The sequence below is a fragment of the Sander lucioperca genome, chromosome 3 (assembly GCF_008315115.2).
Source record: "Sander lucioperca isolate FBNREF2018 chromosome 3, SLUC_FBN_1.2, whole genome shotgun sequence".
NCBI lineage: Eukaryota > Metazoa > Chordata > Actinopteri > Perciformes > Percidae > Sander > Sander lucioperca.
In genome coordinates this window covers 9,161,282-9,233,370 of record NC_050175.1, presented here as the reverse complement: position 1 = coordinate 9,233,370, position 72,089 = coordinate 9,161,282, and the positions used below count along the sequence as shown (strand labels likewise).

At 41.0% G+C, this 72,089-nt stretch overlaps 2 protein-coding genes and 2 long non-coding RNA genes across 6 annotated transcripts; 3 read left to right on the top strand and 1 right to left on the bottom strand.

Moving 5' to 3' along the window:
- The first annotated feature begins 4,897 nt into the window (after positions 1-4,897).
- LOC116037639 lies at positions 4,898-5,753 on the top strand. Its single transcript, XR_004101907.2, has 3 exons — positions 4,898-5,146; positions 5,206-5,208; positions 5,305-5,753. It is a non-coding gene; the product is annotated as an uncharacterized LOC116037639 (long non-coding RNA).
- A 10,399-nt stretch (positions 5,754-16,152) lies between these two features.
- LOC116037637 (synaptotagmin-5) lies at positions 16,153-27,227 on the bottom strand. 2 transcript variants are annotated; one of them, XM_031281602.2, is made up of 6 exons: positions 27,106-27,227; positions 23,886-24,889; positions 20,161-20,332; positions 18,206-18,372; positions 17,846-18,043; positions 16,153-17,681 (listed from the first exon to the last, which is right to left on the bottom strand). In XM_031281602.2, the coding sequence occupies exons 1-5, from the start codon at positions 27,125-27,127 to the stop codon at positions 17,894-17,896; spliced, it is 1,515 nt and encodes a 504-aa protein (XP_031137462.1). In that variant the 5' UTR covers positions 27,128-27,227; the 3' UTR covers positions 16,153-17,681; positions 17,846-17,893. The 2 variants fall into 2 exon arrangements, with proteins under 2 accessions (XP_031137462.1, XP_031137461.1); XM_031281601.2 differs by having other exon boundaries at positions 16,153-18,043.
- A 14,035-nt stretch (positions 27,228-41,262) lies between these two features.
- On the top strand, positions 41,263-69,567 carry LOC116037584 (semaphorin-7A-like). 2 transcript variants are annotated; one of them, XM_035999255.1, is made up of 15 exons: positions 41,263-41,410; positions 42,789-42,916; positions 44,342-44,351; positions 45,742-45,800; positions 45,897-45,995; positions 46,303-46,411; positions 46,860-46,964; positions 47,100-47,242; positions 49,636-49,814; positions 51,137-51,239; positions 51,969-52,155; positions 55,166-55,281; positions 64,421-64,560; positions 66,188-66,264; positions 68,999-69,567. In XM_035999255.1, exons 1-15 carry the CDS (start codon positions 41,305-41,307, stop codon positions 69,352-69,354), a joined length of 1,917 nt encoding a protein of 638 aa, XP_035855148.1. In that variant the 5' UTR covers positions 41,263-41,304; the 3' UTR covers positions 69,355-69,567. The 2 variants fall into 2 exon arrangements, with proteins under 2 accessions (XP_035855148.1, XP_035855149.1); XM_035999256.1 differs by lacking the exon at positions 44,342-44,351 and having other exon boundaries at positions 45,735-45,800.
- On the top strand, positions 57,836-60,323 carry LOC116037585. The gene is made up of 4 exons (XR_004896828.1): positions 57,836-57,898; positions 58,336-58,480; positions 59,032-60,212; positions 60,263-60,323. It is a non-coding gene; the product is annotated as an uncharacterized LOC116037585 (long non-coding RNA).
- Positions 69,568-72,089: the final 2,522 nt, after the last annotated feature.

Here is a 72,089-nt window from a genome sequence, read left to right as displayed (position 1 = left end):
CTGTTAGACAACAGCTTGGCTCATACTCCAGTGATTAAAGTAGATAATACAGAAAATGTGTACCAATGAATTATTCTCAGACCAACTGATCAATTCTTTGTTCAATGTTGCCTTAGGTCTTTTCTTTTCTTTCACAGTTTCTTTCTAACAGAACGCACTTATTACTCTATGCCAGAAATGCCAGGATCTGATGCTCCCTGGAGATTTTATATTTAATAATTGCTGGAAAACATGTTTTTAGAGTACAATTTTGATCCTATGGGAAGGAACATTATTGTATTTAGTATAAAGGATAAATAAGTAAGGTATTTAGTAACTTCAATTTTCACTGTCCTCCACATAATGAACTGCTATCTCAATAAGTGTGAGCTTTTAACACCGAAGGCCACCAGTTTGCATTCCTGACACTCGACAGCTGTAATAATATGAACGGATAAAGTGAGTAAAGTACATGTATTCATCTTCAGGTCCCATTTTGTAAAAGGTAAGATTTGAACGTCTTTTCCTCTTATGAAGCAGGTCTAGGTGCTTCAAAATGCTCACAGAAAAATGCACAGCCAGAAACTGTGCCTTTAAATGAGACGCCAGGACTTTCATACAGTTGTGATGTCACAACTATACTTAATACATGTGTAAAAAGTGCCAGTACAGTGCCTTTATAGTCATTCCCTGACTGCAATGATGGTGCAGAGAATCCGAGATGCAGAAGACCTGGACACGCCGACCAATGAGAGCGTTTCAGACAGAGGGTGAATGCAGGTATATTCAGATAGATAGTATGAGAAAAATATTTTTTTGAACATTAAAGCATGTAAACATGTGCTAGTAGAAACCCAAAATAAAAGTATGAACCTAAAAATGAGAATGACATGGGACTTTTACTCAAATACTGCCATGGTACCTTAGAGCAAGGCATTTAACCCCAATTTGCGTGTTTTGAAATTGTATTTGTGTAGTGTTGAAGTCCATACGTACATAAAAATAATACCACAATGCCACAATGTTCCATTAAAAGGTCCGCCTTCACATTTTCTTACTTGCCAAACTACCAGTTGTGAAAAGTTAAGAAATAATTTGAAAGGCTGTGCAGTTATGGTGCTTTGTACTCGACACATGCATGTGTCGAATGAGAAAACAGAGTGTGTGTTCCACATCTAAGAAAAATCATGGCTCTATAATGTTCAAATAATAATTCTAATCTGGATTGAATGTAGTCACAGCATCTAGAAAATAGGGCTCCAGCCCATGAAATGTGGTCCTTGAATGGTCTGAAATTCTCCGGGGTTAAAACACCACTAATAGCACCCTCAGACCCATCATAAGTTCAAACATGTGTTTCGTGCAGAAGGGCCTGTCAGCAAACACAACAATGGAGATAGTTTGAATAGAAACGAGTCTCATGTGTTTTTGCTTAACGTTGCCTGGCCCATTGTTTACACAGAGACGAGAGAGGCACACTGAGTCCAGCTGCTCTGGGATATTTGGCCTCACAATCTTCAACACATCTTCACTATAGCTCCCACTAACCCTCGTCTGCAGCTGCAGTCTTGCACCATGCTGTCCCACTGAATGCACAGCAGGGACAGTTTGTTGTGGTGGAGATATGTGTATGAGTATACAGTGTGTAACAATTGTTGCATTTAAAGCCCATTCTGACTCTTTGGTTTCTTTCATCAGCTTCAGCCTGAAGGTAACATTGTTGACATATAGTGGCAGGTGAATTAAAATAACCCCATCTTTTAGACTCACGTGCAGCTTTATAAACTGAATCAATGCTTTTCATTGAGGAATGTAAAATCAAGTGATACAAGTGGTGAGGATGCAACTGAGAAGAAACTCATTAAGGGACTGTAAAAAAAATATTGGGAGGGTCAGAAAAGGGGGAGGTTTATATATATATTTTTTCATTTTCAGGAGAGCAGGGTAGGGTCTTTTGACTTTACTCATTTATATTTATATTTTATTTTTAAACATATCAGGCTACAACATACAGTAATCTGATGCCATATTCAAGTTTAAGTAAAGTGACATTGCTCACCGCTGCACCTTTTGGTTCATTTAAAAAGTAGAGTACAATTTTATGTTTGCCATAACTTTGGCAATTGTTAATTCCACACAATTTGGTGGCTAAGGTTTAATTGAAAGTTTAAATTGTTATTCAATTTGCATCAATTCAATACTGTCATATTATTTTGAGATGCAAGTGTGGTATCAAGGGGAGGGTCACAAGAAAATATTAAATTCATTAGGGAGAGTTTTGCTTCTTCTTTTTTTAAGTAAAAGTTTCAGCCCCCTCACCCCAACAATCATTTTTATACAGTCCTTAATGTCTTTATGAATGGTGATTGGACCTTTAAAAACATGTGTAAAAGAGTTATGTTTACATGTTTTCTCCTTGCCTGTCTCTCACTTACACACTCTCAGGCACCAGGACGGCGTTCTTGTCTTCTTCGATCCAGCAGCCATTTGATCCGGTGCCGATAGACTGGAGACCTCTGACCGTGCTGTGATTTCAGGGCCTAGACTGGAGCAACCTGAGCCGGAGGGGTTAAAGTTCTGAGCTGGTGCGTAAGGGGCGTGAAAGCTGGTCAAATCGTGACGGAGTGTTCATTAATCATGGTCACAGAAGGCTCTAATAAAGGGAAAGAGACAGATTTGATCTCAGATATGGTTCTCTGATCCTCCACCAGGTCTGTAGTGGGCTCCAGATGTGAGGGCCGACAGTTGGAACACACACAAACACATACACACTGGTCCATGCACACGCATTGTCTCGCACGTAACATCCTCATGCATTCACGTACACACACACAAACGCACACACACACACACACACACACACACACACACACACACACACACACACACACACACACACACACACACACACACACACACACACACACACACACACACACACACACACACACATTTTCCTTTCAAAGAGCAGAGATGCAGGGTGTGTTTGTTTTGACATAATGTAGCTCAAATGTGGCATTATTTTATTACTGAGGTGGAGACAGTAGCTTTCACCTGGAAACGTAGACGACAGCCAGGCCTTTGATGCTATTTGCTTTACTGCCATCTAGGGTGTGTCTGTGTGTGTGTGTGTGTGTGTGTGTGTGTGTGTGTGTGTGTGTGTGTGTGTGTGTGTGTGTGTGTGTGTGTGTGTGTGTGTGTGTGTGTTCTTGTAAAACTATATTCGTGGGGTCCAAAAACCGGGAATACAGTATACTTGTGGGGTCCGGACAGCTTCGTCAAAATGCTGGATCCCACAACTTTAAAGGGCTGTTTGAGGGTTAAGACTTGGTTTTAGGATTAGGGATAGAATTAGGTTATGGTTAGGGTGAGGGTAAGGGTTAAGGTTAGGCATTTAGTTGTGATGGTTAAGGTTAGGGTAAGTGGCTAGGGAATGCATTATGTCAATGACGGGTCCCCACAAAGATAGTGCCACGCACTCTGTGTGTGTGTGTGTGTGTGTGTGTGTGTGTGTGTGTGTGTGTGTGTGTGTGTGTGTGTGTGTGTGAGTGTGTGCTTGCATGCGTGTGCGTGCTTGACTTGTGCTGATATGACCTTAAAGCATCTCAACAACAATAGTACATACACCCAGGCATTCAACACATGCAGGTACAGTCAGACACACACACACACACACACACACACACACACACACACACACACACACACACAGCTGCCTGTTTCTCATATGATGTGCTAAACTCTCAAAAACAGCCCTTTATGTGATGTTTCTGTAATTAACCTAACATATCAGTCCTTTTTGTTGTTTAGTTTACTTCAGCGATTGTTTTAGCCAGCAGCTGTTTTTCCTCAGAGATCCACACGAGGGCAACGTTCAAGCAGTTTTACTTGGAATCATGGTCCACGTTTCATAGTTCACACATTCTGGCCAGGAAATCATTTGATCAAGACATATAAAGCACTTAAATTACTGTAAACATGAAAATGTAAGTTTTGTTCATTATTATATGTTATTTTCTTTTTAAATATTGCTCTAAAATCGAATATCCACTTGCTCTTATAAAATTTTAATATTTAACAGTAAAAACATGTTTTCATGATGCATAGCCTTACTCAGTTGCTGTATATCAACCTCATTAGTGTATAAGCAAATAAAATAAAGCAATTTAAGAATGTGATTTATGTGTACTGTAAGTCACTGACTAAATGCATAGACTTATTGCCTAAATACAGCACAACATTGGTCATTAGGAATGCAGTAAAACATACATAAGTATGAGCACAATTTGTTTATAAATCTGAAGCTGAGATGTCTGATATACAAGTCTATACACTGATGTGATTGTTTTGGATGAAGTTTTAGAGAACAATAGGGGAAAATTCTCTTGTCTTTTATTCATCTAGTTATTCTGTCTGGGATTGTGCAGTGCAGCGTTCTTCTAACTGGGGGTTACAGTGCATTAACCATTTACGTACACAGTTAAGTAACAGACTAATCAAGGATGACGGCAGAGGTTTCTTTTTTTTTTTTAGATTATTTTTTGGGGCTTTTTCCCTTTACATAGAGACAGTGGATAGACATGAAAGGGGGAGAGAGATGGGGGATGACATGCAGTAAAGGGCAGCAGGTCGGACCCGAACCCGCGCTGCTGCAGGACTCAGCCAACATAGGGGAAAAGCTCCCACTGGGTGAGCTAGAAGCCGGTTTCTGACAGCCTGTGCACTCCGAAGGTACAGTACTCCACTGCTGTTGATCTGGGTGCTGAGTGGAAGCAGAGCATAGTCAATACATGTGGCCAAGATAGGGTAAGACAGTCAGGTGAATTAGCCAACTATTATACAAATAGTTTTTGTACAAATACAAATATATTCACAACTGCATTTTATTTATATATCTGTTTTGAGCTCATACATGATACTGCATAGGCAAGGCAAATTTATTTATAGAGCACTTTCTCATACACAGAGGTCATTGAAAGTGCTTTACAGGCAGAAACAACAACAACAAATATACAATTGAGATACATGAGAAGACAAACATATTATAAAGGCATAACATAGTTTAAAAACAAATAATAAAGTAATTAAAATGCCATCAAGCGAGACCAATTGAAAGCTCTGGAGAAGAGAACAGTCTTTAACTTAGATTTAAAAATGGTTACAGTTGGTGCATGCCTTAGATCCAGTGGAAGCTGATTCCAGCAGTGGGCAACATAATGGCTGAAGGCCGTTTCACCACTCCTGGAAAGAACTCTGGGCACCACCAACTGACCAGTACCTGCTGATCTGAGAGACCTACCAGGCTCGTAGTCAATAAACATGTAGGCAATATATTTAGGGCCTAGACCATTGAAAGACTTGAAGGCAATAAGTAAGGCCTTGAAATCGATTCTGAATTTAACCGGAAGCCAGTGCAGGGATTTGAGAATTGGGGTAATTTGCTCTCTCCTCTTGGTGTTTGTGAGTATTCTTGCAGCAGCATTTTGGATGAGTTGCAGCTGTTTTATGGTCTTATTAGGAGCATTAATAAGAAGTGCATTGCAGTAGTCTACCCTACAAGTAATAAAAGTGTGAATGATCTTTTCTAAATCATGTTTGGATACAAAGTTTCTGATTCTCGCCATGTTTTTGAGATGCCAGAAAGATAACTTAGTTACCGCTTTAATGTGATGACCAAAATGTAGGTCTTCATCAATTATTACACCAAGATTCTTGACTTTGGTACTCGTTTTTAGTCCTCTAGAGTCAAGGTAAGTACTAAGTGCCAGTCTTCCTTTTTTGTTGAATAACAGAATTATTTCAGTCTTATATTCATTTAGTTGGAGGAAATTTTGTTGCATCCACTGTTTTATTTTCTCCAAGCAAAGACATAGAAAGTCTATAGGAGCATAGTCATTTGATGAGAGTGCAAGATAAATCTGGGTGTCGTCCGCATAGCTATGATAAGAGATCTTATGATGTTGCAGATTATGACAAAGAGGAAGCATATACAGATTGAATAGAAGGGGCCCAAGGATAGATCCTTGTGGAACTCCATATGTCATGGTCGTTCTCTCAGATTCGAGATTGCCCATCCTTACTACATATCCCCTGCCATCTAAGTATGACCTAAAACACCTGAGGACAGTTCCTGAGAGCCCAACCCAGTTTTCTAATCTATCCAGAAGGATTGTGTGATGGACAGTGTCAAAAGCTGCAGTTTAAAATCTTTATTAAAATCATAGTCATACACCTAATTTACTCCCACTTATCTTTAGGCCTCTTTGATTATGATATGTACCTTTGAGTTCTTGCTAAGTTGAATTTCAAAATGCCAAGTTGTCCCTATTACTTTGTTTCCATAGTTATAAATTGTCATCTTTTCTGGTAAGGCAGTGTGTGGGAAGTAGTTTTGACTTTTTTCTGTGTTCTGAAAGAAAAGTATTTTTTTTTTGTAACTTTTTTTCATTGCTGCACTGGAAAACAGTTGCTTTGAGCTGAGCATGTACAGTAGGTGGCACGCCTCAGCATCCAATTTAGCATAGTGGGCGACATGTTCCCTGTACTCCAAAACAGAAAGGCCCTGCTGTCTCCTCAGATGAAAGCAGGTGCAGAGTGACAGGCAGTAAATGTCAGACCGTGGGTCTAGTGAAGGCAACCTGAGCAGCACAAGACTAAAACAGTGAGTCACGGATGTGTCCTGCTGTGCAGTGTGGAGGATGTCAGAACTCCGTAAGGCTGGAGATCATTAGCTCCTAAATCATTAGCCAGATTTAATGTTTAGCAATGATAGTTTCTATGCTAATCTAAGTTCTCCATTTTATAAACCACCAACTGATTTTTCCCCCAAACAAACCATCTGCGATGCCTGCACCCTCACATACTGTACATGGATAAAACTTTGTCAGTATGATCGATGCACTGAGGAATTATTACTGACTTCTACCCAGATAGGTGCACAGACAGGCAGAGAAGCTGGCATGTGTGGATCAATAATGCCAAAACACAGTCAACAGTCCGACCAACAGAGGGATGTTCAGGGACTGTGTTCAAATCTGTTAATTAGGATAAAAGCCCTTGAGATGTACCATCTCGTTTTTGGAGGGGGTGTCTGTCTACAAAACAAAAGACAGACCACATACATTAAATTGATCAAAATATTACAACCACTAGGTGGCCGAAAAGGCCAATAACATAAACAGTAGAGTGAGTGGATCACCAAATACAATATAAATATTAAGTTTTGCGCATTGGGTAGCTCACCTGGTAGAGCGCACGCCCATATACAGTGGCTTATTCCTCGACTCAGCGGCTGTGGGTTCGGTTCCGACCTGCGGCCCTTTGCAGCATGTCATTGCCCCTCTCTCTCCCCTTCCATGTCTAAGCTGTCCTGTCAAAAATAAAGGCCTAAAATGCCACAAAAAATCTTTAAATAAACATACCAAGTTGAAATGGATCTAAAATCAACAGGTAATTTATTCCAATAAGCTGGTGCTTTAAACGTTAAAGATCTGACTGCTGCTTACTGGACTGGACAGAGTTAGCTTTCGTTTAATTCTATAAATAGTCTTTATGTGGGAGAGAACATAGTGTCCAGTCCACTTAGTGTCAAGGTAGTTATATTTTACGTGCTTGTTGTCTGAGAGGAGAGACTATGAAACACTGTTTTGGTTCACAGTGTAGCATTATGCAGCATCTGTTTCCTCTGTTACAAGTTCAGTATTGTTACACAAAGTATAATATTTGATACCCCAATTTAAAGGGAGGATTCTTACTCCTTTAATGTGCAAAAATGGAAATACACGTACAATTACACATGCAGTGCAGTGCAGTTTTTTTTTAGTTTTTTTTTTATAAGGTCTCCCTCTTCTTCTTGTCATGATGTCATCATGGCAGCCCATGCTTCTTTTTGTTCTGTGTGTTTTTGTTTGTTTCCCTCATGTTCCTCCCTCCTGTGCCGATGACTGTGAGCTGTGGGCGCGGCTTAGCTGGCAGGTGGCACCAGGTGAAGCTCATTCCCTAATCACCCTCCTGCAGTATTTAAGGCTGGCTCTGTGATCCACTTGTTGCTAGATTGTACAGTCTACCAGTGTGGTGTAGTTGCACTCCTGGTGCCCTGTGTTGTCTGTTTACCTGGTGTTTTAGCTTGTGTAGCTAAAATATTTTCTGTGTTTATCTCTTGTTGCAGCCTGCCTTGCTTGCTTGCTTGTGCCTGCCTGCCTGCCTGCTTGCTCATCCCACCTGCTCCTCTCTCTCTCTGTAAGGATTGGATTCAAACTCAATTGTTTGTTGTACTCTGGAGGAGGCCTTACCACATGGTCAACGCCACCACTTAACTGGGCACGCTCTGGAGAGCGCACTGCACCCACCACCATCACCACTGGATTCCCTCGACACAACCCTCCTTTTTGCCACCAGCACAATTATTGTATATATTTCACTCATTAAAACACTTAATCTTAATTATTGTGTTTTCGTCTGCTTTTGGGTTCCACCTCCTGTGCCATTCTGTAACACTTCTTCTCATATTCTCGTCTCTCTCACTCCCAAACTATTCTGTGTTGCAGCATCTGATCCAGGGAATCCCAAAGCTGCTTCGATGCAACAGTGGCAGAGTTACTGCCGGCCCACATAGAGAGATGATAACACTGCGGATAGATCAAGAAAAATTCTCATTTACTTAGCCTTCCCCAGCACGGGGGGTGGGGGCAGATCAGAGGAATGAAGAAAGAGAGGCATGTCTGTATCAAATGCTTTGCAGCCTCATGCCAGGAACGTTTTTCCATAGCCTTTACACTAAACAGGATGTGCAGTATGTTGTGCTTTCATGTTTAAAGGGTTTATCTCCAAGCACCACAGAAGCATCTTGGGAAAATATTTTCTCAAATTCACTTTCATTAAGTCATAAAACCCTATATCGGTATTGGGAAATAATGGTTATAGCTTGATTTTATTTTACTGCCTGCATTATTACAGTACATTTATACTTTAGGTGTCCACATTTGGGTACAAAGAAAAATGCCTGATACATTCTTGTATTGTGCAAACTTACAAATAAATACATTAAATAAACCAACAATCAAATTAAACTATTTTTAACTTTGCTCTGAACCTTCTAGAGTAACCTAAAACATATCTGGATAGAAAAAGTTCAAATGACAGAGTGAGGAAGGGAGCCATGAATGGGAAGCATGACTTGATATCCATCCATCTTCGTCCATCCATCTTCGTCCGCTTATCCGGTAACGGGTCGCGGGGGTAGCAGCTCCAGCAGGGGACCCCAAACTTCCCTTTCCCGAGCCACATTAACCAACTCCGACTGGGGGATCCCGAGGCGTTCCCAGGCCAGGTTGGAGATATAATCCCTCCACCTAGTCCTGGGTCTTCCCCGAGGCCTCCTCCCAGCTGGACGTGCCTGGAACACCTCCCTAGGGAGGCGCCCAGGGGGCATCCTTACCAGATGCCCGAACCACCTCAACTGGCTCCTTTCGACGCGAAGGAGCAGCGGCTCTACTCCGAGCTCCTCACGGATGACTGAGCTTCTCACCCTATCTCTAAGGGAGACGCCAGCCACCCTCCTGAGGAAACCCATTTCGGCCGCTTGTACCCTGGATCTCGTTCTTTCGGTCATGACCCAGCTTTCATGACCATAGGTGAGGGTAGGAACGAAAACTGACCGGTAGATCGAGAGCTTTGCCTTCTGGCTCAGCTCTCTTTTCGTCACAACGGTGCGATAAATTGAATGTAATACCGCACCCGCTGCGCCGATTCTCCGACCAATCTCCTGCTCCATTGTCCCCTCACTCGCAAACAAGACCCCAAGGTACTTGAACTCCTTCACTTGGGGTAAGGACTCATTCCCTACCTGGAGAAAGCACTCCATCGGTTTCCTGCTGAGAACCATGGCCTCCGATTTAGAGGTGCTGATCCTCATCCCAGCCGCTTCACACTCGGCTGCGAACCGATCCAGTGAGTGCTGAAGGTCACAGGCCGATGATGCCATCAGGACCACATCATCCGCAAAAAGCAGCGATGAGATCCCCAGCTCACCGAACTGCAACCCCTCTCCACCCCGACTACGCCTTGATATCCTGTCCATAAATACTACAAACAGGATTGGTGACAAAGCGCAGCCCTGGCGGAGGCCAACCCTCACCTGAAACGAGTCCGACTTACTGCCGAGAACCCGGACACAGCTCTCGCTTTGGTCGTACAGAGATTGGATGGCCCTGAGAAGGGACCCCCTCACCCCATACTCCCGCAGCACCTCCCACAGTATCTCCCGGGGGACCCGGTCATACGCCTTCTCCAGATCCACAAAACACATGTAGACCGGTTGGGCATACTCCCAGGCTCCCTCCAGGATCCTTGCAAGAGTAAAGACCTGGTCCGTTGTTCCACGACCAGGACGGAATCCGCATTGTTCCTCTTCAACCTGAGGTTCGACTATCGACCGAACCCTCCTTTCCAGCACCTTGGAGTAGACTTTACCGGGGAGGCTGAGAAGTGTAATACCCCTGTAATTGGCACACACCCTCTGGTCCCCCTTTTTGAAAAGGGGAACCACCACCCCGGTCTGCCACTCCTTAGGCACCGTCCCCGACTTCCACGCAATGTTGAAGAGGCGTGTCAACCAAGACAACCCCTCCACACCCAGAGCTTTAAGCATTTCTGGACGGATCTCATCAATCCCTGGGGCTTTGCCACTGTGGAGTTGTTTAACTACCTCAGCAACTTCCACCAGGGAAATTGACGACAATCCCCCATCATCCTCCAGCTCTGCCTCTACCATAGAGGGCGTATTAGTCGGATTTAGGAGTTCCTCAAAGTGCTCCTTCCACCGCCCTATTACCTCCTCAGTTGAGGTCAACAGCGTTCCATCCTTACTGTACACAGCTTGGATGTTTCCCCGCTTCCCCCTCCTGAGGTGGCGAACGGTTTTCCAGAAGCACCTTGGTGCCGACCGAAAGTCCTTCTCCATGTCTTCTCCGAACTTCTCCCACACCCGCTGCTTTGCCTCTTTCACGGCAGAGGCTGCAGCCCTTCGGGCCCTTCGGTACCTTGCAACTGCCTCCGGAGTCCCCTGGGATAACATATCCCAGAAAGACTCCTTCTTCAGTCGGACGGCTTCCCTGACCACCGGTGTCCACCACGGTGTTCGTGGGTTGCCGCCCCTTGAGGCACCTAAGACCCTAAGACCACAGCTCCCCGCCGCAGCTTCAGCAATGGAAACTTTGAACATTGTCCACTCGGGTTCAATGCCCCCAGCCTCCACAGGGATGCACGAAAAGCTCCGCCGGAGGTGTGAGTTGAAAGTCTGTCGGACAGGGGCCTCCTCCAGACGTTCCCAGTTCACCCGCACTACCCGTTTGGGTTTACCAGGTCTGTCCAGAGTCTTCCCCCACCCTCTGACCCAACTCACCACCAGATGGTGATCAGTTGACAGCTCTGCCCCTCTCTTCACCCGTGTGTCCAAAACATACGGCCTCAGATCAGATGAAACGATTATAAAATCGATCATTGACCTTTGGCCTAGGGTGCTTTGGTACCAAGTACACTTATGAGCATCCCTATGTTCGAACATGGTGTTCGTTATAGACAATCCATGACTAGCACAGAAGTCCAACAACAAACAACCACTCTGGTTTAGATCAGGGAGGCCGTTCCTCCCAATCACGCCTCTCCATGTGTCTCCATCATTGCCCACGTGCGCGTTGAAGTCCCCCAGCAGAACTATGGAGTCCCCCACTGGAGCCCCATGCAGGACTCCATTCAAGGTCTCCAAGAAGGCCGAATACTCCGAGCTCTTGTTTGGTGCATACGCACAAACAATAGTCAGAGTTTTCCCCCCCCACAACCCGCAGGCGTAGGGAGGCGACCCTCTCGTCCACCGGGGTAAACTCCAACGTAGCGGCGCTCAGCCGGGGGCTTGTGAGTATCCCCACACCCGCCCGGCGCCTCACACCCTGGGCAACTCCGGAGAAGAAAAGAGTCCAACCCCTATCCAGGAGTATGGTTCCAGAACCGAGACTGTGCGTAGAGGTAAGCCCCACCAGATCCAACTGGTAGCGCTCCACCTCCCGCACAAGTTCCGGTTCCTTCCCCCACAGAGAGGTGACGTTCCACGTCCCCAGAGCCAGCGTCTGCTGCCCGGGTCTGGTCCGTCGAGGCCCCTGACCTTCACTGCCACCCATGTGGCAGCGCACCCGACCCCAGCGGTTCCTCCCACAGGTGGTGGGCCCATGGGTTGGAGAGAGAGGTGCCACGTAGCTTTTTCGGGCTGTGCCCGACCGGGCTCCGTGGCAAACCCGGCCACCAGGCGCTCGCTGACGGGCCCTCCATCTGGGCCTGGCTCCAGACGGGGGCCCCGGGCTTCCTCCGGGCAGGGTCACATCATCTCTACCTCGTTTTTTCATAGGGTTTTTGAACCATTCTTTGTCTGGCCCCTCACCTGAGACCACTTTGCCTTGGGAGACCCTACCAGGAGCACAAAGCTCCAGGCAACACAGCCCTCAGGTTCATAGGGACACACAAACCTCTCCACCACGATAAGGTGATGGTTCCCGGAGAAGTCATGACTTGATATGATGAGTGTAATTAAGTGAGAGAATGTGTTTTCCATCCAAATGGGCTCATGATATATAAATTTGCACATTTTACAAATTGCCATGGTTTTCCGACTCATAACGACCTGAGCCGTGGCTTTTTGTGTGGGTGTGTGTGTGTGTGTGTGTGTGTGTGGTAGTAGTCACATTTGTTTGGTGGTCCGATGTGACATAACATCACCCTAGGAGTTAAATGACATCACACTTGGATTGCACATCCTATGGGTATTTATAGCTATCTCAGAATCAGAATCAGAATCAGAAAGGGCTTTATTGCCAAGTACGTTGCACATACGAGGAATTTGTCATGGTGTTGTTGGAGCATGTCACACATACAAATATAAGAAGGATAAAAAGAATATAAACAATATAAGTATAAACATATACACACAGTATGTATTAATAACGATAAAATAAAATTAAATAAATAGTAAAATAAGTTAAACAGTAGTAAAAAGGAACGCTACAGCAGAGTAGGTACAGAGTAGGTACAGAGTAGGTACAGTAGGTACAGAGTATTTACAGTGGGGTGTGGAGAGAGTCAGGGTGGATTCCGGGCCTTGTTAATAAGGCTAGTGGCGGAGGGGAAAAAACTGTTTATGTGACGTGAGGTTTTGGTCCTGATGGACCTCAGCCTCCTGCCAGAGGGGAGTGGCTCAAAGAGCTTGTGTCCGGGGTGGGAGGGGTCAGCCACAATCTTTCCAGCACGCTTCAGAGTCCTGGTGGCGTATAGGTCCTGGAGCGGCGGCAGATTGCAGCCAATCACCTTCTCAGCTGACCGAATGACACGCTGCAGCCTGCTCTTGTCCTTGGCAGTGGCAGCAGCGTACCAGATGGTGATGGAGGATGTGAGGATGGACTCAATGATGGCTGTGTAGAAGTGCACCATCATTGTCTTTGGCAGGTTGAATTTCTTCAGCTGCCGCAGGAAGTACATCCTCTGTTGTGCTTTCTTCTATTCTTTTTCTTTCTATCTGAGGGATGTCACAGACTGAACAGGAAACTTAACTTAACTTAAATATTTAATCATGAAGCATACAGTTGCCACAACATCTCTGCCAGGACCAGATGATTTGAAGGCAAGCAGAGTGAAAAATCCACCTGTGAGTGAGATAGACACCTTTATCAAGTGGTGTGACACCAACCATCTTCTTATGTCACAAAAACACACAAGATGGTCCTTGACCCAAGGCAAGTAATTGACCATGAGCCAGTTGTCATCAAAAATCAGAAAATCATCCAGATAACGTCTTACAAATACTTAGGTGTCCATATAGACCATCTTCTCTGCTGGAAAACACACATTGACCACCTGTGCAATAGACTGCAGCAGAGATTATACTTTTTAAGGCGACTGAGACTGTATGGAGTAAGCAGCCAGATCGTGCTCATGTACTACCGGGCGATTCTGGAGAGCATTATCAGATATGAAATCACAGCATGGTTTGCAACTTAACAGTGCAGCTAAAAAGCAGGCTGGTCAGCACACACAAGACAGCTATGAGGATAATTCAACCAGAAGAGACTTTGTTGTAGATATGCAAAATGTATTTGTACGTATGCAAAATATGAAATGTACAGAGTCTTTGGAGATTAGACTCCATCGTTATGAAATATTTTTAAAGGGGTAGAAAGCCAAAAGATATCCCCCCGATGAAGTCTAGACACTTGTGGTGGTGTGAGGGAGCCCGAAGACCGGACCGAGGAGCCGACGGGAGTGGTCTGCCGGAGGAGGACCCAGGGAGCCATGTGTGATGAAGACTGGAGGTGGAAAGGGAGGAGGAGGGTTGTGCTCTCTGCCTGAAATGACAACTGAGCAGTAGAGAGAAGACAGGTTTAAAACAGGGATGTCATGCTGTGATTGGCTCGTGAAATTCATGGCCGCTTCTTTTCAATTCAAGTGAACGCCTCTAACAGCTGTTCAGTTTTAGAAGAAAGAGAAAAGTGATGAATTAAGAAGACATTCCTGAAGGAAGTTACGCTGTGCTTCATTAGGGAGGAAACAGTACAAGCCCATGCAGAGCCTGTACAAGCAAGCAGTCAGAAAACAAGCCGAAAGAATCACTGCAGACTCTCTACACCCTCTCTTTCCTGAATACAAACTTCTGCCATCAGGGAGAAGATTCCGTGTGCCGAGATGTAAAACAAAAGTTATTGTTTATTCCAACTTCCGTCAAGCTGAACTCCAATAGTAAATCTTAGCCCAGCAGAGCAGGGGTGCAATAAATACACCAGCACTTTTTGCACTTAGCACTTTAATTATTAGTGTTAATTCTTAGGATGTTGTGTTGTCTGTGCTGTCATGTGTGTCCTTCTTTTGTGTAAGATGCTTTGCTGATCTCATTTTTATGTTGATTTTATTTTATTGTATTTTATTTTATGTTGATTTTAGAATGTTTTTTTCTGTTACATGTTTATGTTGTGAAGCAACAGATTGTAGCACTATGTCCAAGACAAATTTCCCCTCGGGGACAATAAAGTGTATTCTATTCTATTCTATTCTATTCTATTCACCCTACCATCCTTCAAACAGGCCCTCAAAACTCACCTTTTCGAACTTGCTTTTTCCTGTTAACAGACATTTCCAGTTTTTCCCTCCTTTTCATTGCCCACCTCTTTTGCTTGCCTCTGCTTGTCCATGTACCTATGTGTTTTCTTTTCTTTTGTCTGTTATGTAACCTTGTCTATGTACCTTGTCTGTTTGTTGTATCTATGTAACAAAACAAAACAAAACAAACTGTAAAGCGTCTAGTCTAGAAAAGCACTATAAAAAATAAATGTATTATTATTATTATTATTATTTTGCCTGGAAACGCTTCCAACACGCTTGCTATTTCTAGCATGCACACGTTTTCGCGCCTGAGACGTGCGGGTCACGCAGGCAGTGTGCAAGCTCTAACCTGTTAACATGGGAGCCGAAATAAAAACGGACACGCCACACAGCTGACACACTCATGCCACGCAGGTAGTGTGCAAGAGCCCTTATGCAACTAATTACATGTACCATACACCACAGGCTGCTGCTATCCACTTACAGTAATTTAATCTAATCATACAACTAAAAAAAGATGGAAAATAGAGGAAATAGGCTAGTTGGCAATATGACATGATTAATATAATAAGTTTGAAGCTCATGCTTCAAGTTGTTTTTTTTTTGGTAAAAAGGATTCAGGGAACCGTTTGCCGATAGAATTCTCTCCTGTATCATTTCCCTGGCTGTGGTTGTGCATAAACTTCAAATGCAGCGGCCAATAGCCATGTGCGTTCACAAGAGTGGCAGCCAACCTCTCCCTCCTTGCAGCTGCCGCTAGCGCCTGCCTCTGCGACATAACTAAAATCAATGTAGACAGATTTTCATTCCAGCAAAGTATGAAAATCACAATGCAGTGGATTTTTAATGTTGCTTTAGATACTTGTTTCCTCTTTATTTTGTTTCACAGTTATGTGAATGTGATGTGGTGTCTGTCAGCAGGATGAAAACTCTCATAACATATACATAACATATATATATATATAAACATATATGTAATCATCGTTTGTGTCTTTTTCAAAGAAATAAATACTCAAAAACTCAATAAAATCCACATCCTTGGCAAAATTCCTTTTATATAATAACAATTTATTCTAATTTCTTTTAAACTGTTCCCTTTTAAAAGCAAAGACATTCATATACAGTTGAGATAGTACGTGTCACCACCAGGCATCAACATGGTCAATATATTACTAATACAAACACAATTCCTTCCTAGAAACCAAAAAACGTTGCATATTAATATTAAAAACACATTACATTTTCTGTCATTATTATATATGTGACGGGTACTGAATATTAAGAGTTGTTTTTTTCAAACCCCTTCAGTTTGTTAGAGTAGCTGTCGCGTTTTTCAATTACTGAAATGAGTAAGTGAAGTGTTGTAAAGAAATGTTTCTGTAGTCTGTGGCATTTAAACTCTTATTGTTTTTAATGTTGATAAATAAGAGGCTAGACAAATGTCAGTTTAACCCTAGAATTAAAGTTTAATTAATGTGTCTTGTGGCTATAAAGAGGAAGAAAAATACTATTCCTGTCCCACAGAGTAATATCTTAATTATTTTATTAAAAAATGCATCTATATGTGATGAATTTGGCATTAACTGACTGAATGAAAGATGATTTCATTCATTGTTGGTTTTTGACTGCCTTATATTGACTCTGCAAGTCTGTCTAAAATAGACCACATCTATTTCTATTTTACAGTGTTCCATTGACTGCAGAGAAAAGGCAGTGCATGCTAAAGTCATCATGCGATCAATGCTATTCTTCATTGAGGCTTCTCTTGGATTGAGACAGAGCTGCAGATTGTGTTAAATAATAAAATCCAATAGCAAGGGAGCCTAAGTGTATGAGAAGTACATGACAGTCAATAATGGTTTTTGGTAATGCTGCTGCTTGGTCACAATCGTTTGGCTAAAGACCTTATGTTGCACAGCAACATAGCAGACACAATGTAAAGTGGCTCTTCACTCTTGTATTTATCTGTTTTGCATTTTTGTTGAATAAAGTTGTAATTAGTATAGAAATCTTTAAGCCATGTAAGTATACAGTAAATTCAGAACTGGGCTGTGGCATCTGTGAACCAACATGTTTATTGTAGTGTCCAGTGGATGAAAAGAGAACAAAACTTACAAATCCTTCTGGGAACTGATCAAAGGAAAAAAATAATTTAGCAGGCATGCCACACAAAGTGAAGCCACTGTAATGGCCTCGTACATATTCGTAAGGAGAGGTGTTTACAGTACTGTACGTGGACAAATTATGGTACAGTAATACACTACAGCAAACCACGAGTGGCAACATATACTGTATACTCCGTAACTTTCAACACAACATTTGTAGCCTCTGGGCACAATACAAACAGTACCACAACATCAGCACAAGTTGCATACAACCCAAATGACACAGTTAAACAGACTACAGTTTTAAGAAGTCACAGTGGAAATAATCACAAAGGCAATGCTGGGATGCAGAATACTATTGATATGGTGAAAGCTGCCGCACATCCCTGCTCCATACAGTGATCAGTACTTCTATCTCTAAAGTTTTGCAGATATTCATGGACCATGGACGTTTGTCTCTCCCTAAAACAGCATGCCCAGTTATTTCATTCATGAACATTATCTGTTGCTAATGATAAATGACATGGAAGTCTAAAATCAAAAATAAAACGACTAAAAAGAAATACTTTGAAGCATGTGCACCCTAATCGCATGTTATTCCCACTCCACCTCTGCGTTTCACTCACTGGGCAGCGGATGGACAGCAGCGCAGTCCCACAGTCTGTCAATCAGTCCTACAGCACATCTGATTGGATGATGTGCCAGCGAGCTGTCTCTATTTGCCCCCGACTGCACATCTCCTTCCAGTGTCCCTGTCCCGCCTCCGTGGCATCGCTGCCAATCAACACGCGGCCCAGAATACTGCTCTTGGTGTACAGACGGCCCTGTAGATACATAGACATAACTGAATTAACAACTATGAAGATATTCAGTTACTAATACCTCAGCATATTAACATAAAACTGCATGTCACTGTTTAACATGTAATGTAGGCTATACAGTATCAGGGATCAGGTATCTTTGCCAACGAATGTAGAACTACTTACCTGCATGACGATAAACTCAAGGACCAATGGTAGCTGAGTGATGTCACCAGAGGGCAGGTCAAACAGGAATGGAGCGTTCCAGACGGGGTTTGCACCGCTGGCCCCTTTGGTCTCCTTGGTACCAATTACTTTCCCATCCTGACGCAGGTTGATGACAACATAGTGGTCTATGGAGAAAAAAATTACACCGCAGTCATGATTTTGTTTTATTTAGTTCAGACTTGTTTTTATTTATTTATGTCAATGTCAATACAATATTTGGATGAAATTGTTCCTTCCTACAAAGGTAAACAAATACAAAAGGAGCCGCAAAATCATTGGTTCAAAATCTTCAAATTTTGTGGTTGTTGTTGGTGTTAGCGAATGAATGTACACGTCACTGCAGTCTTGTGTGTTGTTTTATCTCCACATGGAACAGTCTACGCATCTACATCCTCATAACCCTCTCTGAACCCTTCTCCACTCTATGCATCATCACTTGCAAAACATGATTTCCCTTGTAAATCTATTTTAACATGCTAATTAGATTCACTAAAATGAAAAAGCAAAGCGTCACTGTCAGACACGAATCATGCATCTGCAAACAGTACAGTATTTACATATTTCAGAAACAATTTGATTCAGAAACTCACAAAGAACAAATTACTGACCACGTAGCCTCGAACCGTCACTTTAAGTGTGGGGAAACCAAAACATTAAAGTTGTTTTCCTCTTACAGAACGGCCTGGTTCCTCCTCTCCTAACCAGCATCCTCAAAGCAGAGCTTTAAATCAGATGCAGTGAGATATGATACGCACAAGAAGGGAAATGACACCGGGCTGATCAGTTCCTAATCTAATTATACTACAAGCCAATCAAGGATCCGGTCTGTCTGACTGTGGCTGAGGCAATAGAGGAGAATACAGACAGAGGCTTATGAGGCAGTTTACATGTCGACTAGTGTGTGCTCATGTGTGTTGCAGCTCACAGTGTCAGTGGGTTGAGGGTTTAAAGCTGTTTGCAAATGTCTGAAATATCAACTGAGAAAAGGTTAAAATACATTTAAAGTCTTAGAATTGGAAGTCTTTTCAGATAAAATACTGAGAGTCCGTTCTTAAAGTGCCAATACCCAGTATGTTTTTGTTGACAATGGTTCACATGACTACTTGTATGTGAGAATTGTTGCTCATAGTGAGGATCCCACAGATAATAACCGCTTGACTCAGTTCCACTCAGCTTTACAGTGGTTTAACATCTTTCGGCTCTTTGTTTTGCTTTCTCACCCTGCAGCGCTACTGTTTTGATTCACTCTCTCAGCTCTCATCAACCACCTTTCCAGCAGCGGCAGGCAGCTGTTTTCAATAAAATAACTTACTCACTCTTACAAATAGAAGGATAAAGAATTCAAATCACTACATGTATTACAGTTTTACCCAACATCTGCAACTGAGTGAACTGATCCCAAACCAGTTGTTATTGTGTCTTTAGGATTCTACTTATGAAGTAATTTGTCCAAATGCTTAAAGTGTTCATATTATGCTCATTTCAGATTCATAATTGTATTTTGAGGTTGTACCAGAATAGGTTTATGTGGTTTAATTTTCAAAAAACACCATATATTTGTTGTACTGCACATTGCTGCAGCTCCTCTTTTCACCCTGTGTGTTGAGCTCTCTGTTTTAGCTACAGAGTGAGACATCTCACTTCTATCCCATCTTTGTTGTGAGGTGCACATGCGCAGTAGCTAGGTAAGGATCACATCAGCTAGCTGTTTGTTTCTACAACTTCAACTTCTACAAGGCAAATACAAGCAAATACAAAAGTAGCGTGACATTGCTATCTTTCCCTAACCTACCTTAAGTAGTTGCAGTTGCCATCAATTTACCAGACCTTAACCACAGATGTGGCACACGCAGTTAAGTGCAACAGATCAGAAAACACATATATGAATGATATGAATTAATTTCGGTTATTACCTGGCGCTCCTGGGATCCGTGTGAGCTTTGCCAGGTTCTCAGCCTTTCGGACCAACACCTTGATGCGTTGGGCCAGCGCCTGGTACTGCAGCAGGATGAACAGCTGGCCCAAAGCCCGCGGCATACACACCGAGCTCTTCCTGTGACCAAATGTTTCCTGAGAACTCACACTCTGAGGGTGGAAGGAGAGATACATAAAAATGTGAGAGATTTAGCAAGAGGGGGGAAATGTCTTCTTTCACTAAGCAGATGTTTCCTTCATCCAGGCTGGGAATGAAATGAAACAAAAGCAAGGACAGAAACCAAGAGAATGGAGCAGATTCAAGCTGTAAAGCATTTAAAACTCATGCTCGTGAATATGTTTCTAGTTCTGTCAGTAAATGAGTCGACCGAGGCATTGAAACTTTCAGAATCAAGGTTTCAGTGCCCCTTCATAGGGATTTGCAGTGAATCACTGCCTACCAAAGTAAAGGAGCAGGTAAGGAGTTTCAATTTGTATTATGTGTTTCTTCATCAGAAGGATATATCCAAAATATAATCAGTGTTATTCATGAGGTATCTTGGATTTGACCTGCCTGAGGAGCTCAGCAAGGCTAAATCTGTATCACATTTCCAATCACTTAATGGTAATCTGTAATATTGTTTATATATAGCTGTCAGGGTTAGCATTGTGTTGCGAAATTGACCACCCTTTCTTAAATAATACAGACATGCATGCACATGATGGTAATTTCCATCTGATTTCATGTCAGAACTCATTAGCTTGCATTGTTTGGGGCGCGATGAGTCACCGTCTGAGTGTTTGCCCGCCAGCAACTTTCTGAGGCCGGGCAGCAGAGTGTGAAGGCGATTTCATTTCAACAAGTGAGTTTTGGTTCACTGCCTCTGTCTGTAACTATACAGTCGCACTTCACCTCAGAGCCCGTCACCCACACTTACACTGCCTTTAAAAAGGAGAGACGTTATTCTGCAAAACACACATTACCAAGCAAACCTTAAAGCTATAGCAACATTTGTTTTTTCAGTGAAGTAAAATGTTTCAACCTTTCATCAAACTGTCCAGCTAATGCTGGTCACTTCAAAGGCAGCTTCCTAATGGTAAAACCTTTCAACATTAGTTTTGGTCTTGTTTTGGGCGAAGGTGCACTCCCAGCTTGCTAGCCTTCAGTCCTGAGGAAGCTATCCCTTCACATACTGTATACCAGAGTTGGGACACAGCAATGGAGGTATTACAACTCAGGATGATTATATTTGACTCCAAGTATTTTAGTGTTTATACGTCACACCTTCTTATTAACTATCAACAAAAACAAGACACAAAAAAATAGTAAATCATGAATCACAACTCCAACACTGTCCTTCATTGAGCAGTAAAAACTGTGTTGCACCCCTGACCTGTGTCTCTTTCCTATTTTTCCTATGAAAACTCTAACTGCAGAGATTAAGTAATTCACCTTAAGGCTGGTTCTGAAAACCTGGCTTTACAACCACATTGTCCTCATCTTCAAAATGTGTCATTATCTTAAAAAAAAAAAAAAAAAAAAAACAATTCCCACATAAATTGCACTCATATTAAAAAATATCATGAGGAACATTCTTAGCCTCCGCCAAAAAAATGACACAAATGCAGGAATGATTGTCTAGTTTCATATGATATCAATATATTTATATTCTGTCTAGCTTTAAAACAGAGCCCTCTATAGCCTCTGAAAGACAGTAAGGTCGGCTTAAAAGATTTAGGGCTTTTGAGAAAATATTCAGGACTGGAGCCCCAGAAGCCACCCCTCTGTTCAGCCCCTGCAAGGGCAACTGCTTTCAGCCCACATGCTGAAATGAGCCAATTTGGCGTTAAAGCCCAGCTCGAAATTGTGTGGAGCCAAAGTAAATGAGTGGACCAAGATAAAAGGTGAACATCTAGCAGAGAAAAGAGACCCAGAACATTATTTCAATTATAGCTCAGTGACCAAAAAAAGAACACGCAAACATTTGGCAGGTAGAATCTGCTGGGATCCCCATGATGCTCTGTTCTTAAAGCTCAAAGCAGCAACACATCATATTTGTACAAAATATGGTCATAATATGTTACTTTATATCTTGATCATAATTCTCAGTTCTGTCATCGGTTTATGCATTCGTAATGTTATTCTTATTTATGACTGACAATAAAACGCTGAGGTTAGTGAGCATTTGCCGAGAATGATGTAATAATGATTAAAAATAAAAAGCCTGCATGCTCAGAAAGCTAAGAACACTACAGTACATGTGGATCATCCTGACAACCAATAGCAGCCCTGCCGTAACCAAGCTCATTTTGTGCTAAAATGCACAGTCCTTAAATTGCTGCTGCGTCATGCCCCCTATTCCCATTAAATGTCAAAACAGATGATTAATCATCAATACTCAGACCTGGTCCCATTACATTGATTACAACACCTGGTGTTGTACTATAAATCCAGGAAGTGCCTACATTAAAAGATGGAGACCCTACTGCACAGCCTCCGTACACGCCCAACTCTTTAAAGAGTTATCCAGCAGCCATCTGCTCCACATCCACACCGGTACACACACCCGGCAGCGGCTGAATGTAGGGGAGGATGAACTATACATGGACATGAAAGGAGGCACAGAGGTAAGCCCACCTGACTCTGATCTTCACATGATGGAGAAATTATGGAGAAATTATACTGATATCCCTGCCAAGCACAAAGCAAGTCACTTTGGCAAAAATCAGAGTGACTGGTTGAGTAATGTCCACTGAAACAACAGGACACCCCTCCCTAGAGCCAGCTATTAATGCCCTGTGGCAGTTTCAAGAGAGCCGCAGAGGGCACGGTGTGGGCGCCCTGCCAATTTGCTACACTCTGCTTGTTTGCTCTGCAGTCTCTAACAACAATGTCACCATGACTAACAACAGTGGAAAATGGCTAATGGGAGAGCTGATTAGACGCTACATTCCTTCATGGATAAAACATGATATGTGCTATGTATAGGCCTGCCTTTCCCTCTGTTTAATCAACTGAAAATGCAGACTTTGTTAAAAAGATTTTTGAAAGAAATGATGTTGTACATAGACTAAAAAGGAGTTACAAGCCCTACTAACAAGCCACAGATGTACACACATGCACAAACGCAGATACACACAAACTTTAAGATTGCGACACAGTCGCCTCAAAAACTCAAAGACCTGACCCAGATTTTGGTACCTGTGTACAAAGCCAGGCTAGCAGTTTCCTCCTGTTTCCAGTCTTTGTGCTAAGCTAAGCTAAGCTAAGTTAACTAGCTGCTGGCTGTAGCTTCATATTACAGATGTGAGAGTGGTGTTGATCTTTACATTTAACTCTCTATATTAAGGTGATTAAGTGTATTTCCCAAAATGTTGAACTATTCCTTTAAAGAGTGTTGCATTCTGACCAGGAGACAGCTGGCTCTTGAGTTTTTCCCTGAGTTAGCCAGCTCTTTGTGTTCTTTGTGTGCACTGCAGTTCTGAAGAGACAACTTGTATTTATTCAATTAGGTGTTTCAAAGTTGTTGTGAATTTTGGTGCCGATAAGGCAACAACTGCTCAGGCTTATAAATTAAATTGTAAGCAGCGCATCAATAAATGCTAATCTTCACGTTTAGTAGACTCTGCAGACTCTTTTACTTGGTGCTTAGGGCCTGTTTGTGCTCAGGTACAGTTGCTGATGCATAAATCAAATGAATGAAATGATGCAATCACCATATACCTTTTTCAGCTTGCTTTTAGTTGGGCTGAGCTGCCTGGTGTAGGTGGTGGTCGTGTCTGGCTCCCAATCCATCTGCTCACAGGGCAGCTCCACCACCCCCAGCGCAGCCTCTCTTAAGCCTGAGAAGTCCCTGCTGTAGACAGCAAGTCTCAAGGTGCAGGTGCGCAGCTCTTCCACAGAGCCCACCTGCAGCACAAAGGTCTGGCTGTTGAGATCTGGGCTGAGGCTGCGGCGTCGAGAGGCCATCTGCTGAGGGGAAGGGCAGAGGGGAGGAAGGCTGGCCCGGACAAACACCCCGGTGCGCTTTCGACTGGCCCCCGAGAGCCCCAGGATGTTGACCATCAGGGTGCCACAGGCACAGGAGAAGAGCAAGGAGAAGTGCAGGAGAGGAGCTGATTTGGAGGAAATGGAGAGAGAGTTAGAGCCATACTGTGACAGGCAGGGCTCCCCCTGCTGGGTGGGAGCTCTGGCAGCACCTGCAGTCAGTCGACTGCTCTCGCTGTAAAGAAAACTTTCGCCGCTCACGGTGCTGCGGCGACCCATTGCCCGGCGGGACTTGGACACCAGGCTCAGCTTGGCAAGGGAGGGCAGAGAGGCTCTGCCGTGACGTAGTGGTTTATTGGGTGAGCAGGGCACAGCCGGGGTGCTGAGGCGCCGCATTGGAAAAGAAGATCCAGGAGATTGCACCAGCTCAGCTGATCTGGTAGGGCTGTGGTCAAAGGGCAAAGCAGTGTGGTCATCCTCAGAGGGAGAAAAGCTGCTTTTAGATGAAGGGAATTCCAACACGTCCCCATCCAGCTGCTCGTACTGCTGCTTGACAGGCTGTGTACACGGGGACGGCGTCAATGTCACAGTCACCCTCTCAGCAGAATGAGGAGACAAGAAAACTGCCTCCTTGTCCTCCGATGAACCACTCTTCCTCCTGCGACAGCAAAGGATGCAACCGAGAACCAGACAGTAGCAGAACACAGCCAGACCCACAGCCAGCAGGATCTGCAGGTGAACTAGACAGACAGAAAACAAAGCGGTCACAGTTTAATATTGCGTCAGTGGGATTAATGAAGTGATGACGTGGATCTGTGAGTGATCAGGAAAAAGAAAGCAACTGGGAGAAACAAAACAGGCAAAGAGATATATAGACAAGAGTTGAAGACAAAATTGTAACAAACTAACATTTGAGTGACCTGTCAGTCAAGAAGAAAATGAAAGAGACTTTTAATGAAGCCAAATTCATTATGAAAGATCTTAGGATATTTGACTCTTAGAGTAACATTATCTTGTTGTGTCTGCACTCTGCGTCCTTGATGATTCTAAAAAGGAAATGTCTCAGGGTTATAATCATAATTGTAGAAATGGTATTGTCACATTTGCTGCTTTGATCCAAAGCAGGAGCAGTGCACATGCAATGCGTTGATGTTAGTTACCCTTGTAATCAAATTGTGTGTGTGTGTGTGTGTGTGTGTGTGTGTGTGTGTGTGTGTGTGTGTGTGTGTGTGTGGGTGTGTGTATTCAGCATTATAATTTTTACCAGTTAAACCATAACGTTGTCAGTATTCCCAGACAAAAAAAATCCATTACAAGTTGTTTAAAACATTTTCCCACACATTATTACTCTACATATTTATTCTGTATACGTGTGTTCTAGCAGCACTACTATTCAAGTCACAGATTACATTATTGCTGCACCATTACATAAAATAATGTAATGTATAATGTATTTCCCTGAACTTAATATTAGCATATGTAATTAATACATTTAAAAAAAAACATGAATTCTTGAATATCATTTCAAAATAAAGTTCTATTGGTTTGAACACACTCTATATAAAATCATGACGGAGCTGCGCAAGTTACTGAGATTGAAGCCTTTAAAGATGAGCCCTGATGTCTATTTAACGACAGATAATGAGGGTGTATTGGATGACTCATGCAGCATCCCACACACTGGTGGACAGTGGTGAAAACACGGCTGGAAAGCTATGAGCTTCAGCCAGTGACCATCGCAAGGTAGACAACCACTGACAATGAAAAGCTGGGGGCTTTTGTTAATATAGAAGACCATATACTTATATAAAATTCCTAAATTATTAGGGAGGAATATGATTGTTTCCCCCTCATGAATCAGCCTAAAATATAGGATGTATTGAGTTTAGGTGCCCAACATCTTTGATAGGAACAGATTTGTTTAATCAGGAGCTAAACATTGAAAAAAAAACATCAATCCCCTCTGATTATCTGAGGGGCGTGTCCCAATAAGTGAGATATTTATCAGAGACTTTAAGCACACTGCATGAGTTGTAGACTTATAAAGATGTGATCACTATCAAAGCAAGGGAGTGCTACCTGTCAGTGCAGATTCATTTCAGCCCAGTCAAAGAGCCTGTGCAGGAGCAGGCAGCTCCTCGGACAGCCTCCATTAACAGATGAAAAGTACAGAAGGGCTGGACGCAGCAGTGATGTTCTATTATTTGCCTTTACCCACTCATTCATTATATCCACATTAGTAATGATTATGTATCTAATATCTCATTGTGTAAATATTTTGTGAAAGCACCAAGAGTAAACATTACAATATCGCCGCAATATCGATATCGATGTATTTGGTCAACACAATTGTGATATTTATTTTTCTCCATATTGCCCAGCTCTAACTCAGACCGGCCAGCCAGTAGACATGATTACAGACCAAATGAGGTAATGGTCAAACCTGACGTGCTCCAATTCAGCATGTGTCTGTGTTTTGCTTCTGTGATGTCCTGGTAGACTTCACTCAATCATGCATGTACTGTAGTAATAACAACATGCACTTACAGTACTTTACATTGGCAGAATGTGTTTGAAGCTTATTCTGATCTGGGTTAGAATAATCTATTTTATTTGTCTACAAGCTCTTGGTCCTTTTTCATACAAACTTATCTAAAACAAACAACAGAGGCACCTCTCCACACGTCATGCCTCAGTGTGAGTGCATTAAAAAAAAGCCTCCTCCCCTTAACTTCAGCTCTTTTTTTTTTTTAAAGTTTGAGGTCAGTTTAACGGGACAAATTGGCAGCATAAGGTTTTTTTAATGAAAGATGTGCTACGTCCTGATATTTTCATTTTCCTCTCAGATAAAAAAGATATAGGCTACAAGGAAGCTGCAAATTAAAACAAAACCAAGATCAAAGACCAAAACAAAAGCAGTGCAAGTTAAAAAGAAGAAGACTTAAGGTTTTCTTACCTCCCAGAGTGTACTGCGACATGTTCCCATACAGTTTGACGTGTATGTTGAGTCAGCGTGTGAGCGCTAGTGCGCAGGGACCTGAAGCCTTCCAGCCTATGGCTTCGCCGGGTGACTGAGCTTTTATTTCAATCGCACTGATTGTGCGTTGGAGGCAGAAAGGGTCCACTGCCTTCATCAAAACAGTCCAGCCTACCAGCGCTGCCGTCATTTTATTACACTCATTAGACCTTTAGGTCTTATGCTTTATGTCTTTTAGAGGACAAATTATAGAAATCACAAAACAGAATGACCAAACAAATATAGGCTACGTCACAAAAACGCATATCAGTACAAAATTCAATATTTTTCATGGGGCACATCATCCGAGCAGCCAATGACATAGGAAATATATTATATGTCATTGCAATCTACCTCCAATATAATTTCTATTGAAACGTGCATGACAGATTTCATGACATATGAAAATATGATGATATCAGGGTATTGTCTAAAACAAGAAAGACTCTTTTTAAAAAAAGTAGGTTTCAGCTCCCCTCCCCACACCAATAATTTCTGTACAGTCAAAGTTTTTGATGATTCATTTTCTGTTGACTGTTGGAGTAAAAAAAAAAAGTCTTTCTTGTTTTAGACAAGACCCTGATCTCTCAACTCAACCACGATTTCAAGCTTAAAGGGTAACTACCATTTTTTTTCAACCTGGACCCCAGGAACGTCGTTAGGCCTATTTTAGGGGGGCTGAAGCTACCCCAAAATGTTCCTAAGCCCCTCCAAATAACAATAAGAAAAATAATAATTTGATTTTTTTTTTTTTTTTTTTTTTTTTTTTTTTACAGTGCACTCTGTATCACTCACTACGTGGAATCAATCTTCCTTCAACATTCATCTGTTGGTGTCGTCGTGCACTGCAGTCTTATTTTTATTTCACGAACTGTCAACTGGTGGAAATGGCGAAAATGTGTTTTAGAGAGAGGCTTACAGCGGCCGCTTCCACAGTAACGGTATGTGGACGAGCGAGGTAGAGAGTTACTGAAGAGAGAGAGCGCCAGGCAGCATTAAAACAAAGCAGGAAATCAGAGAAATAAAATGTTGTTTCGCCGATTTATGACCTCAAATGCAACTGTAGCAAGTATCTCACTATCATTAACGTTATCCAAATTCATAATTAGAAACAACAAATACTATATCCAGCTACAAAAAAGCCGGAAAGTCGAAAGTTAGACAGAAGTACAAAGAGTCAATGGCTATGAAGATGATACATCGTCTTGTCTCTTCTCATTGGTTTAAACTGGCAGCTTTCAGAATGCTGCAGACCGCTGTGTTGCAAGTAGCTGCAGGATTTATCTTGTCTCGTCGCAAATCTTTGGTCTGGACTTGCTACCGCACACACAGTGAGTGATACAGAGTGAAATTGTAAGTTGTTGTTAATGACTTTTACTTGCTTCGCTTCAGCTACATTTACTTGAGGTAATGATAAAGGAATATTTTAGTTGGCTATAGAAAACAATAGTCTAGCTAGTGTAAACGAGTGAAATACAAGAAATAGCTCGCCTAGCTCTCTATTCTTTACCATTAATATAGCCTGCTATCTCTATAGTATTAAAACAATATTAGTCCCTAAATATCATAGTGTCACTGTTAATGCTATTGTACCAGTATATCCTTCAATTCATTGAACAAATGGATACTGGAAGATATTTTAGGAGAGAGAGAGAGAGAGAGAGAGAGAGAGAGAGAGGCACCAAGGCATAGCCTAAACTAAATTATTTCATGATATTTATTATATATGCTTGATTCTGACCAACTTAACTTTCTGCATTTCTTTGCTGTAATAAATTAAACAAGTATGTAGATGTTGCCTAAATGTAGACTAGGCTATATATGAGCATACATAGATACATACATAAGTACATACATACATACTAGAACTTTGATTCATCTGGCCATCAGGTTATTAAATTCAGACATACTTTAAATCCTTGTCAATCACATTGCAACGAGCTAGTTCAGCGTATCATGCCTGGCTGGAGTAGTGTGTTTTTCTTTAGGAGTGGGAAGGGCAGACAGCATGTTGCCTGTTTCGTCATTATGGCTGCCTTGTTGAGTGCAGCGGCACTGAGAACATTATATTTCACATAATTTAAGCTCTTTTTTAAAAAATGAAATAGGATTTGTCCAACGAATCGTTCGGTTTGTAATGCGCACCTAACCGAAAGCCTCGTACCGAACGGTTCAATACGAATACGTATATCGTTACACACCTAGTAATTAAATAGTCTCATTTTGACCTGCAACTTATCTAATAGAGAGAGGAATTAGGTATGGTATTACTTTACCACACATTTACACGGGCAGATAGATAGCGGTTAAGTCTTAGCTTAAAGAAGAACTCAGCAGGAGCACAGTCTGGCCTAAGTAAATCCCTCCCCCCCATGCAGCTTTGATGTATCTAAAAGCTAACTTTAGAGTTTGTAAGTAAGATTTTGCAAGGGAAAGTTTTGCATAGCCTCGGGGCTAAGCCCCCCCTGTCTTTCAATCCTAGTGACGTCCCTGCTGGACCCTATGTTTTTGTATGTGACTAATAGGAACAACAATCTTAGTCATTGTCAATTTGGTCCACTAAAAGTGCTTTATTTTGCCACTGAAAGGCTTAGATTATTATTCTAAGTGTCTGACAACATTATGTAAAGGATCCCTACAGAGACAGGCCTTTTTAAAACCTATTTAAGACCTTCTATTTAAGCAGAAACAGCTCTGAGGTTGCTAGCGCTAAAGCCACCAGACTCTTCAAAATACTTTGGCGTGTATAGAGCCAACATATTTTAAGCTGAAGCATGTGTGCTCTTTAAAGTCCATACATTTAGCTCTATGGCCTGCGGACAGCATCACATGAGAAATTTTATACACTGGACCCTAACTTCCACTTCGAAATCTCTCCTTCATATAGATAATTACATTCTCCTGTAGTTTGACCCTAAAAAGCAACCAAAATACAGTGTAGAGGAACCAAAAACTGTATGACCACTAGAAGGCAGAATCATTTAAACTTTATTTGTATAGTACCTTTCCTACAGTACAGGTTAGTGCTATTGTTACGGATGACTGGCATGCTGAAAATAAGGAAACAGTAAAACAATTTCAGACAAATACAAGAAAGATAAGATACAAGAAATACAAAAGATGAATATGTAATAATAAAGTCAATAAAACAGATGTCAAAAAAATAGAATAAAAACTAGATCAAATATATAAAAGACAATGGCAAATAACATATAACAGGGAATAGAACATTTTGAAACATGACCACAATAACTGTAAAAAATGCCAATAACATAAATGATTAAATAAAATAAAAAAATACCATAAAACATTTTAATCGAAAGCCATGCTAAAGAGATGGGTTTTGAGTTTAGGTTTAAATTTAGCAACACTCTTAGCTACTCTAAAATCCTCAGGCAGATTGTTACAGTGTCTCTGAGAAGTTTTTGTCCTGCACTTTGGAACAACTCAAACACTTGTAGGGCTGCAACTAACAATGACTTTTATTAACGAGTAATCTGTTGATTATTTTCTCCTATATGAAATGTCAGAAAATGGTGAAAAAGGTCAATCAGTGTTTTCCAGAGCCCGAGATGACGTCCTCAATTGTCGTGTTTTGGCAACATTTCAAACACATTCAGTTCAAACTAGAAAATATTCACATTTAAGAAGCTGCAATCAGAGAATGTTACTCTTTTTTATAAAAGAAAATGACTCAAATCGATTATCAAAATAGTTGGCGATTAATCTAATAGTTGACAACTAATTAATTAATCGATTAAAGCCTCTGAACACCCACACATGTGATTTAGCTGATGCCATACAACTGATTAGACTGTGCTCAGGTTGAAAGTGGGCTGGAGCTTGGATGGGAATTTATTAGATCAGTGGTTCCCAACCTTTTTTCCTTGGCGCCCCCCCTACTTATGTCTAAGAAAAGCTGAGCCCTCCCTCCGAAACTGAAGTTGAGGTAAATCTCGAGATAGAGCCTTACTTTCTTTTTTGATACAGAGGAGTTATCAGCACTTTTACATTTCTCTGCCATGTTTCATTCATAAAGTAGTGATGCCATGGCGGGATGATAGCAGCTAACAGCTGACCTGATGACAGCAAGGGTCCCAGGTTAAGAGGTCCCGGAGGTTTGGCCTAAGTAGCCTGCCTACAATTTTAAGCGAGAACAAAAATACATAGCTTTTATACAGACTTTTGTATACATTATATATTCTAGTGTATTATCATAATTTGTTTTTCTTTTACCTCAACCTCAAACCAGATAAAGACTTGCGCACCCCCTGAGATCTTTGCCGCCCCCCTGGGGGGTCCCCGGACCCCAGGTTGGGAACCACTGTATTAGATCACAAATATTTTCTACCAACAAGAATAATAAAAGCAAAAAAGCTAACAGGAGACTCAGGAAAATGTCAATCAATCAGTCTATGGTTACACTTCATAACCCTTATATTGCCTCCTTGAGTCCTCCACTTACCTCCCTTCCTCGCGTCTTAGTCCCTCCCACCGAGGAAGCACGGGAGAGGCAAATGTGTTTTAGAGGGATGAGATGTCCTTTCCTCTGAAGCGTCACATGAATTCGTCAACTGTTTGGGCGGAGTTAGCAACTCCTTCAGCTGCACGGCTTCAGGGAAGGCTGCTCTCATGTATCCTCGCCTATAGCTCCTTGCTTACACATAACAACAACTTCCGGTTCAGCCGAGGACCGAGGAGCTATCAAATGCAGCCTAGACACACAGGGACTTTCATCCTTACAGCCCATAACACTAGAGGAACTGAGGCACTGTCCTGGTTCATAGAAGCATGTCAGACAAAGGCTGGTACAAGACCATGAACTGTTCAACCGACTCCAAAACACACTGGATGGTGACTGTTAGAAAGCCCACATTGTTAATGTATTGTTAAATTGTTTATTGAGCTAAGTTCCATTCAGTAATAGCCAGTTCTCTGTAAGTTTCTATATGTCCCACGCTCTTGAACGTACTATAGCCATTCCGATGCTATTGAATGCACCACACGTGTGGAAAACGCCGTGCTGTTATGCTAGTTCTCCGGTGGATATATTGTAATCTTCTTTGCCTTTTCACCTTCACCTCCCTGGTTTATTGCTGTGTGTAAATGACAAGGTGAGATTAACGACACTATACTGTCTGACTGGATGCTGACATTGTGTACTGTTTAGATTTGCATAAGTTAATGCTATCTCTGTTGTTGTTGTTAGCATTGTTAAAGCTAATAAGCTAAGTTACCCTGTCTGTATACATCGTGTGAGGTGATTTGTGTACGTTATACGATTCCTGTGATATACTTGAGTACCGAATACAGTCCTTTGCTACCTTAGTTACCTTATTATGTTTGTGTATATGTGTTTATGTATGGTGTTTGCTGTACTGATTGTTACTCTGTATTATTACAGACCACAGCCAAATAAATCAACCAAAACAGGACATCTGTATCCGTGTTCTTTAGCGGGAACACCAACCCCACACCTTGCCGCTCTAAACCAGTTAAATTCCTGGAGACAACCCAAGCTCTCTCTATTTTAGTGACTGAACTTCTACCGCGTCATGCTGGTTTACAGTGAACACAGTGAATGAGAGAAAACATCATTTGCAGGACAGGTTTCCTTAAAGTGCTCATATTTTGCTTTTTGGCTTTTTCCCTTCCCTTTATTGTGTTGTATATCTTTTTGTGCACGTCATAGGTTTACAAAGTGAAAAAGCCCAAAGTCCACCCCAAAAGGACTTACCATCTCCAACAGAAAACACTGTTCACAAACTGCTCCAAACTGCTCTATTGTAGTCCAGCCTTTACTTCCGTGACGAACGTGGTCACTTTGTAACACACGTTATAATGCTCGCCTAGCTGCTAGCATGGCACGCCCTCATAATCTGCAACTGATTAGCTAGCAGTGCTTACCTAGGTACGGCACATGTGCGACTCCCAACAAAGATGGAACAGAAGTGCAATGCCGCACTCGGTAGCTAAAACTGACACGGTGAAAAGAGGAGCTGCAGCAATGTGCAGTACAACAAAAATATGGTGTTTTTTTGAAAATTAAACCATGTAAACCTATTCTGGTACAACCTCTAAATACAATTATGAACCTGAAAATGAGCATAATATGAGCACTTTAAGTATTGTTGTTGCATCCACACCCAACTAGGTTTCAGTGAGAAATAGACATATTTCACGATCAATAATAAGGTCATTGATACAGAAAGATTTGTTTGATGATGATCGTACATTAAAGATAGCAATATTCAAGTTTAAGTTGGCATATAGACTGTCTTCTGTATTGCTCTCCGTACTTATATAAGATCATACACAACAGCACCACTTGGCCTAGATTTCAGTGAGGATAGGCAGGCGTATGGCCTATAAGTCCTAGAAGGTGAACGTAAAAACAAACCTTAAAGCCTGATGCATTTGTGACACTTTTTTTTAACTGTTAAGAAGAATATTACAGTTTTATTTTTTCTTCGCAAGTATGTTTTAGGCTTGTATGTGTCAGACTGGCACTACTCTGAGCTTTAGGGCAGCCACACTGTTCAGATTTGCAGGTTTGTTGAAGTGTTCACTTGAGACTTTCTGGAAAGTCAAGACATCGTCAAGGTGACCCACTCAAAGTTTATTATATCTTTATATTGGAATACCTGTAAGTTGTTATGTCCAAATGAAGCTTTGTGAAGCATTTTCTTTTTTTCCATTTTCATATATCTTGTTTTTGTTTCCTGGCACGCATCTCTGCTCTCATCAACTTTGTTTCCACTACTGGCAAGCAGCTGTTTTCAGTTTAAAAAAAGAAGATCACATAAACCCACTTTACACTACCTGTAAAACACCAAACAGCAGTTAGCCACTTGCTGGTGAATAGGGCTGGGTATTGTTCAAAACTTTTCAATAACAATACCAATACCACGGCTTTCATACCTGTTCCTTAACGATACTTTTTTCGATAACAATTTTATCAAAACAAAAAGGAATTACAACATTACACATTACGGCACAAATCTTTTTATTTATTTTTCAGCTCCTACTATGTGAGGCCCGTCTGTGCGTAACGTAGAGCTTTTCCTGCGTGTCTCTACAACGTGTAACGTTAAACAGCAAATCACAGACATTACTAGATCTTGGTAGAAGCATGCTGCATGTTTATTGGCTCACTGACGCTGATGAGATTTACTCTTTAGGTATTGAAATTGGATATTGAATGTCAAGGCATTTTTCGATAATTCTGAGGCAATTCGGTTGGTGCCTAAAAAGTATTGAATTTGGTACCCAGCCCTACTGGGGAACATAGTGGAGACTTTAGCAGTCAAATAGCCAGCTATTTTTCTCAGGAGTTGGGGGAGATTACATTACATTACATTACATGTCATTTAGCTGACGCTTTTATCCAAAGCGACTTACAATTGCTATATATGTCAGAGGTCACACTCCTCTGGAGCAACTAGGGGTTAAGTGTCTTGCTCAGGGACACATTGGTTGATGTATCGCAGTGGGATTCGAACCCGGGTCTGCCACACCAAAGGCATGTGTCTGACAAGTCTCTTTCTCTCCTGATTCTTCTATTGGTAAGTAAGTAAGCAAGTAAGTAAGTAAACTTTATTTATATAGCACCTATCACAGACAGAGTCACAAAGTGCTTTACATGCAGCAAGTTTAACAATTTACAATCATACAAACATAAAAACAATGATAGTTCAGTCAAGTGAAAGCTTGTCTGTATAGGAGTGTCTTCAGCTGTTTTATTGGGGGTTAGTCCTCCTGCAGGGCCAGCAGTGCCATCATGCAGCATTACGCACGGGGGGGTCACCGCAGAATTTATATGTTTACAACATATTGTGATTGTTAACACCTTGCCGAAAGAGAAAGTCTAATAGGCAAACACACTTGTCTTCATGCAGGTTTTGTCACGAACAGTATTAAAGTTCGGTCTGATAACGAGGACATTAAGTGTAACGATTGTGCTAGGGGTTAACGGCTGTATTTCCTGACTTTGACATTTGATGATATATGCACAGTATTAAAGACATATTTAGTTATTTACACTGTGTTCTGCAGTTATCTAATGCTAGGGTATTTGATGCTATCCTGTATTCCATACAATCGGGCCATCTCCTCCTCCTGCGCTCCGTAGCGGACAATGTGACGGTGAGACAGCGCTGATTAAATATTAAGAACAAATTTTTATTTAAGATTTGAGTTGGATTTTACAAGACGTTTATGGAACAAGTATCACTCAGTACAAGCACAAATAACACTGCTGGATTTGATCTTCAAACATGGATGATATGGAGTGAAAAAATGTGCGTGAGGCATCAAAAATATTGAAAATATTACGAGTACTAGTTATTCCCACATTTACTTTCTGCAGTCTGACTTCAGTTCACCACCTCACCATCCGCGTCGCCAATTCTCATTGTCTCCAAAATGTGCGTATGCATGGGTCAGAGTTTGCATGGAGGACCGCACATTCTCCCGTCAAGTTTGTTTTTTATAAATCACAACCTTTGCGTGGGAAGTGGCGTACGCACATTTTCAGCCCCGTTTGTGCGTACGCCACATTTATAAATGAGACCCCTGGGCTTTAAATTCACTTTAAATTCACATAACTTTGGCAGGTAACGTTGTAAAGTTACTAGCCAATGTGGCTGGTGATGAATGAAGCGCATAACACTGCGTCTGTTTGATTTGTCAGGCTGCAGAAATGTTGCGACAAATCAGTGTTGCCAGATTGGTCTGTTTTTTCCGACAAGAAATTTGGGCGGTTTCGTGTGTGTTTGGCTTTGAAACATAATCTTCATCTGGCAACACTGCTTGTAGTAATACGCCTACATTTCCCATGAACACTATGTCGTGACGTGTTGTACAACCGTTGGCTACGTGGCTAGCGTGGATGGTATTGATTACGAGCTACGCTGAAACGCAGAATACGAACGGAACAGTGCGAAACATACCAGAGGAGCTGAAATTTAAGTACAGTTAGTTAGGGAATCAAAAAACAACATGTGGCTAGTGGAAAATGTGATTGACTGGTAACTTTAAAAATCTACTAGCCATGATGGCTGGTGATCAAAATAGTTCATTTAAAGCTGTGACAGTGACTATTGGACTTACATTCATCAGGTGACTCAAAATGAATGATAATGTTGCTCTGCGTCTGCCAGAGGCAACTGTTGGCTAACATGTTCGCCATGTCATTGGTGTCTTTTTAACTTGTTACGCTGACCTCAAGTGCAGTCAGTTAATGCAGCTTTAAATAACAACATCGATTTTTGTTCAAAAGGAGTGACTCAGTCACCCAACTAAACACCCTGTCACACTCTTTCACCTTCAACAGAGAAAAATACAGTATTCCCCCTGATCCTGGAGATATATGACATGCCTGACAAGCCATGGGCTTTATTATATTAATATATAAATATGGCTGCCCTCAGGCCGAAGGGGCTCTTAGCAGAAGCCTCATGTCGCTGAAGATTAAAACATTATAACACCCCAGGGTCCCTTTTTTTTTTGCTTTTGTGTGGGTGGTCAAATATCCTCTCATGTGAATAAAAATAAATGAGCTACCATTTAACCCGAATTAGCATTATCTGTCAGTGTGTTAATTAAACAGCAAACTGTTTAATATATATTTTATATTAGGATTCTCGCGGAAGTTTACACTATAGACTTCTCTTTGAAATTACAGATACAGTCATAGGCGTAATTTACAGGGGGGGTGGGGGGGTTACAACCCCCGCAATAATCGAAACTGGCCAGTGCAACAAAAAAACCTATTATAATTTCCTTTACATAAATAAATTCATTTGCACCATAACTTGATGCAGAAAAGGCACAAATTGTTGCAGAAAAACTCCCCAGAATGCAGGAAATGAAGTGTTTGATATGCTCAAAATTTCAATTTTGTCCTTGGATACAGTACAGTCACTTTTGCAGTCGTCACATTAAAAACATTTCATCTGTCAGAATATCTATAATATCGACATACTAACATGCTACAACATGTGGGTTATGTGAACGTGTAGACATGATGACAAGATGACAGTATCAGTGGTCTGTCTTATTGGGACTACATTGATTTTTTTGGGCATTTCCTTGTTATGCGTTGACTTAATACCGAGGGCCATTTTGGACAAAGAGAAATATAAAAATCTACTCAACCATCTTTATTAGTTTCACAGTATGAGTAGGAGCTCTAGTAGTAGTAAGTGGATCAGTGGTTAGCACTGCTGCCTCACAGCAAGTAGGCAAAGCAAAGTCCGATCCCCGGTTTGGGCAGAGTTCAGTCCCTGGTATGGGCAGGGCCTTTCTGTGTGGAGGTTGCATGTTCTCCCAGTGTTTGCGTGGGTTTCCTCCCACCACAGACATGCATTCTAGGTAACTAATACTGGGAAAATTAGCTGATAAGCTTGCCAACACTGGCGCATTTACAGAAATGTTGATTAAGGTGCATTGTCCTAATAAATAAATCTTAAATATTACTCGTATTAAATTATATACATGTGTTTTTGATGCAAAGAAACATCTATAATAATATAGGCTCGGCTTTTTTTGTTGGGAGTCACATTCACTCCAACTATCATCCCCCTACACACAGACACACGCTCACACATGAATTGATTTAAATGTCAGTACCTTCCAAATCTTTAATGAAGAGGACCTGAATGAGGAGCCAGAGGAGAAGTAGCAGTATGACACCTTCGATCATTCCCTTACAGCAGAAAGAGATGACAAGCTGCCACACAGGATGGTTGGGGTCTTCCTCTTCAGTTGGACGAGGCATCATCGGTTGTGGGTCTGTGGGAAGTTGGTGGCCAACTTTCAATATCATCTTGGAAATGTGTTTATATAAAAACCTTAACCTTGCAGAGCTTTGATACAATTTGTTCGTAAAGCCGATGAGCCTGGACTTTAAGTTTGCTCCACTGTTGGATGCTGGGTTAATATCAAATCAAAGCTAAAGAATATAAAATGTACATGGAAGACCAGAAAGCTAAAAAGATTAGTGAGACACAGACATAGTTTATTAGGAAATGTATCACTCTCTGGATCCCTTTCTATTTCTATTATTGTCTCATTGGTTGGAGGGTAATAGTTTGCCTTGTATCCCTATTAGGAGGCCTTAGACTTTAAAAAAAAGATATGTGTTGTGAATTGGTGAGTTCAGTCTCCATATTGCAAATTATTATTTGAGTAATAGTGTCTAAAATGTTGCACACCACAGGACTAGAAATAAAAAAAAGCATTGTCTCTTATTCAGAGTTGATCTGCAGGAATGCAGTCAGAGGAAAAGTTAACATTAGCAGATAAAACATTTGACTCACGTGTGTTGCGCATCATCACTCCTCATCCGAGTCAGCATCCATTGGCTTTTGTACTGTTGCCAGATTAAAAATCCTTACAGCATGAGTAACACTAATTACTCATATAATACAGTCCTGTTCTTTTCCCCGGTGGCATCCTTCATTGTGTGTCGTGAGTATGAGTTGAGTTAGCTCAGCCACCTCAGCCACCTGCTCTGACTATCAGCTGCAGTCAGCTTTCAGCATGTGTGCTGCAGCAGTATTTACAGTATAGCTGGCCAACGTCCAGTCAAAACTGCAGTCAGCTTTCCCTTTCAGCCAAAGACATAGACAAGTGTGAACTCTCTTGTCCATGTTCAGCCCGGGTTCAGCCCCTAGGGGAAGTGGGAATCTTTAGAAAAACACAGTTCCTTTTTCGACAAGAGTGATTTAAGCTTGTAACGTCTTGATTTCATGGCAGTAATAATAACACTCTTTCAGCCCAAAGGCAGTCCTTATAAGGAGTTTTACGTTATGGCTGATTGTGTGATTGTTTTACCAATAAGCATTCTTATAGCTCATCTGATTTAACAAAATGTGAATATCTTGACCATCTTATAAAAAAGTCTACATTTCAAGTTTCTATTGAGAACAGTAGATGGTGTGTTTAAGTGATGTGGGACATCCACCTACCGCCTGATATGAATCTACCTTAGCAGTTTAGTTTTAAAGGAGATTTGTATGATTCTTTCTCCTGTCTTAAAATGGTATAAACCATTTATAAAAAGGTTTGGTTGCATGTAAGTCACAATAACACATGATCAGCTATAGGCTGTTTTTAGTGAGGTAATATTTAGTTTTTACTATCTTCATTGTTATAAACATGAATGGTTCCAGTCAGCAATGAACCCACACTACCATCTGCTGGAGGTTTAGGCAGTCTACAGCAAATGCATTAATTGACATTGAAGTTTAGACTAAATAAGTAAAAAAAGACAGACCCTTTGATGTCCATGATGATTGGCCTGCTTGAGGAGCAGAGGCTGGAAAAGTCATCTTCATACTGTAGATCATATCTGTAGATACTGTAGATCACAAACTGACCAGAGACCAGCATCACTTGTCACTGGAGCCTAATAATGACACAATATGTATTTCATTGTTTTGTTTTTATGTGTTTCACCTGCAACAGAAATACATTGAATATATTCAAGCACACTTGATAAACAATTGCACAGTCTGTCTCTATCCCTCCTCTCCAGCCACAAAGCTGCAGTACCGGAGGCTGAACTTTCAGGACTGCAATCCTAGGACCGCATTTCTAGGACCCTAGCTTTAAAAAAAAACTTTAAAACTATAAGTATGGACAAAAGTAGTATTTGGGTGATATGAATAAATAGATAGTGGATGGCAGTAGATCAGCCCATAGGGAGTTGGGTTGGGAACTGGAGGTTTGCTGGTTCAAGTCCCCTGTGTAGTCAGTCAGGCCTGTGTAAATTGTACTGTGTACAATAAAAACAAGTATAAATGATTATTAAACCTTAAAAACTAAAATAATTTGGACAAAAGAAGTACGCTATTTGGGTGAAATAAACTCTTCAAACTATGAGTACGTGGACAGAAAGTAGAATTTGGGTGGAATAAACCTTTTAATCTCTAAGTAGGCCAGATGGCCTCAGACTTTCCTTCACTTCCCCTTCACCCGACTGCCCCTCCTATGTTCCCACTTTCCTCTGCAGTTGCCTGCACATTCACTTTTCCCTGCTTCTCTTGTGGGCAGCTTTAGTTTGGACTGTTTGGATTTAGGCCTACTCATCCCCCTGGGCTTTTTTTTTTATATCCTTTGCCCCGTTTACATTCGGGTCTTTAATCCCCTCGTTTCCCTGCGCACACCCGTCGTGTCACACAACATAACTGGGCTTGTGTTAGTTTAAAAAGTTTTTGTTTTGTGTTGCTATTAAATCGCCTCAGATTAAACGCAACTGGTATTGGATTAATAAATTGTCTTTCTCCAACCAAAGAAAAAAAGGTTGTATTAGCCCATACAGAACACATCTAAAGACTCTCCTGCAGTGACGCATTGCCAGACTGGGACGTCTGAGGCCATCTGGCCTACTTAGAGATTAAAAGGTTTATTCCACCCAAATTCTACTTTCTGTCCACGTACTCATAGTTTGAAAAGTTTATTTCACCCAAATAGCGTACTTCTTTTGTCCAAATTATTTTAGTTTTTAAGGTTTAATAATCATTTATACTTGTTTTTATTGTACACAGTACAATTTACACAGGCCTGACTGACTACACAGGGGACTTGAACCAGCAAACCTCCAGTTCCCAACCCAACTCCCTATGGGCTGATCTACTGCCATCCACTATCTATTTATTCATATCACCCAAATACTACTTTTGTCCATACTTATAGTTTTAAAGTTTTTTTTTAAAGCTAGGGTCCTAGAAATGCGGTCCTAGGATTGCAGTCCTGAAAGTTCAGCCTCCGGTACTGCAGCTTTGTGGCTGGAGAGGAGGGATAGAGACAGACTGTGCAATTGTTTATCAAGTGTGCTTGAATATATTCAATGTATTTCTGTTGCAGGTGAAACACATAAAAACAAAACAATGAAATACATATTGTGTCATTATTAGGCTCCAGTGACAAGTGATGCTGGTCTCTGGTCAGTTTGTGATCTACAATATCTACAGATATGATCTACAGTATGAAGATGACTTTTCCAGCCTCTGCTCCTCAAGCAGGCCAATCATCATGGACATCAAAGGGTCTGTCTTTTTAGTAGGCTTCCTCCGCAGCGCTGAACAGACGCTCAGCACTTCTTAATGTCAGACTGATGACACCAGACACACAATGGCACTCTTACTCTTACACTTAACGGTATATTTACTATTGTCATGCCTCAATAGTTTGACAGAGGCGATTTCAACGCAACCGAGGATGACAATCACAGAGAAAGGTCTGAAATATTTCTTATTTTTCTTTAACTTCGAAATATGACATTGTTGTTTAAATTGCGGTGATGTAAGCTATAATAACCCTACATGTTGTGAAAAGAAGAGAACTGAAATGGTTTATAATGTTTGAGGAGTATGAAGAGTTTTTCCCAGTTAATTTGAACACAAACAAAAGTAGATCAAGACTGTCGTGCTTAGTCTGAAACAAAAACTAAAACGCAACAGAGCTGCTGCATTGCGACTATATAGGCTATAATCACTAAAGTGCTCTTCTGGCACAGACATCAGCGTTTTGGCTGTTCAAGCGTGAGGATGGAGAAAAAGCCTGTCCCAAAGGCTTCCCTAGGAATTTTAATTGTTGTGATAGGAAACTGTCGGACATATTGATAGAAGAAGTAGGCCTATATGGATATACGACGCTGAACTTTGCTCCACATTCTATCTGGTTCTCCTTAAGTTTCGATTCCACCTTAAAAAATGCCTGTTTCAGCCATTGGGTGGCAGTGTTTATCGCAAAATCGAGCCATTCTGCATCAGGGCAGATCACAGTTTTATATAATATATATATATATATATATATATATATATATATATATATATATATATATATATATATATATATATATATATATATATAGTTTCCTGACACTTGTTGGTGCTGGAATGTCTGAATAAAAGCCAACAATCTTGTAAATTATATTTAAAAAGTCACAAATTTTCATGACCTATGGCCTACCACACTGTGAAGTGTAAGTGTAATCTTTTTTATGTCCATATCTACTGTGGAATTATGGCGATAATCCAGCTCAAAAATAGACATTTTGCAGCCATACACTCTTGATATAATTGTCAAAATGTCTATTTTTGAGCTTGATATTCTCCATAATTCCACAGTTGATGTGGACATATGGGGCATCATTGGAAACGTTAGGAACTGTAGTATGTGAATCAGGTGAGAAATTCAATGGCAGACCATTTTGGTCATTTGTGGGCAGTGCAAAGTCAGCATCTGTTGCAATATAATTGTCAAAATATCGATTTTTGAGTTTGATTTTCTCCATAATTCCACAGTAGATATGGACATGTGGGGCATCATTGGAAACGTCAGGATCTGAAGTATGTGAAACACGAGAGAAATCCAACGGACAACTATATTTGGCCATTTGGGGGCAGTGCAAATTCAGCAATTGTGGCAATATAGTTGACAAAATGTCTATTTTTTAACTGGATTATCTCCATAATTCCACAGTAAATATGGACATAAAAAAAAGATTACAGGTTAAAATGTTACTGTGTACTGTATATAGTTCAGTTAAGTACAATCAATGACAATTTGACCTTTTGCATTGCACACACATTCATTATTTGCTTTTATTGTAGAGACTTCAATAAAAAGGATACCTTTACCTGGACACCATGCACCTGTTGGGATTGTTCTGGAAAGAGACCGTGTCATAGCTGCTGGACAAACGCACCTGAATGCATTCCACTTTCAAAATCTTCAGAAGGTAGTGAACATTTCTGAGAGTGTTTTTTGTAGATTACATAACTCAGGCCTTAATGTTATAGCACACAACTATTTTATACAAATGGACGTCCATTATACATTGAAACCAATGCCAAATGAGTTGATACACAGCTAATTAATCATATCAGCTCCACAAAACTCTCTCTGTATTTCTCAGTATGGCTGTTTACTAAATGATTTAGTCCGGCGACTTTCGCGAGTCCATCATGTTTTTTTAGTCCTATGTGTCCTCCGGGGGTGGTGCACGATCACGGAAGGCTTGTATCATGTGGACGCGCCGACAGTGTTGTTGTCATTACTTAGAATTCCTCATTCAATTCAATTTCAATTCAATTTTATTTATAGTATCAAATCATAACAAGAGTTATCTCGAGACACTTTACAGATAGAGTAGGTCTAGACCACACTCTATAAAGCCCCAACAATTCCAATAGTTCCCCCAAGAGCAAGCATTAGCAGTGGCTATTGCGACAGTGGCGAGGAAAAACTCCCTTTTAGGAAGAAACCTCGGCAGACCCAGACTCTTGGTGGGCGGTGTCTGACGGTTGGGGTTATGACGGTACAGGATGTAGCGTGGCACAGCAGAGCATGGGTGGACGCTGTGGACGCAGCAGGACGTAGCCGGGCATTGCAGGGAATCGTAGAGCGTAGCAGGGTGTAGCAGGTCCATAGCCACAGCTGCACCCAAGACCCAGATCTTGGTGTCACCCTAATCCGAGGCGATGTTCTGGGTGAAGAAGAAACATAAGGACTCTGGGGAGTAAACTCCCCAGAGCTAGGTGAGTAACAAGCACTTCTGAGACAGGATGTGCATTAAAGGGAAACAAAAGAAAAGAGCGTGTCATAAGAAGGAACTTCCTCGGCAGTCTAGAATTATAATAGCATAACTAGGAGAGGCACTATATTATTGATTATACGATAGGTAAATCTGATGACTGTAAAGAGAAGCAGAGAAAAGCAGGGGTGCTGTGTCTGCAGCTATACACCCTGCCCCGCCGGTCTAGGCGTTCACTGCAACTCCTCACTCCCTAACTATAAGCTTTATCAAAGAGGAGAGTTTTCAGTTTAGTCTTAAATGTAGCGATGGTGTCTGCCCCCCGAACCCAGACTGGGAGCTGGTTCCACAGGAGAGGAGCCTGATAGCTGAAGGCTCTGCCTCCCATTCTACTTTTAGAGACTCTAGGAACCACAAGTAACTCTGCATTCTGGGAGCGTAGGGCTCTAGTGGGACAATAAGGTACTAAGAGGTTCTCAAGATATGAAGGAGCTTGACCATTTAGAGCTTTATAGGTCAGAAGAAGGATTTTACAGGAAGCCAATGGAGAGAAGCTAATACAGGAGAAATATGATCTCTTTTCTTAGTTCTTGTCAGAACACGCGCTGCAGCATTCTGGATCAGCTGGAGAGTCCTAAGAGTTTTATTTGAGCATCCTGATAATAAGGAATTACAGTAGTCCAGCCTGGAAGTAACGAATGCATGGACTAGTTTTTCTGCATCGTTTTGAGACAGGATGTTCCTAATTTTAGCAATGTTACGAAGGTGAAAAAAGGCTGTTCTAGAGGTGTGTTTTAGATGGGCGTTAAAGGATAGATCCTGATCAAAAACGACTCCTAGATTTCTGACAGTAGTGCTGGATGCCAGGGCAATGCCATCCAGAGTAATTATATCTTCTGCTAATGAGGTTCGTAGGTGTTTCGGGCCCAGCACAATAACTTCGGTTTTGTTTGAGTTTAACATCAGGAAATTGTAGGCCATCCATGATTTTATATCTTTAATGCATGCTTGAAGTTTAGCTAGCTGGCTGGTTTCGTCTGGCTTGATTGACAGATATAATTGGGTGTCATCCGCATAACAGTGAAAGTTAATTGAGTGTTTCCTAATAATATTGCCTAGAGGAAGCATATATAAGGAGAATAGAATTGGTCCAAGCACTGAGCCTTGAGGAACGCCATGGTTAATTTTAGCGTAATTGGAGGGTTTATTGTTAACATTAACAAATTGCGATCGATCAGAGAAGTAGGACTTAAACCAGTTTAGTGCGATTCCTTTAATGCCAACTAAATGTTCCAGTCTCTGTAAGAGGATGGTATGGTCAATAGTATCGAATGCAGCACTAAGATCTAATAAGACAAGTATGGAGACAAGTCCTTTGTCTGATGCAGTTAGAAGGTCGTTAGTAATTTTCACCAGTGCCTTCTCTGTGCTATGATGCTTTCTAAATCCTGACTGAAAGTCCTCAAATAAGCTATTGCTATGTAGAAAATCACATAACTGATTAGCGACTACTTTCTCAAGGATCTTGGAGAGAAAGGGAAGGTTAGATATAGGTCTATAGTTGGCTAAGACCTCAGGATCGAGGGTGGGTTTTTTCAGTAGAGGTTTTATCACAGCTACTTTAAATGACTGCGGTACATAACCTGTCAATAAAGACATATTTATCATATCTAGCAATGAAGTGTTAACCACGGGTAACGCTTCTTTAAGTAGCCTCGTAGGGATGGGGTCCAAGAGACAGGTAGATGGGTTTGCTGAAGAGACCTTTAGCATTAATTGTTGAGGGTTTATAGGATAAAAGCAATCTAAGTATATGTCAGGTCTAGTCGTTCTTTCTAGCAGTCTGTCAGTTAAAGGTGACCCATTAGAGGTTGGGGGCAAGAGGTGATGAATAGTATCTCATAGGGGGCGACAGAAACTACAGCTTTAAAAAAATATCTAGAGTCTGCAATCAAATAACAGATAGCATGCATTTATAGTGATGTGGATATAGTCATAGTCCTGCTTTTCTTTCTCTTCACAGACTCCAGAAATAAGCGTGTTGTGGACAGAATGCATCGACAAAGGGCCTCTCCAAAGAGTGAAAGCGGTAAAAGAACATTAATTAAAAGCAAACTTCCAAGCATGTGGTATGTTGGACAGATCTGATTGAAATATCACAAACATTCTTGCTCTTGTGATCTAGAATTGCAACTATAACATCACTGTGGTCCACAAGAAGTTAGAGGACAACCAGGTCTTTCTGTGTGGAACCAACGGCGAGGAAACAGTCTGCTGTGACATGGTACGACACTACAGATATTTACTGGAAATGTTACTGAGAATGGAAGGAACACGTCTGTTTTGCTGTAACATTGGGACATATTGGAAATAATCATCGGTGGTGCTCCTTTCTGTCTGCTCATCGTAGCCACTTCTTCTTCTTCTTCTGTGTATTTGAAACAAACCACCGATGCTGTTGCAAGAACAGAAAATGATACACAACACTTTCTGCGTATTCAAGTTTTTTCAGACCTACCTGTAAGATGCATATACTGAATCATATTTGTGCTACCGGATGTGGGGATAATGAGATCTGTGTTTTCCTGTAGGATTTAGCAGAGCAGTCACCCAGGTGCATTCCCTCTGAAAAGACGGACAACATAAAAGAAAACATAAAGGGATTTGTCATAAAGGAAGGCGAACCGTCTGCCCTTGTGGGTGAGTTTCTGTACACATAGGATTGTTTTCTGTGCTAATAAATGTCTGCTTTCTAATTTAACAGTTTTTCATAATGGCTTTGGACTTTTTTAATCCTCAAGAGTGCATTTGTCTTCCCTACTCGTCCAGGAAAGGTGTTTGCTGAACATCTATGCCTTCTTAAGCACCACTAACCTGCTTTACTCAGCTCAAATCTTTTTTTAATGATTTTGTCTCCTTTGCTACCATTGCTTATAATGAGATTGCCCTGGTGCTTCCTGCTTGTACGTAATATTTACTCCAGACTCCAGTTTCTCCCACTGGCATCACAGCCAGAACAGACATAGCTTAGAAGTAAGCACTTTTTCATACAGGAGAAACTGGCGTCTGGAATATCAAAAGTGAACTGATGCCGGCTGCAAACCAAAGCACAGCGATGCTGCTATAATGCCCTAAATATTCTTTGCAGAATCAAGCGATAGTAATCTCTTCATTACATACTCCGGATCTCAACAGTCTGTTGGCATCTACAAGTTTGGGAAAAACCGAATTACACCGGCAGGACAAGATAAAGGTATTTGCATGGAGATACTGTAGATTGGTTTTCTGTAAGGACTTGAGACGTTTCATTAGTTAAATGATGTTCACTTAAACATGTATATGTACTAGGCTAAAGAGATGAATATTTACATAGTTTTTTTGTCTTTAGAGCAGCAATATGTGGGTTTGGTGCCCATAAGACGGGGAGACGACTCCATGCAGAGCAAAGTGTATGCCTTCTATAAGGAGAAAAACAAAGACACAGGCTTTTACAGTGAAATGTGGCTCCCTTATGTGACCCGGGTTTGCATGGTAAGGCCTACATAATTCATTTGAATGTGTTTAGCTAGACTAACAACTAGTTTTTATCATCAGATATGTGCACAAAGAAGCTGCTCGTAAACAAAAAGTGTAACATATTGTAGCAACCCAGGGGACTTGAAAGCCCAATTCACAATGAAAATAGGTAACTCAGAGACAGTTAGCTTTAACATAAAGTGTTCTTTAATAACTTATGTCAGGAAAAGGGTAGTGGAACAAACTTTAACTTAGGATTCTTCCCATCCGGGGTCTGTCAGCCTTCATGCGGTGTTGTCCTGTGAGGGTTTAAAGCAGAGCGAGAGGTCCAGTGCTCGAATTATCTTTTTGTCTTTAAGGGGGTCTCTCTATCTCATAAAAAAAGTTGACACACCCCGCACATAGCCTAACAACGCTATACAATTAAATAGCCTAGGCGCAAGTGGCGCTTTTGTGCAGTATATGCGCACAGTAGGCCTAGGCTATAACTTGACACACGCACACAACAGATAGAGAGATTTTTTTTTACAGAAATGGATTCCTTTTAATTAATTTCAACATATTATTGATTGTAATTAGCCCATATTTCATTTCAATTTCGCAATACAAAGAAATAGACTAAATGATTTAGTCTGAGTGTCATTCTCAATTTCACAATGAAATACCACTGTCTCAGATATCCTCAGTGTCAAACACAATAATGCATGTAGTCTTTAACTTATACACCGGGAAAATGCACTAACTGGCAGAAATGAATAAAGCCATTGCACAGCCAAATGTTCTAGTCTTATAATGTACATGTAGTGATAACAACACCTGGGTGTTCGGTCGTCTCGTGTGTTGAACCGTGGAAATAAATAGACAAACAATTTTGGAATTTGCACTGAGATGTTGTCAGGTAGCCTATGCACTGAATATTCCGACATCAGAGATTGCATTGTACTGCTGACAGGTGTTTCAAAATATCTGGGAACTTTTACAGAGCTCTGAATGGCAGAGGATAGCTACAGATTTATTTATATTTAAGTTGTATTGGTGGTATTTACGTCAAAAGCACATTAAGCTAAAAGCAAGGTGACTTCTTCGGACTTGCGAGTGCTGTCAAATCGATCGTATGCGGTTTGCTCACATAGCCTAGTGGTGTGGTGGTGAAGTGCAGTCATCAGACGCTGCGTTCATGGGTTCAGGTCTACATCCCGTAGTAGCCTATATTTTACATTTTAATTTAACGTCTTTAATGGTAAGAGACCGCACAGGGATGGATAATGAGCGTTGTTTAAGATTAAATTACAATGCCACATATGGCAGACACCTTCAGATATGAGAGAACCCCTCAGATTTTTGACTTTGTTGCTTTCATGGCTCCCTCTGGCTCCCACGTAATTCGAGCAATCCTTTTTCCAGCCAATCTCCTACTGAACAACAAACTCCTGCAGTGTTGCCTCTCTGGTCCTTTGTTCCTCACTCTCTCCCATGCAGCCTTGGGCTGGCTCTCTTATGGCGCTTTTCCATTACATGGTACCTGCTCGACTCACCTCGACTCTACTCGCCTTTTTTGGTTTTCCATTACGAAAAAAAGTCCCTGGTACCTGCTAACAGGTACTTTTTTTAGTACCACCTCAGTCAAGGTTCCAAGCGAGCTGAGCCGATACCAAAAGGTGACGTGAAAGCCACAGACGGGGGTCCCCTGAACAAACCCGCCATTTTTAAACAGTTTAGCCAGCTGTGTTTTTTTTTGCTGCCTCCAGCTTCATTTGAAACAAAATGCGTCTTCTGGCAACAACACACCTTCCACATTCTGTGTGTGTGACACGTTACGTCACGGCAGTTTACTGCGGCGGCGCTACGACGACCAGCCACGCTGAGGCAGTACTAAAATCTGCAATGGAAAACGGACGCACAGTGAGGCGAGTCGAGCAGGTACCATGTAATGGAAAAACGCCATTAATGCCTTCCCCTGATCACCTGATGGGCTGCAGGTGTGATCAGTGACATGTGCCAAGTGGCTGCAGCACTTGAACAGGCAGATAGACTCCCTCTATCACCTCCCCCAATCTGAGCCTATGGACCTGCCCCCTGTGCCGGATTGGCTGGTCTGTTTCCCCTGGTTTGCTACAATATCATTATATTACATTACATGTCATTTAGCTGACGCTTTTATCCAAAGCGACTTACAGTTACTACATATGTCAGAGACCGCACACCTCTGGAGCAACTATGGGTTAATTGTCTTGCTCAGGGACACATTGGTTGATGTATCGCAGTGGGAACTGAACCCAGATCTCCCACACCAAAGGCATGTGTCATATCCACTGCGCCATCACCACCCACCATTATCCATTACATATAAGTCATTCTATATGCTTTATGAAGGAGTGATTGGTCCTTTGGCTGTGCATTGATTCTAGGAAGATCGTGGGGGTATGAAGAACCATTTGGAGTTCAGCTGGACGTCCCAGATGAATGCCAGGCTCTTCTGCGGAGACCCTGGCAGCAGACAACACTTATCTGAGCTGGTGGATGTGGCTACTGTACATGCAGACCAGTGGCAAAATACCAGGATTTATGCACTCTTCAGAAATGAATGGTACGACTCCGTTATCATTTATGTATTCACAAAAGGGTAGAAAGAATACCGTAAAGTTTTACTGAAGTAAAACACTGCTATTTTTCAATAGGTATGCACCGAATCCAGATTTTTGGGGTTCGGCCGAATACCTAATCCACTAGTTAAGATTCTGCCGAATCCGAATACCGAATTCTACTCCCATCCTCAGTCCATTAACACAGTAAACACATTAATGAAGTAAACAACATCCATAGCATTTTGGCTGCTGTCTGTAGATTTCGTATTCTTTCGGATGTTTCATACGCAAATGTTTTAACAGCGGCAATGTTGTGTATTGTTTTGGGTCCTTGCCACCACGAGACAAATCGGCATTGCAGATTGAACATGCAGCTCGACTTGAATCGCCTTCTTTCGACTGAAAGTACTGCCAAACAACACTTTTTCTGCTCACGAGTTCCATTTTCACTTTCTCACAGCCTACTGCATTAAGCGGTCCACCTATGTAAACACCTTCCCGTAATCAACTTTGGCGTCATTACGTCGACCAGCGTAGCGTGCATAGTGCAAGGGTAGGGTTCAGTTCGGTGGAAAAAAATTCTAAGGTTTGGCAGAAACCGAACCCCGTCAAAAAGCCCAATATTCGGCCGAATCCGAAGCCGAATCCTGGATACGGTGCATCCCTGTTTTTCACGTTTGAATCATGTTGGAGTAAAAGAAATGCTCTAAAACATTGAGTACAGTATAAGTACTCAAGTATAGTCATAAATTGAGCATTAGCCTTATCAAATGTTACTTTTCCAAAAGATTGCAAACTTGACTGGTGATCCATTTTGGCAAAGTTTGCACAAAGCCCGGACCAAGGTCCGCAATCTGGACCGAATGGCAAGTCAATCCGGCCCCCAGCCCATACCTTGTGTTATACACAATACTGTATGAAGTGTATGGATTGTATTTTAAAATTAATGTTCTATCAGTAAATAAATTGTTAGTGAAACAAAGAAAGACGTTGCCTCGTTATGTCAGCCAATTTAACCCAACCAAAGTACATAACCACAACCATCAAGAGATGGGAATAAAGCTGACAAATGATCAAACAGTCCAGACAGAACAGGTTGTTTTTTTTCTCATTTGTTTTACCAGATGACACTTTGTTTATGTTTCCTCTTTTATTGGCGCGGTGAGTTCAGTTCTGCCTTCTAAACTTAGCCCGTCTGCTCAGTAGTTTTTCACAGTTTTTGACCTGCACGGCTAAAATCTTTATTGACCGCACAACCGTTTCTTGTTGCTGCAGATGTCTCTGTGTACACCAGCTGACGACCTCTGTCTGTGTCTCTCTGTAGGGGTATGAGTGCTGTGTGTGTCTACTCGATACAAGATATTGAAAACATCTTCACAACCTCCACATTTAAAGGCAAAGTCAATCACCCCGGCAGGTCTAGACAGGTAGGTGTCATGCAAATTGATCTGAGGTGTAAAATAACAACTATAACACATTGTCTTTTCACAAAATGATTCCTGGCATTGTTATGCTATCTTTCAAACCATGTGCTTGAATGTAGTTACAAAGTAAAATTAATTATATACTGTAGGTATATAATTATTAACTCTTTGTGTTGTTCAATATTTACGTACATTATTTACTAGTAGCTTTTAAGTATTAGCATTATTATTGTTCTCTTTTTTTGTATTTTAAAGCCACTATTTATTGAAATTCCCACTTTTAGCATCAGAAAAGATACAGGCAGCAATGCATCCTTGGTTTTAATGTCAGTGTGAAGCTAAATTTGATGTATGTAGCCATGAAATGCATATTTAGAAACACTTTTAGAGGGTTCTTCTTTTGAAACAATACAGCCAGAAACATTAAAAAGTAAGCCAGACACAGGAGTTTTTTCCATAAACTCCTGAAGCTAACAATAGCTTCATTAGCAAGTTAGCTACAGCTGATGAAATTGGATTTCATTCCAGCTGACAAAACCAATTCTCGCAGATTATCGACCATTTGTCTCCCTCTGTCTGAAATCAAGGAACCATTGTTTCAAAAATGACTAAGTTATTACATTATTATTGTAAAGTGCATGTGTGCAGTGCAGAAACGGAAAGCTTGACCGGCACTGAGAACAGTAACTGAACCATCACAACACAAACCAAAACGTATGCCTTTTTCATCAGTGTGTTGCAGACAGCACAAAGATTCCTTCAGAGGCTCTGAAGATGATCATGGAGAATTCTGAGATGGAGGAATGGGTCCAGCCCATTAACAACTCTGGCCCACTTCTCTTTAATCACCACAGTTACACTCACATCTACGTTGACAGTTCCCAGAACAATGACCCCACCGTCCTGTTCCTGTCTCTAAGTGAGTATAAAGTAATATGAAGGACAGTTGATACTAAGAATAGTGTACTGTACTGTACATTGGAGGGTCATATCGAAGGACACACAGGTTCCTTTAAATAGTTTGTAATACTGAGAGGAAAAGCATTTAAACAACCTATTGCTTGACATTTTAAATAAGCAAGAACAGTAGAGTTTAACAAAGTAGCTGAGAGTGCTGCAGCTCTGAATACTAGTTTCAAGTATCTGGTTGGAAAAAAAAAAAAGGCCTGCAGGCGCTCGCAGCCGGATTCAGCCAAGTCCTATTTAGCTTACACTGAAAATAGCACTGTAGAGAGAGAGAGAGAGAGAGAGAGAGAGAGAGAGAGAGAGAGAGAGCAGAATTGATCACTTTGGCCCATTGTGGATGTTTGGTGTGACTTATTAAGAGGTCAAACCCGAAGGTTTTATGCATGATCCCATCACCTAGAGGCTTACTGTAAAGATTATCTTTTACACTGAATGCTTCCTGGAAAAGGTTGCCACGTTTTCTTAAGTGGCAACCTTTTCCAGGAAGCATTCAGTGTAAAAGATCAAGTTCAATCTTGTCACTATATTGAACTTGGCTTTGCCTCTTAAAAGCTAGGTGCATAGCAGAAAAGGAGGAAGGTTCTCTTTGGTTGTTTTTCAGGCCCGTAGCCAGGCTAGTGCAAGTGGGGGGGATCTTTTTTTCAAAAAGTGTAACTTTCTGAAGTTTTTCCCTCATTTTGTATATAATTATGAGCTTCAAATACTTCATTTTGATGTCCTTGGCCTCATAGAATTTCACTTTGAGTGCATAAAGTTAGTTGCATGGATTGTTGATACATTAGTTATACGTTAGATTGTTACATGTCGCGTGCCAACACATTCACAGAAATTGTGCTTTTTACAAGAATAGGGCTCCGGTTTGGTTTAGGTAATTTTTATTTGTGGAGGTATTCAAATTATTGTCGTTATTTAAAAAGACAATGGACTTAAACTATCAACTTTTGGCAGTGCCTACAGGCCTATCTGGAGATCAGTTAGAGTGATGACTATCTCCAGATAGTCTGAGGAGGACCAGGGGTCTCATTTATAAAAGTGTGCATACGCACATCTGTAAGCAATGTTCCTTTTATAAATCACGGATTACCATAAAGTGTGCGTACGTGAATCAGCCTCTTATTCCACCCTGTACACGTCCATTTTAACCATGAATCGTCAATGCAAAGCAACTTATGAATGCTGATAATGACTGCAAGTTGTTTTTTCATTATGCCGAATCACGCAGACTGACGGAGAAAAAGCAAAAAACTTCTCAGACGTTCAGGAATTGCTGCAAATTGAATTATAATTCTGGCCTGTTCTTGCACAGTGTAGGGAAACCTGATCTATAGACTACCTATATTGATAATACTGTACAAAACGGCAGGCATTACGGCACTCGGGGACAGCTTCGATATACCAGACCCAGATTTAACAGAACTATATATTATATCCAAACAAGCCTTAGTGATAAAGTTGAAGATTATATATAATATTTATAAAAAAAACACTTAGCTGTCTGTCATTTCCCTCTGGAAACAGCCAGTGGACCCCAGAGTGGTGAGGACCTGTATTTGGACCGGGATGGCATGGTTCTGGTGCGATGCCCTCTCTACTGGACCCAATTCAGCCAAAAGCACAGCTTTAGGGAATCTAAATCAGCATATTAGCCAGTCATTGTCATGGTCCCTGAAGTCTCTTACTCTCCTGATTCTTCTATTGGGGGTTAGTCCTCCTGCAGTGCCAGCAGTGACATCATGCAGCATTATGCACGGGGGTCACCGCAGTATTTATATGTCTACAACAATTTGTGATTGTTAACACCTTGCCAAAATCAAAGCACTAACTAGTGGTATCCCTCACCCCGAGATACAATTTGAAGACGAAAGTCTAATAGGCAAACACACGTTTCTTCATGCAGGTTTTGTCACGGACAGTATTAAAGTTCGGACCGATAACAAGGATATTAAGTGTAACGATTGCGTGAGAGCTTAACGTCTGTATTTCCAGACTTTGACATTTGATGATATATGCACAGTTTTAAAGACAGATATTTAGTTATTTACAGTTCTGCCGTTATCTAATGCTAGGGTATTTGATGGTATACTGTATTCCATGCAGTCGGGCCATCTCCTCCTCCTGCGCTCCATAGCGGACAATGTGACGATGAGAAAGCGGCAATTAAATATTAAGAACAAATTTTTATTTAAGATTTGAGTTGGAGGTGTTTATGGAACAATTATCACTCAGGATAATTTCTGGATTTAATCTTCATGATAACGTGGATGATATGGAGTGAAAAAATGTGCGTGAGGCATCAATACTTGAAAATATTTCTGAGTAATCGTTATTCCCACATTTACTTTCTACAGTCTGACTTCAGTTCACCACCTCACCATCTGCGTCGCATATTCCCATTGTCTCCCAAATGTGCGTATGCATGGGTCAGAGTTTGCGTGGAGGACCCCACATTCTCTCATCAAGTTTGTTTATTTATAAATCACAACCTTTGCGTGGGAAGTGGCGTACGCACATTTTCAGCCCCATTTTGTGAGTATGCCACGTTTATAAATGAGACCCCTGGCCTTTGGTTTTGGTTTAAGGTTTTTTTTTTTGTAATTTCCCAAGAACAGAAACACATTATGTGAAAAATTTCATGAGAAATGTGTTATTATTTTATATTGTTTTTTTAGCGCTTTGGCCTCTGGGTGACCACTCATTGTAAAACAAGATGACAAGACTAAAAAAATAACAAGGAGACTATTAACTGGAGGCGAGGTTTACACAGGTTTTGAAGATGACATTTTTTGGAAAAATAATCTCTTTTTTCAAATTCAAAAATTTTTATCAAAACATTTCATAGACATTGCTGGAAGAGTCACAATGTGGTGATGAAACACGTGATATGAGTGGGTTGGTTTGAGGTGTGTTTTATACAGGGTTGGGTATTTAGTCATACTCGTGTGGGTCCGTCTGTCTTCAAACAGATAATGGAGGGATTCACAAGGTGATGCAGAGTAAAACTCAGACCTTTGTCATCGCTGAGTATCGACCTTTCAACCACAGAGCCCAGGTCCTCCGCATGGTCATGAACGGTTCCTCTGTAAGTAACATAGCGCTGCCTACACTACATTTCCCCGCAACATGCGCATGTGCAAATCATAGACTGTATATTATTAGTGGACAGCGCATCCGGTTCGGCAAAATGCGGCAAATGTGGAAGTGCCTTAAACCTGCATTCTACCTGAATTCCAGCAGGGGGCGACACGTGTGGTTGCAAAAAAGAGGTCGGTTTCTATAGAAGTCTATGGCGAAATGACCCACTTCTTACTTGATTTATTACCTCAGTAAACATTTCAATTAAGAGTTTATATTCTCAGTCGCTAGTTTTAACTCTTCTGCAACACAGAATGATGTTCATTTTTTGAATTATAGTCTCGTTGATTTTAAAGTGCCCATATTATGAAAAAATCACTTTTTCTGGGATTTGGGGTGTTATTTTGTGTCTCTGGTACTTCCACACGCATACAAACTTTGAAAAAAAACCATCCATGCTGTTTAGAGTGAGATACGGTTTTTGAATGTGTCCTGCCTTCAGTGTTGCCAACTTAGCGACTTTGTCGCTAGATTTAGCAACTTTTCAGACCCCCTTAGCGACTTTTTTTCAAAAAAGCGACTAGCAACAAATCTGTATTGTATTGTCCAGCGAGCACGCAAGGTATTTCTCTCCTGTAGCCGCCTTCAGTTCTGTGACAGAGGAGCAGCGGAGCAGCTTCTCCCCTCTCTCCTCATGTGCAGCAGCACTGCGCACAATGTGCAGGTAGTTAGAAAGGGAGGGGGACAGGGTGTGCGGGGGCCGGCGTAGGTAGGAGAGACAGCGGGACGTGACGGGAGAAAGACTCCGCTGAGCTGGACTGGACCTGGGCAAGCCAGCCTTCTTTGAGAATTCTTTATCGATCTTTTTCCCTCCCTTTGTAGAATTAAATTTTTTTACTTCAAAGATAGGCTGCCTAAGTAATAATTATAAGGTAAAACAAATTTCTGTATTGAATTTGTGATTATTTGGCTAAAGAGTTCTATTCCTTTCTATCTACCTTGCTGACACAACCACTAAGCTTTATACAAATGATTGCGTAATGACGTCAAAAATATGCAAATGAGCGTATGACGTCATCTAGCGACTTTTGGAGCTGGTGCTAGAGACCTTTATTGGAAAAGAGTTAGCAACACTGCCTGCCTGCAGTCTCCAGGCAAGCTGTTCAAAATCTGCACAGCTTTCTACGTCACTAGCCGATATGAGGGGCCTAGGGGGCTAACCGTTAGCATGCTAGCACTAGCATGCTAGCTCATTCTCAATGGCAAAACACTACTACAACACACAAATTCACCCTAATCTACAAAATAAATTGTATAGAACTACTTACATGTCCCTGTTCTGCAGGTATTCCACGCAAAGTTGGAAGTGTGCCCTAGTTTAGAAGAAGTCTCCCGGCTAATCCTGCCTTGTACAGGCCGAAGTTGGAGCTAGCTTATGTAATCCTTACCTAGCTACTGCGCATGTGCGACTGACAACAGAGATGTTACAGAAGTTAAGAGGTCTCGCTCTGTAGCTAAAACAGAAACGTGACAGCGTGTGAAAGGAGGAGCTGCAGCAATGTGCAGTAGAACAAAAGTATGGTGTTTTTTGAAAATTAAACCATGTAAACCTATTCTGGTACAACCTCAAAATACAATTATGAACCTGAAAATGAGCATAATATTGCCACTTTAAAATCGGCGATAAAGCAGGGGGGGGTTTAGGGTGTGGCTATGATGTGATTGACAGTTTGCGGCCTGTCAATCATGGCAGGTTTAGCAAAGCTTATCCATGGCACGTAAACTTCATTTTGGGGGTTGACCAGCTTTCGTCTTCGTGACTGTGACACTTGGTCGCCTAATAATGTCTTGTTCAATGTTCGGTTGTACGACAAGACACTCAAAGGAGACGGCAGTTCAATTTTTTTCCGGTAAGTAATGTTACATTTTGTTTTAAAACTGTTTTTCGTTAGCCAGTGTTAGCATCCCAATTAATATCAGTTAGCTAGCTAGATTGCATCTTGCTAACCAAGCTAGCGGGCTAACTAATAACGTTATGCAGACCAGACTGTATAAACGGATTCAAATATATATATTTAACGTTACAGTCGTATACAGTAGGTATGCACAACGGTCTCGCCGGTAATCTGTTTTTAAAAATATGTGATGTTATTGCTAATCGATGCAATATTTGCACAGGATTAGAATCATTTTGCGACCGCGTGTGATTTAGAAAGTACCCCCTCACATCTGAGTTTCGTGTGGCGCATTCGCACGGGACAAGCAGAGACTGCTTTTACTTGAATATATTGAAATATATGTACCCCGCCCGAGAGTTGGGCAACGTTACCCGGAGGCGCCGAAGGACAGACACATACGCTATCACCCCCGCTGCGGTGGCACCCACACAGCATCACCGTCACCCTCACCTCGGACAAAGCCGCGCTGGAGCGCGACGACAGACGGGGCAGTAGGCCAGAATATCCGTTTTTGCGATAAGATGGAGAAGGGTCCAGCTGCGGCTTGCGGCCGCTCACGCCACGCCCCCGTCCGCTCACGACACGCCCCCCCATCCGCTCACGACACGCCCCCCTGCCGCTCACGCCACGTCCGACTTACAGCTTCATATTGCCAGTGAGTACCAGGTAAGCTACTGATAATAGAGTTATTTAGCCCGGCTTGTTTAAAATTAATATTAGGCTACTATCTACAGCTATTGATGTTGATGTTGATGATAGCTTATAGTTAACAGGGTGTGTTAAAAGTATGCTAAAGTTAGCTGTGTCAGTGTATGCTAACGTTAGCTTAGCCTGTCAGAGTTAAGCTAACTCTGACAGTTAGTGTGTGTGTGTGTGTGTGTGTGTGTGTGTGTGTGTGTGTGTGTGTGTGTGTGTGTTTGAGTGAGGTACTTCAGATGATGATAGTTTTTATTAAATGAAATATGACAGAGTTTCAGAAACACTACAACGTGACATAGTCACTTTAATGTAATTTGAGTTATTGAGAATTGGCTACATTCAAAAGTTAAAGCTTCTTTTACTAACATTGTGTTGTATACATCATTTCTTCCTCTTCTCTTCAGTCTGTTCTGCCAGAGCACAATGATCCTCAGTTGGTACCGACCTGTGATTCACAGTACAAGTGTCCCCTTTGTGAAAAGAAGGGAGACTTGTGTAAGCTGGTCCCTCATTTACAGGGCCATAAGCGAAACACAGTTAAACATGCAGGTATTTTTTTTTGAAAAACATACAATGTGATATTAAATATCTCATGTTTTATTGAAATAACTGACTGCAAATTTTGGTATTGCCTCATAACTGTGGTGAACAGTGAATGAAATTTAAGACCTACATATTAAAGTACATTAAAATGCAGTGTCACAATAGTAGTTGTAAAGTTAATAAATGTATTCAAATTGAATAAAAGCAACACAGAGTAATATAATAATAGTAAAATAATAATGCGGTCTGGCATATCTGGCTTCATTATTATTGCTACATGACATTTCACAACATCATTACTGCATTGTCAGATGTATTTTAAACATCAGAAGAAACAGAACTGATTACTTTGTATGTACACCCTGACACATGCTCCCCAGGACATTTACTTTGTCATTGAACTTTTAACAAATAGCTCTGAGCATCTAAAAAAGGAAAATTAGATTTATGTAACAAATAAATAATACAATTACTATTCTTTTTATGTAACAAAGGGGTGTGAAAAAATAATTTAATATGTACTTGCTGCATTTATTTACTCTCTTTTTCTCTTTTAGTGCTTCAATCTAGAGAGAGCCTTCTACTCAAATGTACTCTATTGTGACCAGCCCAGGAAAAGGAGAACACACACAGACAGTAGTTGCATTACCAGGACCTACCCATGCAACAAACACAGCTGCTGTCACCCACCTTTTTGTGTCCTCCAATAAGCTGGGACTTTGCTGTGACCCTAGAGACACCCTGAGCTATGTGTGCACCAAACGTTGTGTCAATCCATCCAGTAGATTTTGAAATATTTGGATAAGTGAAAACTTTAAGAGAGACGGGAATTCCTGAGAGAAGAACAGGTTGATCTTCTCAGACCAGAGGTCAACCCGAAGAGAGATGGTGAAAAAGATTGTTCATTGATCACCAGGGTACCAAAAACTCTAAAATACGTACATAAGGTTGTTCGGAACACAACAATTACTCTCACAAAATAAGGAGGGTTTGATGGAGAACAGATGAATAAGATGAAGAAAAACTACAAGAAGGCAAATCCCTACCCAGCCCCATTCATGTCAATCTAACATGTCCTCTCATATATTTACATCCACATCTTCATGGTTGACTCAGTGTTCAGCACTTTTACTGCAGGAATGTTCTTGTTTCAAACCAGCGGGGGTCTTTCTGTGTTCAGCAGCATGTGTTTGCATGTGGTTGTGTTTACTTACAGTACAGTCACGATCTCTCCCATGTCCGTGTGGGTTTCCTTCCTTCCTCCCACAGTCCAGACATGTTGAACAGGTGAAACATTGAATCTAAACAGTCTGTAGCTGTGAAGCCTATCCGGCTTCACTTCTCTTCTCCTAAATAGTGTTATAGCTCATTAGTATATAAGTCAAAACGTTATCACAATATAATTATATTATGTTTATTACTGTGATTTCACCAGTGCATAATCATCAGAATCAGAGAATTCGGTCCTTCCCCTTCATTTATTTATTATCCTAGTTGTGCACAACATATTATCATGTGCAAAACAAGAATAGACCAGTACAGGTACGGATTTACCTACAGTATGTACCTTTGGAGCCTAATAATTACAGTAAACTAACCAATTATTATCATCTCCAGGAGCCTGGTTGACTGAAACGTTTTTACAGCAGAATGAGAATAACCCAAAGTTATATTATTTAGTCCAAAGCATAAAACCTATCTGCTTTATTTTGTCTTGTCAAGTAGTTTTAATCAGGCAGTCCTCCCTTATTTCCTGACTCTTAACAATTTTCTGTGTTTGACCTAGAGAAAGTTAACAGGCTCTGTCTATTGACTCTCTATTGATTGATATTCTTTCTAATTTCACCTTAAAAAAACACTCTTACTTGTTGGCTTTTAACTGTGCCAAACATGTTCTTCTAAGCCTTACTGTAAGTAATCTGCTGTTTGTGACATACATACCATATGTTTTGATTTTGTTTTTGAATAAAATGTTATTAGCAACAAATTATCTCATTCAAGTCAATTTTATTTATAGTATAAAATAACAAGAGTTATCTCAAGACACTTTACAGATAGAGTAGGTCTAGACCACACTCTATAATTTACAAAGACCAACAATTCCAGTAATTCCCCCAAGAGCAAGCATTTAGTGCGACAGTAGCGAGGAAAAACTCCCTTAACTAAGGCATTGTCCCCTGTTTCTTTCCCATTGCCAAATAATCCTGTTATTTCCTTCCTCCTGTCACCAATATCTTATTTTTCCTCCACTTCTGACCCCACATCTTTAAAAAAAAGTCAAATGCATACATTTCCAAGTATCTATGCAGTGGTGAGAGGGATTGAAATTATACTACGGATATAGATGTTTTTTTAAATACATATTTGAAGTTTTGTTGTTTGTATTATAAATTAGCAAATAAAAAAAAACTAATCCAATACAACATGAACTGATGATTGTTGTTTGCAGTTCAATGTATTATGTATTAGCAAATTAAAAAAACGAATCCAATACAATATGAACTGACATTCTATAGTTCCACCCCAAACTGGCTTTTATTTTGAAGGCGAAGAAAATAAGGGGCGTGACGTGAGCGGGGGGCGTGGCGTGAGCGGGGGCGTGAGCGGGGGCGTGGCGTGAGCGGACGCAAGCCGCAGCTGGACCATATTGATAAAATGTCGCACATGAAAAAATATATATATTATTGTAAAGTTACATAAGTGTTCTATCTTGAAAAATCTTCAGTTCTGCAGCCAAATGTATTGTATAAAGCACCAGGTTCGATATTCTTTTCTCAAAAAATTCTAAATACATTATTTCAGACTATTAATGTACCTAACAAGTATGCTGTTGCAGGAGTTATTAACCACTGTTGTTGATGCTGTTACACTGATGTATTTCTTCACTGTAGTTGTGTCTGCTAATCTATTTGAAGACCTTCTGTCAGCACATTAATCTGTTTTAAGATGAGACATGTTACAATCTATATTTACAAATTCTGTTTATTACTAAAATGTACATATCACTAAAAAAGTGTTGCGTACAATACACAATGTCTAAGACATTTGACATTTGACATGTAGGAGTATGTTTACTTAAAAATGCATGTCCTCAACTGAAGCATACATTCATGTACAAGCTCATATATTAATATAATTCATTGTGATCTACCATGCCTTAACTACATGTTTGTCTTTACAAAGGTATCCACACTGAAAACTGAATGACCAGAGCCTACAGAAGGAAGACCTGGTGTATAGAGCAGCGTATTTTGGTGCCATTTATCTGGTTGTGGAAAACAGATTGCATTGACCACATCCAAAGTTCTCAAATGTGTTCTGATTATAACGATGCCAGAAAATCATTTTTGGTTCAGTTTCTTCTGCTGAAAGGACAGACCAACTTTTAGCACTTTAGCAGTCATTGGTATTTAGAGGTTCAAAATGTGAGTGCTGTAATAGATGTGTCCTCTTGTGTTACTGCTCCTAGGTAGCTTCTCTGTCTCTCCTCTCCCTCTCTCTGTCTGTCTCTTATTGCAGGAGTGTCTAGAGTGTGGGAGTCTGGGTTCCAGCTGCCTCTCATCTACCACAATCAACCAACAATTTGTGATAATACTTTTGTTATAATGAATTCACAATAACCCTACACAGATTAAACAGCACCTAGTGCATTTTCAATTACCTACTAAACACTTTACTATGTATGTCAAAATTAAATATATGTCTATAAATTAATCTAAAAGGATTTTGGTGAAGTGTTTTCATGGTGATTAAAATTGACAAGTACATAAAGACACACAAGAAAAGCACAACCTACATTTTCCTGATCCTTCTTTGTCAACATTCAAGTATGGTAACATTTAAGCAATCATATTTATGTTGATTAAAGCCAAAATAGACACTTTTCATCAATTACAAATTCTATCAAATTACCAATGTCTTCTTGTATGACTACAATACTGTGTATGTTCCTATAGTTGCTTCAGAAAAAAGACCTTTATTTCACATTGAAATGGGCATTAACTTCAAAAACTACCACAAACAACACTGGCAATATTTTTTAAGATTATGTTAAATTGATGAATTAAATAATATAGTTCACCTTTTACAATCCAGTGTACATTCCACACATAAAACACTGCTGTGGGTCAAGGTAAAGGCAAACTTAACTGTCACAAGACATGTCTGCATAATAAAAAGGGGTAGTTGAATCACTAGTGCCACATTGTTAATTACAGTAGAAATGGTTGACATTACAAACCACAATATAAAAATATAGGTTAACATATAAAGCTTAAAGCACTTGTGCAGCACGCTGTTCAGTCAAGTCCAAATGCCTGGGTAAAGAAATTCATTCCTGTAATGAGGTTGACGCCCTTGACATCTCCCAGGTCATTCCCGCCACAGTGAACAAGGAGGACATCCGGGGCTGCTCTTCTTTGTAGGGACTGGAAAAAGAAAGGGAGAAGGCTCTTCCACCGCAGACTACCCCAGCCGAACCAATAGATGTAGATATCTTCAATGCCATGGTTGTTCCCCATGGTCTTTGCCTCTCTCTCGGCCCCACGCCGGACGTAGCTGTCTCCAATTATCCAGACTGTTGCTGGATGGAAAAACACATTGTAATAGTGAGAATCATATTTTAGGCTATAGAGAAAAAGGATAAATGAACAGCACTCTTAATTACACACAGTTATTTGAAAATGCATTATTACCTCAGCTTAGTTGTACAAAACAAGTCTGCTAAAAGTTTAATTGTGTACCATAAATAGCAAAGTAACTATTACTTACTTCTGAGGTATTGGGTGGGTGCACATGCCATCGTGGCTCTCCGCACTCCTATTTCTGAAAGAAAGTCATCAATTTCCATTTGAGCCCCTAATAGTTAAATATATATGCACACTAGCATGTAACTGTACTTCATTAATTATTGGGGGAGAATACAGATGAATCAACAACAGTCTATTGTTCTTTAGTGTAACTTTAATTTAGTTAAATGAGCTTATTTCTGCTAACGTTAGTTCTTAAAAGCATGTAAAGGCTAAATGCGCCAACCATAGACTGATGGTGCAAACAGTAGCAAGTCATTATCGGTGCATTATGGTTATTACAGTTAACCAAACGTTGTAAGAAACTTGGTTATACATTTGCTTATACTTAGCGTTAGATAATGATAAGCATTGACAATTCCCGTTTTGCATTTCGCTGACACTACGTTTAAATTAGGAAAACGTAAACTTTGATTTGCAGAAAATTAACGTTAGAATGTTTTACCATAAGTGGCTAGCTAACGTTACAGACAATTTACATGGTAACTTCAGATACATTTACTTTACAATGTGACTCCTCTTATATGTAATATACCTATTGGACAAAGATATATTTAAAACCTAGTGAAGCTATATCTTACCTCGAATTATGTATGCTAGCTTTCAGCAGCAGTTGCATCCAGATTGCCAGTGAACGTGTGTAAGGTAACGAAGAGTGTAAGCAGCGTTGCAAACTCAAAAAAAAAAAAAAAACAGTCAGATAGCGCCCAACAGTCTATGGCTCCTCCCTCACTCCTCCCTCTCGTCTAAAAACGTCACATCCGCAACCACAATGGCTGCGCCCATAAACGCAAACTCGACGACGGATAGCTGATCTCCACAAACCAATGGGTGACACATGCTCTGTCCATTAATATTAACAGTCTATGGTGCAAATCCCAAGAAAGATGGAGCAGGAGTGTGATTGCCAGTATAACAAAAATATGGTGTTTTTTGAAAATTAAACCACATAAACCTATTCTGGTACAACCTCTAAATACCATTATGAACCTGAAAATGAGCATAATATGAGCACTTTAAAGGAAAAGGGTAGTGCTTCTTAAGGGTTAGGGTTTGTCTAAACTTTTCTGAGAATATTGGTGTTTTAATAAAAAGATCAGAAATGGCCCAGTACAATTAAAACTGTGTGTCATTGCAGAGGAAGCTGTATGTGCACTCGAGAAGTGAACTGGTCCAACTGGATGTGGCAAACTGTGCCCAGTATGGAAACAACTGTGGGGATTGTGTCTTGGCCAGAGATCCTTACTGCGGCTGGAACGGCACCCACTGCACCCCTGAGTAAGACCACCCGTCTGTACCTGGAGACATATAATCTACATATCCAAACATACATTTTCATTTCATCCAGAGATTACATATAACCTTAGCTTAAAGGTGCTCTGTGGGGTTTTCATGTAAACAAACTAAAGCTATGTATACATTCACTCTTGCTTTTGTGTGAGAGCCATTTGGGTTTGTTTATTATTTGTTGCTGTTAATCCTCCCGCCACCGGGGGTAGCCAGGGCGCTGTCCATTTGGCTGGGACAGAGGTGATTTAATCAATGTCCAATTGGGCACAGGTGTTGGGAAGAGAAGGGAGCAAACAGTTTTTTGACTTAAGATGTAGGGACCCTTGCTACTCGAAAACGTCCACTACGATTGCTGGGTGGATAATTTAACTATTTAAGACGCGTGCAGTATGTTACGAGAAGGAAAGTGGAAGTAATGTGTTTTGTTTGATGTTTACACATATGAATGGACTCTATGTATGGGAAATGGCCTAAGTTTTAAAATAAATGCTTACTGGCGATGTTTGGCATTGGCTCACATAGTGCACGCGTCTTAAATAGTTAATTATCCACCCAGCAATCGTAGTGGACGTTTTCGAGTAGCAAGGGTCCCTACAGTTTGCTTGAGGTCTAACAAACAAACATTTGCATTTATTTTTAAGCCCTGTCAAGGCAGTGGTGACCTAAAGGTTAAAGTAGCGAGCTTCGGACCGGGAGGTTGACGGTTCAATCCCCAGACCGGCAAGATAAAATATGGGTGGGGAAAGTGAAAGAGTAGCGCCTTGTCCCTCCCTTGTTTCCACCACTCAGATGCCCTTGAGCAAGGCTCTTAACCCCAACCGCTCTAGTGGAGCTGCTCAGTGGCCAGCAGATTTGATTGTGGTTGTACCTGGCAGCTTCCAGGTGTGAATGTGACAGGTTGTCGTTGCAAATTAGTTGCAAATGAGAATTTGTTCTCAATCGATTTACCTGGATAAATAAAGGTTAACTAAAAATAGAAGCCCCTCTTTACCCTACTTACCAGGAAGTGAAGTAATTGAAGAATGGTAGTTGTTACCGGATTTGTTTAATACTGGTGTGGATATTTAAGCAATCTAGTAAAAAAAAAAAATGAATGTACAGTGTATTACTGTGAACAGTAATAGATTGTATGCAGATGACTGCAATTACTGAATCATTTTACTTCCATTTCATTATTTAGATTGCCTTTTGTTATAATATAATCAGGCAAAGTCACATAGTAAAAGTGGAATATTACTTATGATGTAACATGTATATGTTACCTAAAATAATTTACTGGTTTATAACTACATCTATTTGAGGTTATTCTTCCAAATAATTTTGAAGTTAAACAGAGAAACTGGCAGCCGTTCAGAGAGGAAAATTAGTCTAAAAGCAAACCTAAAATACATTTCCTGAACTTTCCCAGTCTTAACTCTTATAGGTGCTTGTGTGCTTGTTGTCAATTTAAATGTCAGATGTACTTGCATGAGCTGGCAGGTGTGTTTGTGCATTAGGCGGGTGAGTTTTTACTTCCTGTTATAGTGTCCCGGTTTGCTACCCCTCACAATGTCATTAATATACAGTAACTGGTGTAGTTATAGTTTTCTAACTGAGCTAACCTTTCCTTTGACAGTGGCAAACTGCAGGATGTGACCCAAGGGGACCATTCCATTTGTGTGTCTACGTCAAAGCTCCAGCAACCTGGAAAAGGTATCAAGATATGAGTTTACTGCAATCTGGGAAGCATATTTAATGAAGTATAATTTTGTTCACGTAGCCAGCAGAGAGGTTTGACATAGTTAAATATGTATATGAAGTACTGAAAAACAAAAAGTCTCTTCATAGATGAGTAAACGGATAAGACACACAGATAAGCCAATGTTTACGTGCTAATTTCATGCAACTGCGGTGTCAAAACAAGCTCATCTTCAGCTAAACCACAGATAAACTGCAGCCTAGCTAAACGTACTGTATAATCAATGTACTACCTTCAGCAAAATTGTAAAATATTTGTTGCCATTTAAAGCCGAACAAATTTCCAGTTTAGTATTTCACAGTAGTTCAGAAAAATGACCACAAATTTATGACATTGGAAGTTTATATTTTATCATTTAAATAAATGAGTAGTTCGACATTATGGAAATACGCTTGTTAATCTTCTTTCCGAGAGTCTGCACGCTAAATATGAAGCAACCACCAGCAGCTGGTTAGCTCAGCTTAGCACAAAGACTGGCAACGGAGGGAAACAGCTAGCCTGCTCTATCCTACAGTCTGTTTCCAATCTTTATGCTAAGCTAAGCTAACCGGCTAGTGGCTATAGCCTCATATTTACCAGACAGACATTAGAGTGGAATTGATCTTCTTATTCTTGGCAAAAAAGTATGCAAGCAGATTTCGCAAAATTAAAAGTAAAGTCTGTTGTCGTTAATGTTAGCAGCGTTAAAGATAACAGAATCGTTTGGACTCATCCTGTTTTATGGCCTGATTCCGGCTTCCAGACCTTATCCCATGGAGCCACCAGATGAGTGCTGCGATCTTTCAGCAAGTGCACCAGTGTGGCTCCTCTTTTCTGGCATTTTTTAATCACTTGAACTCTTACTTTGTTTCCCGTAATGGCATGGTTAGCTTCTCAAGAAATAGGGTTGAGAAAGATCAAAATAAGCCCTTCCATTGTCAATCTCCTCTGGATCGTCTATGTCCTATAAAGCACTGCTTACAAATACGCTGTGCCTGTGGGACCTGCAGGTGGGAGTGCATTGTGCCATGTGGACACGTCTCTGCAGACACTAAAGGGTCTTATAGACTAGACGCAGCCCAGTTGGCGCGTACAAATGTCACGGGATCACCGTGACTATTTATACCCGCGCTAGTGCTCGCGACACTAGTTGCAGTCTTCTCCTGAACAGCGGTGGCGCTAATGAGCAAAGGCTACAGACGTTGCTCTTTCTACGGACTAGAAGAAGAAAAAAGTAAACAACGGCAGAACTGGCAGCAGCATTGCCGTCAATGCTTCGATTTGATTCGATGACCTACTTCGTCGGATCAAGCCTTTCATTCACCATAAAAGAACTCCTCTTAACCCAGTAAGTTTACAAGAGAGACTTGCAGTCACTCTGAGAGTCCTGGCATCCGGTTGTCGGCGAACTCGTTCAGGCCTCCCGTTTCCGCTTTGTCGCGCGCCGCTGAAAAAAAAAAGAGCCGTGCGCGACCTCTGCTTGCGCGCCATAAATCAGGCGCGCCGGCAGGATATTACGTCATTTTGACGTCACGATGACGCGCGCCACCTTGGATGCGTCTAGTATAATTCTCGCTTAAGTGCTAAGATGTCTGCTCACAACATTCTTCATCCACTGTGTTGCAGAAAAAGAAATGTACAAAACGTTTGACTCTATGATCAGTTACCTAAAGATGGTTATAAATGTAAGCGGAACAGAACATGTGGAACAGGAAATGCAGCTGTGATGTACACAACATGATGTTGTTGGATCTGATCACTATATTACTATTGTTTAGACAACTAAATAGACTGTCAAACTATTTATTCGGCCACTGTAGAAAAGCTTTAGTTACAGTATGCAGACTCTATTGTGTGTGGTTTTGCTGTTCGTCCATCATAAACAGTTTCACTCACTCCATTATGTGAGCAAGGCACTCAACTTCCAAAAGCTTCTTCATGGGTTCTGGCCTGTGGCTCACCCTGTGCACTGCCACTGACCCCTTTAAAATGCTTAGGGACTAACAATCACAATGTACTGACAATCAATCAAATTCTCTTCTTAAGGTTCAAACAACATTGTTTCACCACACACAGGAGAATAGGTCTGCATTGGGATAACCAGTCTCTCTTTCTTCATCTGTTCTTGAATGTACTGTCACAAGCAAACTAGAGCGAGCTGTACCCAGCATGCTCTTGTGACATGGCGGTGTAACAGTTAATAGAGGTCCCCTCTCAATGCAGTACACAGTGTTTACATAACACACTACTAACAAATATGTCCTGTAGATCTAAAGAGATCACACTCAACACTGTACTTTCTAGGGTCCTAGTTAGATAACAGAGAGGTATCCTTTTATATTCCCATCATATGCTGATGATACATAACTGTATACATAACTGTATCATCAGCATATGATGATAATAATTTTGTAAGAGTGCTTTTACTATTTATATTACAGTATACACTTATCCAGCTCCCTTTACTATAAGCCGAACCCTTGTTGTTCTACTCTGCCATTGAATATGTTCCTAAAGCATCTTAGAAAAACTACACTTTTGAAACATTTTACACTAGTTCACTATCTTGGTTGATTGGCTTGGTCCGCGACTTGTCCAAGTGCCTTGCCAAGAGGCTTGTCATGCTCTAATTGAAATGAGAGACCTGCCTGGTTAAATAAAGATTAAATAAAGTCTCAAAGCTAAACAGACCTTGTGTTCTTTTCTCAGTGTTTAGATATCCCACTGACATACATGAAGACGAGGCCAAGGTCGGCATCACACTTCCCCCTGAGTCCAAGTATTTCCTCCAGTGCCCGGTGTCGTCCCATCATGCCCAGTATACCTGGCGTCATCCTGAAAGCAACACATCCTGCAGTTCGACGGAGCAGCAGTGCCTTCTTCTGATCGATAGCATGGGTCCCGAGCAGGTGGGAACTTATACATGTGTTTCGGAGGAGATGGGCTACAGCAGAGTCCTGGCCCAGTACCAACTACGACTGGGGAGCAGGGCGGCGGGCCGGTCATCAAGCCCACTGGTATGGCTCTGTCTAATGGCTGTTCTGATCAAGAGTGTGGCCTATTAGTCCCGAGGAAATAACATGATACAAAAACAATTGTGATAAACGACACTTCCTACTTCCAAGTGCCTGTATTCATACAATAGCGAGAGCTGCAACATTATAACTAAAATGAAAATCCAAGTCCAAATTGTAATTATTTTTCTTTAACAAAATAATTTTTGCTGCACTTTTGGTATCTATGCATCAGCGTCATTTTCAAGTGCAGTAGAAGTTAATGAAAAATAGATGTCTTAATTTTGCCAACAATCTCCTTTTTTGATAAAAATTAAAATAGCAAAAATGCTGATTGTATACAATTTTGTATATTTTCAAAAGAATGTTGTAAGGGAAAAATCCATTATTATTATTATTATTATTATTATTATTATTCTGTTATTACGTGGTTTGCATTTTCACTTGTGTGACTAGAACTATTGAACTATTGTATCATTTTAAATTAGCTAAATATCCTTGACAAGATTAGAGGTTTCAAACCGACACCTGGAGTGAGGATTTCTTAAGGCCTTAAGAAGTCTGAGAAAGCCTAAGAAAACTGATAATGTAAATGCTAGCTTATTAAAAAAACTCCTTATATGGTCATGGTAGTGATGTAATGAAACTGTTAGCTCATCTTTTCTCTGTGTGTGTCTTTTGTATAAAGTATCTGTGGGACTGCCTCACAGACAGATTCTGTATATATGGAGGTATATGGAGAATAATGGAGGTCGATGGAGCAGCATTTAAGATTTTCCAGAATGTTCCATAATTAATCTGCACTTACTTGAGCTGTTCAATTGATTTATTTTTGTAAGAAAATGTTTAAAAAAAACTTGTTTCTACAGTATGTGCATCTTTTCTTTGTCATAATAATTCAAATCTGTTTTCCTTCTGCACTTTACTGTAATTGATCGTTACATTCAACCAGTTGAGTTCTTCAAACCTCAAAATCCTCACACGTGTCCACTGTCAAATAAACCTTAAACTGAAAGTTCCATTTTTTCAGTCTCCTTTAAAAAAGAAAAGAAAAAACTACCTGCTCCAGTCTAGCCCCTGTGCTCTAAATGGGACAACACCATCACTGGTGGGAAAATACAGAAAGGGTTGATAGGAAGTTGAACATGAAGTGCTCGGAACACATTGGTTTGCAGTGTGGTGGGGGGGAAGCTGTCACATCAAGCCCACTTGAGAAATGTTATTGATCATAGATAAATATCAACACTTCCCAAAGCCAGAATGACTCATTAAAAATCCTGGGGCAATGTGCTTGTGGAAAAACTGAAGTGACAAATTTCAATGATGATGTTGTTAGGCTCTAGTTTTTCTTCTGACTCAGACTCAGAGACAAACACAACGGAGACAGAGAAACAGTTAAGAGTTTTATTTTCACTGTAGTAATTAGGCAGTGAGAAAGACAATTCGGGATCGAGCAGCTCCGATGGGGACGGAAGCCGGAGGTAGCAGACAAGTGAGTAGCCAGGTAGGCTGAGACTGGACGAGGACGGCGGTGAGATCCGTTCCGACTCACCCAGGCGATCCGGTGTGGAGGCGATGAGAGCTGAGTGGTCAGGTGAGCTGGCAGTGAGGAGAGCAGCGTGGCGAGGTGGGCAGGCAGCAATGAGCACTGAGTAGCCAGGTGAGTAGGCAGCAGGCGAGCGGGTCACAGCAGGTGAGGGGCTGCGAGGCAGCAGGTCCAGAGCTGAATCACTGGTAATGTAGGAACGAACTGGCGCTGAGGAGGTGAACAGCCCGGGTAGATAACTGCTGAGTGATTAGTGGAATGTGCTGCAGCTGGCTGGAACAGAGCGGGAGAGAGTGGCCACGCCCCTTGACCTAGATCCTCCAGAGGACTCGTCACGGCAGGTGGAAACAGACAACAAAAACAGGGAAAAAGGGAAAAGGAAGACAGGCAGGGAACAGGGTCCGTGTACTTGGTGGCCAACGGATTTTCGTTTTGAAAGGAAAAAAACAAAAACGAAAAATTAGTTTCCCAATTACAATTAGTAAATAGGAAAACAAAAAACGGAAAACAACCCATTATTCGTTTTTTGTTTTGATATTAAAAAACGGAAAACGAAAAACAATCTCGTTATCCGATTTTCTTTGATGTATTTGTAGATGGAACTCGGAAATTAAAATGTGTGTATAAATCTTATTCCTTTGTCAGTACCCGATCCGTACCGCCTGTAAAATCCGTTCTGTGCACTGCCTGATCAGTTCTACGCTTGCGCGAACACCGGCAAGCTTCACAGCTCAATGCACGCATTGGCGTAAGGATGTTTGGACATTCCCGGTTACCGGAAGAAAACATTAGACAGTGACAGTAGACCGTTATGATGGCAAAGATGAAGTTTACAAGGTGTTTGCTGGAGTTGCCTAAAGTATCTGTTAATGATATACGGAGGGTCGTCTGGCCATCCAGTACAACACCATGTAGCAAATTAAATAAAGGCTTCAAATTTTACGTTTCGTCATTTCTTTGCAACTTTGAAGGTAATTTGCTAACGCTAGCTAGCCTGAGCTAGAAGCCTTGCTTTGGTATTATAAGTCATGACTCCGTCCTGCTTCAGGTTAACCATGTTTTAAATAAAGTTTAAGCATGTGTATACCTCTCACTGTGTTTGTACTTTTATGAAAGTATCAGGTAAAAACAGGGCTACAAATGAGATCTCTGTGAGAGACCAGCTAACTCCTAGCAAACTATTATGTAGCTCAATGCTGGACATTTCACCCCTAATTCCGGTCACTTTACTGTATTTGTA

What these genes read in the sequence shown, in the direction of transcription:
- LOC116037637 (XM_031281601.2), bottom strand. Translation starts at nt 27,127, where the DNA reads ATGTCGCAGTACACTCTGGGAG. An exon ending in CTAAAAGCAAGCTGAAAAAG is followed by an intron (nt 20,333 to 23,885) that starts GTATATGGTGAT and finishes TTCCACCCTCAG; the next exon opens with AGTGTGAGTTCTCAGGAAAC. An exon ending in TTGAGTTTATCGTCATGCAG is followed by an intron (nt 18,044 to 18,205) that starts GTAAGTAGTTCT and finishes ATGTATCTACAG; the next exon opens with GGCCGTCTGTACACCAAGAG.
- LOC116037584 (XM_035999255.1), top strand. Translation starts at nt 41,305, where the DNA reads ATGGCACTCTTACTCTTACACTTAACGGTATATTTACTATTGTCATGC. An exon ending in GATGACAATCACAGAGAAAG is followed by an intron (nt 41,411 to 42,788) that starts GTCTGAAATATT and finishes CTTTTATTGTAG; the next exon opens with AGACTTCAATAAAAAGGATA. An exon ending in ACCCCGGCAGGTCTAGACAG is followed by an intron (nt 51,240 to 51,968) that starts GTAGGTGTCATG and finishes CTTTTTCATCAG; the next exon opens with TGTGTTGCAGACAGCACAAA.